Source organism: Salmo trutta, chromosome 17, assembly GCF_901001165.1.
Source record: "Salmo trutta chromosome 17, fSalTru1.1, whole genome shotgun sequence".
Taxonomy (NCBI): Eukaryota; Metazoa; Chordata; class Actinopteri; order Salmoniformes; family Salmonidae; genus Salmo; species Salmo trutta.
In genome coordinates, this window is record NC_042973.1 from 34,899,272 (window position 1) to 34,971,360 (window position 72,089).

The window sequence follows — 72,089 nt, forward strand, 5'->3', positions numbered from 1 at the left end:
ATATGGTGATGAGAGGAATCCCAGTGGCAGGTAGTTGGAGAAGATGGAGCGAGATGGATTTTGGCTGACATTCTGCAAATGTTCTTATCGATTAAACAGGTTTCTGTTTCCAAAACTAGAATCGGAAACAAACAGAGTGGACTGTGTTTTCTAGACTTCGCCCTTTGCCAAAGTTTTTTAAAAATTGCGAGAAGGAGTGCAAGGGAAAATTGCGATATTGCATACGGGGGTATGCGTTCCATAAAGGAAATATGTAAATAAATGCTAGAACGCGCCAGTAGCATCTCATTAGCTCGTGCTTGGCTCTGCCCACCTGCTTGCTTGTTCTGCCCACTATGACGCGACCGGCTTTGGTCTATCTTGGGTTAGTTATAACAATCTTTGGCCAAATCTTTGGCGCTGTCCCTGCTATACTATAGGCCTACTGCCCTGTCCAAAACTGCAACTGCTGCTTCGGAAAGACACGAAGACCCGGCGTAAACCGTTTGATGATGAAAATCTTAACAAGAGCACCCCCTCCAGGTGAAAATTTAATTTAGGCAGAGTTTTAGAATGCATAATGTTCCGTTATCTATATATCATGACACGTTTGTGATAATGTAGAAGAGAAAATCACACAAGACAACAATGACAAAACGGGACAAAACATACCAAGAATTTGAGTAGACATTGTACAGGGAAAGTTCAATCGCTTTTGGTTCAAGGGACAGTGGACTTGAGGCCTCACTTTTATCATAAGGGCCAACTGTCTCTCTAGGCTACGCCTAGCCCACGAATTCGTTGTTTTTTTCAATATGGTGCATGCGGTGATTGAGTTTGACACCCCTGCTTTAGAAAGTTGGGTTGCCTCAAATTATTTATATATACACTAGATCAGGGGTTCCCAATCTTTTTAACTCGGGGTCCCCCTTCCAGCATTGGGGAACATCCCGCTTGCCCGCCCCACGTCTATATCTACGGGCGCAAGCACTGTTCATGACACAAACTGTAAACAGCCCTCGTTGGTGGAGAGATTTTTGAAGGTTTAAAGTTTAATTCCTACAATTCTACACATTTTGTCATGGGGTGCAAAGAAAATGTTGCAACTGTGAAGCACATTTTCTTGCAATTCTATACCATGTATAATTTGTATTCATGTAATATTTGAGTGACAAAAGAATTACAACAACATCTATGGGCTGAACAACCAAAATAAAAAAACGTTTGCTGACATGGGCTAGTTGATGACAAGTTATAAATAGCTCTCTAAGGTATGCAATGACTAACATGACAAGAGGAACTGATGATGCACTACCCAATTTTGAAATTGCACCTTGTGCATTCTCAGGGGTGCGTTCTCAAGTATGCGTACTTAGTCCCCTCCTGTACTCCCTGTTCACTCATGACTGCGTGGCCAAGCACGACTCCAACACCAACATTAAGTTTGCTGACGACACAACGGTGATACGCCTGATCACCAACAACAATGAGACAGCCTATAGGGAGGAGGTCAGAGACCTGGCAGTGTGGTGCCAGGACAACAACCTCTCCCTCAACGTGATCAGGACAAAGGAGATGATTGTGGACTATAGGAAAAGGAGGGCTGAGCACACCCCCATTCTCATCGACAGGGCTGTAGTGGATCAGGTTGAGAGCTTCAAGTTCCTTGGTGTCCACATCACCAACAAACTATCATGGTCCAAACACACCACGAGAGTTGTGAAGAGGGCACCACAATGCCTATTTCCCCTTAGGTGACTGAAATGATTTGGCATGGGTCCTCAGATCCTCAAAAAGTTCTACAGCTGCACCATTGACAGCATCCTGAGTGGTTGCATCACCGCCTGGTATGGCAGCTGCTCGGCATCCAACCGCAAGCAGCTACAGGCCATCATTGTAAATAAGAATTTGTTCTTAACTGACTTGCCTAGTTAAATAAAAGGTTACATAAAAATTAAATAAAAATACAGAGGGGAGTGCTTGCGGCCCAGTACATCACTGGGGCCAAGCTTCCTGCCATCAGGACCTCTATGCCAGACGGTGTCAGAGAAAGGCACTAAAAATGGCCAAAGGCTCCAGCCAACCTACTCAGACAGTTCTCTCTGCTACCACACAGCAAGCGGTACCGGAACGCCAAGTCTAGGTCCAAAAGGCTTCTTAACCCCCAAGCCATAAGACTGCTGAACAGCTAATCAAATGGCTACCTGGACTATTTGCATTGACCCCCCCCCATCTTTTTTACTCTTCTGCTACTCAGTGTTTATTAACTATGCATAGTCACTTTACCCCAACCTACATGTACCATACCAGTCAAAAGTTTGGACACACCTACACATTCAAGGGGTTTCCTTTATTTTAAAATATTTTCTACATTGTAGAATAATAGTGAACACATCAACACTATGAAATAACACATATGGAATGATGTAGTAACCAAAAAAGTGTTCAACAAATCAAAATGTATTTTATATTTGAGGTTCTTCAAAGTAGCCACCCTTTGCCTTGATGACAGCTTTGCACACTCTTGGTATTCTCTCAACCAGCATCACCTGGAATGCTTTCCCAACAGACTTAAAGGAGTTCCCACATACGCTGAGCACTTGTTGACTGCTTTTCCTTCACTCTGCGCTCCAACTCATCCCAAACCATCTCAAATGGGTTGAGGTCGGGTGATTGTGAAGGCCAGGTCATCTGATGCAGCACTCCATCACTCTCCTTCTTGGTCAAATAGCCCTTATACAGCCTAGAGGAATGTTGGGTCATTTCCTTCTTAATGCATTTGAGCCAATCAATTGTGTTGTGACAAGGTAGGCGTGGTATACAGAAGATTGCCCTATTTGGTAAAAAACCAAGTCCATATTATGGCAAGAACAGCACAAATAAGCAAAGAGAAACAACAGTCCATCATTACTTTAAGACATGGAGGTCAGTCAATACAGAAAATTTCAACAACTTAAAAAGCGCAGTTGCAAAAACCATCAAGCGCTATGATGAAACTGGCTCACACGAGGACAGTCACAGAAAAAGAAGACCCAGAGTTACCTCTGCTGCAGAGGAACTCCTTCTTGATGTCACCAGACCAGAGAATCTTGTTTCTCATGGTCTTAGAGTCTATAGGTGCCTTTTGGCAAATTCCAAGCGGGCTGTCATGTGCCTTATTACTGAGGAGTGGCTTCCGTCTGTCCACTCTACCATAAAAGGCCTGATTGGTGGAGTGCTGCAGAGATGGTTGTCCTTCTGTTTCTCCCATCTCCACAGAGGAACTCTAGAGCTCAATTTCGATTCTCATAGCAAAGGGTCTGAATACTTATGTAAATAAGGTATTTCAGTTTTTTATTTTTAATACATTTGCAAAAATGTCAAGAAAACTGTTTTTGCTTTGTCGTTATGGGGCATTGTGCATAGATTGCTAAGGATTTCTTATTTATTAAATCACCCTACCACTGAGGGGATTAGATTAAGCTGGCCCTGTTGCGGAGTTTGCACCGGGTGGACAAAAATATAAACGCATCATGTTAAGTGTTGGTCCCATGTTTCAGGAGCTGAAATAAAAGATCCCAGAAATGTTCTATATGCACAAAAAGGTTATTTTTCTCAAATTTTGTGCACACATTTGTTTAACTCCCTGTTAGTGAGCATTTTTCCTTTGCCAAGATAATCCATTCACCTGACAGGTGTGGCATATCAAGAAGCTGATTAAACAGCATGATCATTACACAGGTGCACCTTGTGCTGGGGACAATAAAAGGCCACTCTAAAATGTGTAGTTCTGTCACACAACACAATGCCACAGATGTCTCAAGTTTTGAGGGAGTGTGCAATTGGCATGCTGACTGTAGGAATGTACACCAGAGCCGTTGCTGTTCATTTATTTACCTTAAACCATCTCCAACGTCGTTTTAGGGAATTTGGCAGTATGTCCAACCCGCACAACCGCAAACCACGTGTATGGTGTCGTGTGGGCGAGCGGTTTGCTAATATCAATGTTGTGAACAGAGTGCCCCATGGTGGCGATGGGGTTATGGTATGGGCATTTTTACCATCCTCCTCTTGGTGATTGCAACCCTAAAATTGGTTCTCAAACACTTTAGGCCTATCCGGTGAAAAAGTTCTAGGCTACACAAAATAACACACTTAGATAAAAAGGCTAGTAAATTAATTGTAAAGTAAACCGACTTGCTGTACGTTATGGTATGTCGTCGGGAACACGCCTTTGGGATTAAAGCGTAGCGGTGACAGTCGTGAACGCGCATCACGGGTTTGACGTCACTGAAGCGCCCAGGCTCTCCAGAGCGAGAGCCGCTGGTTGTGTTGGCAAAAAAGATGGGAAAATTAGATAGAGGTATGCTGAGGAAATAAGGGAAAATGTCCGTATATGTAGACGTTTTCCATTTGACGCAAGATACAACAAACTGACCTCTATCAGACAGAGCTACAGCACGGTAGGCTAGTTCACTCTAAGTGATTTTCGTCATCATTGTGTTCATTTCTAAGGATTCTGCTTGACCATATCATATTTCTGAATATGTATGCATCAGAATATTATGACCTTTTTGGCAAAGAAAATAACGGCATTATTGTTAGTTTTTTTTAGGGAGGAGCACATTTCTTTAAATGAAGGAAAACCCCGTAAATGATGTTCAGCCCTACAGCAATGGAGGAGGAAAAGAAAGGGATATTTGAGAGGGAGCTATTGGGTGGCTCCTGTATTTAACGAATATTTTTTTAGATGTCCATTACTAAAGATTTTAGACGTCTTGCCATCCAAGTTGACAATCGTATAACCTTCAGACCATTTATCAGTTTTGTTAGCAGTCTATCTTGCATCCATGAGGTTTTTATTCCCCAATGTTTAAATGGCCAGCCCTTTCAGTCATAGCTAACGTAGCGAACAAGAAACAATGTAGCACACTACCTTGCGCGATATAGGCTAGTGCAATATCCATCTACATTCAATGTCGGAACAGTGCTACATTACAATATTTTTTTTCGATATTGCAGCAAAACGTTACATTGTAACGCTTGATAAGTCACATTAGCGTCATTTTTGCTGTAGGCTAAGCTGCCATTTGAAACTCCTACTAGCTATGGATACATTTATGAGGAGTCTACAATCGAAATGGTCCATGGTGAAATGTATCAATGATAAAGATAGTAAGTGGGTTTTCTTAGGAAATTCTGTACTTTCGGTCGCATTTTTGGGCCCACAACTCGCAGTCATTGGATACAATTGAAAAGGGGCGCTCCTCCCTACATTAGCCAGGTGACGTGACACATACAGTACCAGAACGTACCAGCGTCCCTACATGACATTCTATCTTTGACGCTGAACGTAAGGAAAAAAATCTATGATCTATACAAAACGGTCTTTGCAGAGCCTACTATTGAACTGTAGGTGTAGCGGATTTCACATAGGCATTGAAACAACTGTCCATTCATTCATTCATAGTAGCAATAGGCCTACATTAACACGGCGATATGGGAATTATTCCATAGTAGCCTTTATACATTAGCTAGTAGAAATAAAAATGTTCAACTAACCTGTTCTTGCCGATACTTTCTTCGTTCTCTATTGGGAAGAAACGTATTTTACATGTCCGTGTTCAGTTGCAGGTGGTTCTCAAAAAATCAGAGAATATTCAGAAAGCTGGTCAAATTCATATTTTTCCACCAAGTAAGGAGTTCCCTCTTTTAATCTGCAGGACATCTTGCATTTCCCAAAATATTTTCAGGAACTAGTCGGCGAGAAGTCAAAACAAAACAGGAAAAATAACGTACTTGCTTTATGAAACATGATACACAACATCCGGGACTAGCATTAGCCACTGTAGCATGGTGGGGGAAAATTGTGTTTCATAAAGAAAGTATGCATATTTTCTCCGTTTCTTTTTGCCTTCTCGCCTTTAAGTCGAATGAAGGCAAAAACCAACGCCTTTGCAGCCTGAATGGAGAATGTTTTATGTACGAACCGGTCCACGGAGGATACGAGTGTATAGCTGGCTGCATCCATTCCCTTTGGATGGTAAGATGACATGACTATCGACATAGTTTCTATGCGACACAGCCGTGGCCATGTGTAGAAGTAGATGACAGTGCAACCAAAACAAAAATCAACACGCATGCAAGAGGGGCGCCCTAAAGCTCAGGTGTGAGTGCTACGCCATTGCTTATAACTATAAGTAAATGTATTTGCCACACCTTAGATAGTTATCTCGAGTTCAGGGTTCCAGCTATATGGTTTGCTAACTTTCTAAGTGGCTAGCTTGCTAGATCAAGCGTCTTGGTTACAGCAAATCCCTCTTGGATCAAGATCCCTGCTGCCTAAATTAGTTTTGTGGTAATACTGTATACCCTGGTATGGTAAAGGAATGGTATGAAAATCTGGATACTGCCCAACCCTATTTCTCACTCCATACAAAATGTGGATTTTACCATTTTTCTTAATATTCTCTTGTTTTTGGAGAACCGCCTGCAACTGAACACAGACATTTACAAGATACACTTTTCTCCCGAATCAAGAACAAAGCATGTATCGGCTAAAACAGGTTAATTGAAAAATTGCTCTACTATGGAAGAATTCACATATCACTGTTTTAATGGATAGCTACACCCATAGATGAGTTTGTGGGCTGTCTATATGTGAATTTCTTACTGGATACGCTCAAAGCATCTGCCAAAATGCATTGTCCCTTTGAAAAACCTTAGAGCAGGTTTTATTGCAAGATTATGCCCATGGTTGGTAGTCTCGTTTCCACTCTGGTTTCTCCTTTAGTCAGCTTGTCTTTGTTGTATATATTGTTGTTGAATGCAGAAACATGAGTATGACCTCTTCTGGAGTGTTCGGTACAGACTCATCTAGAGTCTGCTTCCTCTCTAGGTTTCTTCGTAGTTCCTGCCTACTAAGTTTTCTTTTCTTGCCACTAAAACCGCTGCTTGCTCTTTGGGGGTTACGTTCTGCATAGTTGTGACTAGAGGTCGACCGATTAGGATTTTTCAACGCCGATACCGATTATTGGAGGACCAAAAACCCCGATACCGATTAATCGGCCGATTTTTATTTTCTTTTTATTATTATTTTTTTAAATTATTATTTATTTGTAATAATGACGATACAATAATTCTGAATGAACACTTATTTTAACTTAATATAATACATCAATAAAATCAATTTAGCCTCAAATAAATAATGAAACATGTTCAATTTGATTTAAGTAATGCAAAAACAAAGTGTTGGAGAAGAAAGTAAAAGTGCAATATGTTAAAAAAAAAAAAGCTAACGTTTAAGTTCCTTGCTCAGAACATGAGAACATATAAAAGCTGGTGGTTCCTTTTAGCATGAGTCTTCAATATTCCCAGGTAAGATGTTTTAGGTTGTAGTTATTATAGGACTATTTCTCTCTATACGATTTGTATTTCATATACCTTTGACTATTGGATGTTCTTATAGGCACTTTAGTATTGCCAGTGTAACAGTATAGCTTCCGCCCCTCTCCTCGCTCCTACCTGGGCTCGAACCAGGAACACATCGACAACAGCCACCCTCGAAGCAGCGTTACCCATGTAGAGCAAGGGAAACAACTACTCCAAGTCTCAGAGCGAGTGACGTTTGAAACGCTATTAGCGCGCACCCCGCTAACTAGCTAGCCATTTCACATCGGTTACACCAGCCTAATATTGGGAGTTGATAGGCTTGAAGTCATAAACAGCGCAATGCATTGCGAAGGGCTGCTGGCAAAATGCACAAAAGTGCTATTTTGAGTGAATGCTTACGAGCCTGCTGCTGCCTACCATCGCTCAGTCAGACTGCTCTATCAAATCATAGACTTAATTATAACATAATAACACACAGAAACACGAGCCTTAGGTCATTAATATGGTCGAATCCGGAAACTATCATCTCGAAAACAAAACGTTATTCCTGTTACATTGCACAACCTTCAGTGTTATGTCATAATTACGTAAAATTATGACAAATTACCCAAAGTGTTGCATATACCCTGACTGCGTGCAATGAGCGCAAAATGACACAATTTCACCTGGTTAATATTGCCTGCTAACCTGGATTTCATTTAGCTAAATATGCAGGTTTAAAAATATATACTTCTGTGTATTGATTTTAAGAAAGGCATTGATGTTTACGGTTAGGTACATTCGTGCAACGATTGTGCTTTTTTCGCAAATGCGCTTTTGTTAAATCATCCCCGTTTGGCGAAGTCGGCTGTCTTTGTTAGGAAGAAATAGTCTTCACAGTTCGCAACGAGCCAGGCGGCCCAAACTGCTGCATATACCCTGACTCTGTTTGCAAGAGAAGTGACACATTTTCCCTAGTTAAAAGAAATTCATGTTAGCAGGCAATATTAACTAAATATGCAGGTTTAAAAATATATACTTGTGTATTGATTTTAAGAAAGGCATTGATGTTTATGGTTGGAGCAACGTGTACCTAAGCGATTAATTGCAACGCAGGACAGGCTAGATAAACTAGTAATATCATCAACCATGTGTAGTTAACTAGTGATTATGATTGATTGATTGTTTTTTATAAGATAAGTTTAATGCTAGCTAGCAACTTACCTTAGCTTCTTACTGCATTCGCGTAACCTCGTGGAGTGCAATGTAAAGCAGGTGGTTAGAGCGTTGGACTAGTTAACCGTAAGGTTGCAAGATTGAATCCCTGAGCTGACAAGGTAAAAATCTGTCTTTCTGCCCCTGAACAAGGCAGTTAACCCACTGTTCCTAGGCCGTCATTGAAAATAAGAATGTGTTCTTAACTGACTTGCCTAGTTAAATAAAGGTCTAAAAAAAAAAAAAAATTGCCCAAATCGGCATCCAAAAATACCGATTTTCCGATTGTTATGAAAACTTGAAATCGGCCCTAATTATTCGGCCATTCCGATTAATCGGTCGACCTCTAGTTGAAACATCCTACACGCTTGGTGTAGGGACCCTGGATGTACAGTCGTGGCCAAAGTTTTGAATGACACAAATATAAATTTTCACAAAGTCTGCTGCCTCAGTTTGTATGATGGCAATTTGCATATACTCCAGAATGTTATGAAGAGTGATCAGATGAATTGCAATTAATTGCAAAGTCCTTCTTTGCCATGGAAATGAACTGAATCCCCCAAAAACATTTCCACTGCAGTTCAGCCCTGCCACAAAAGGACCAGCTGACATCATGTCAGTGATTCTCTCATTAACACAGGTGTGAGTGTTGATGAGGACAAGGCTGGAGATCACTCTGTCATGCTAATTGAGTTCGAATAACAGGCAGGAAGCTTCAAAAGGAGGGTGGTGCTTGGAATCCTTGTTCTTCCTCTGTCATCCATGGTTACCTGCAAGGAAACACGTGCCATCATCATTGCTTTGCACAAAAAGGGCTTCACAGGCAAGGATATTGCTGCCAGTAGGATTTCACCTAAATCAACTATTTATCGGATCATCAAGAACTTCAAGGAGAGCGGTTCAATTGTTGTGAAGAAGGCTTCAGGGCACCCAAGAAAGTCCAGCAAGCGCCAGGACCGTCTCCTAAAGTTGATTCAGCTGCGGGATCGGTGCACCACCAGTACAGAGCTTGCTCAGGAATGGCAGCAGGCAGGTGTGAGTGCCTCTGCACGCACAGTAAGGCAAAGACTTTTGGAGGATGGCCTGGTGTCAAGAAGGGCAGCAAAGAAGCCACTTCTCTCCAGGAAAAAATCAGGGACAGACTAATATTCTGCAAAAGGTACAGGGATTGGACTGCTGAGGACTGGGGTAAAGTCATTTTCTCTGATGAATCCCCTTTCCGATTGTTTGGGGCATCTGGAAAAAAGCTTGTCCGGAAAAGACAAGGTGAGCGCTACCATCAGTCCTGTGTCATGCCAACAGTAAAGCATCCTGAGACCATTCATGTGTGGGGTTGCTTCTCAGCCAAGGGAGTGGGCTCACTCATAATTTTGCCTAAGAACACTGTCATGAATAAAGAATGGTACCAACACATCCTTTGAGAGCAACTTCTCCCAACCATCCAGGAACAGTTTGGTGACGAACAATGCCTTTTCCAGCATGATGGAGCACCTTGCCATAAGGCAAAAGTGATAACTAAGTGGCTCGGGGAACAAAACATCGATATTTTGGTCCATGGCCAAGAAACTCCCCAGACCTTAATCCCATTGAGAACTTGTGGTCAATCCTCAAGAGACGGGTAGACAAACAAAACACCACAAATTCTGACAAACTCCAAGCATTGATTATGCAAGAATGGGCAGCCATCAGTCAGGATGTGGCCCAGAAGTTAATTGACTGCATGCCAGGGCAGATTGCAGAGGTCTTGAAAAAGAAGGGTCAACACTGCAAATATTGACTCTTTGCATCAACTTCATGTAATTGTCAATAAAAGCCTTTGACACTTATGAAATGCTTGTAATTATACTTCAGTATTCCACAGTAACATCTGACAAACATTTCTAAACACACTGAAGCAGCAGACTTTGTGGAAATTAATATTTGTGTAATTCTCAAAACTTTTGGCCACAACTGTACAGTACCAGTCAAAAGTTTGGACACACCTACTAATTCAAGGGTTTTTCTTCATTTTTACTATTTTCAACATTGTAGAATAATAGTGAAGATATCAAAATTATGAAATAATAAAAATATATTTTATATTTGAGATTCTTCAAAGTAGCCACCCTTTGCCTTGATGACAGCTTTGTACACTCTTGGCATTCTCTCAATTAGCTTCATGAGGTAGTCACCTGGAATGTATTTCAATTAACAGGTGTGCCTTGTTAAAAGTTAATTTGTGGAATTTATTTCCTTCTTAATGCATTTGAGCCAATCAGTTGTGTTGTGACAAGGTGGGGGTGGTATACAGAAGATACCAATTCGATATTATGGCAAGAACAGCTCAAATAAGCAAATAGAAACAACAGTCCATTGTTACTTTAAAACATGAAGGTCAGTCAAGAACTTTGAAGTGCAGTCGCAAAAAAACGTCAAGCGCTATGATGAAACTGGCTCTCATGAGGACCACCACAGGAAAGGAAGACCCAGAGTTACCTCTGCTGCAGAGGATATGTTCATTACAGTTACCAGCCTCAGAAATTGCAGTCCTAATAGATGCGTCACAGAGTTCAAGTAACAGACACATCTCAACATCAACTGTTCAGAGGAGACTTGGTGAATAAGGCCTTCGTGGTCGAATTGCTGCAAAGAAACCACTACTAATGGACACCAATAATAAGAAGAGATTTGCTTGGGCCAAGAAACACGAGCAATTGACATTAGACCGGTGGAAATCTGTCCTTTGGTCTGATGAGTCCAAATTTGAGATTTTGGGTTTCAACCTCTGTGTCTTTGTGAGACGCAGAGTAGTTGAATAGATGATCTCCGCATGTGGTTCCCATCGTGTGACACTGTCAAGTGATTTATTTAGCATTCAAGGCACACTTAACCAGCATGGCTGCCGCAGCATTCTGCAGCGATACGCCATCCCATCTGGTTTGCGCTTAGTCCCACTGTCATTTGTTTATCAACAGGACAATTGTGCGCCGCCCTATGGGACTCCCAATCATGGCCGGTTGTGATACAGCCTGGAATCTAACCAGGGTCTGTAGTGACGCCTCTAGCACTGAGATGCAGTGCCTTAGACCGTTGCGCCACTTGGGAGTGAAAGGAAAAGCAGCCAACAAGTGCTCAGCATATGTGGGAACTTCTTCAAGACTGTTGGAAAAGCATTCAAGGTGAAGTTGGTTGAGTGAATGCCAAGAGTGTGCAAAGCTGTCATCAAGGCAAAGGGTGGCTATTTGAAGAATCTGAAATATAAAATACATTTTGATTTGCTGACCACCTTTTTTGGTTATTACATGATTCCATATGTGTTATTTCATAGTTTTGATGTCTTCACTATTATTCTACAATGTAGAAAATATTTAAAGATAAACCCTTGAATGAGTAGGTGTCTCCAATCTTTTGACTGGTAATGTATGTTAGTGAAATTCAACTTGTTCCTCATTTCATGCATCATGGCTAGACCGATATTACAGTAAGGTAGAGATGGTATGCTTTTGCCTTTCAGGTGTACAGACTTTCTCATTTAGCCAACTCTGTTCCTTCCAGATCAGTCTCCTGTGTATCGACCCTCTGAATGGTCGTTATCTAACTCCAAGACCCCCTGTCACTCAGTCCCTTCTGAGATTGAGTGAGCGTGGAGAGAGAGAGAGAGCGCTCAGCGGTTTCACATGAAACGAGCGCTCACTTACTTCCGTTGAGTCCGTCACACACTAGACAAGGCTACATCTCCACGTTTCAGACACTGCACCTCTTCCCACTATCCAGCCGTCCACTCCTCTGCTTCAGCGAACATGTACGGCAGCGCCCGTTCCGTTGGCCGAGCGGATGCCAACCACAGCGGTGGAGGGAGAGATGCAGGGAGGGATGGGGGGAGCAGCCAGGGTTCTGGGCGCTCCCCTCGTCTCCCCCGCTCACCACGGATGGGCCACCGTCGCACCAACAGCACGGGGGGCAGCGGAGGATGTCCAGGCGGAGCGGGGGGTAAGACCCTCTCCATGGAGAACATCCAGTCCCTCAATGCGGCCTACGCCACCTCAGGACCCATGTACCTGAGCGACAACGAGGTCGCCATGTCTGACCGTGTTAACAAGAGCGGTCGGGAGATGACCACAATGGGGCGACAGAGGGTGACATACGGGTCGAGGGCGAGCGCAGGTGGGGGTGGAGGCGTGGCAGCCAGCACGCCAAACATCGCCACGTCGGCCCCAGCCAATGCTGTACTCCCTGGGGGTATGATGGCAGGTGACTCCCTGGCTTTTGGGGATCACCACATGGCCTCTACGGTGCCCCACTCCCTGAGACAAGCCCGGGACAACACCATACTGGACCTGCAGGCCCAGCTCAAAGAGGTCAGTAGCTGCAACTGGGGCCATCTAATTTACTGGTTTGCATATTTTAGTGAGACTGGAAGCTGTGATGTCATAAGGACATTTTGCAATGACACGTTTGACATGTACCGTATTTTGAGCAGCGCATCCAGTTTGACTTTTACGGAGTGTCTGCCATTCCAAGGTTTGTGTGAGAACGATTCGGTGCAGAGTGTGTGTGAGTGAAAATCAGACTGTATGTTTGACTGACTGAGTCTCCTGGTCCCTCAGGTACTGCGTGAGAACGAGTTGCTGTGTCGTGAGGTGGAGGTGAAGGAGAGCAAGCTGAGTTCCTCCATGAACTCCATAAAGACCTTCTGGAGCCCTGAGCTGAAGAAGGAGAGAGCCCTAAGGAAGGATGAGGTGTCTAAGATCACTGTCTGGAAGGAACAATACCGCGTGGTACAAGACGATACACAGGTTGGTGTGGGTGATGTTTTTCATCCATGTAATTGTTAAAGAAAGAATTGGGGGTTAGATAATCTGATCCTAGATTTGTGTTTAGGGGCAATTTACTACCTCGAGCAAAGTGCAGGTTAGAGCCTATTGGCTGTGTGTGTGACAGGGGAGAGACGTAGGCTCTAACCGATCCTATAGCTATCGGCTGTGTGTGTCTGAGGGAGGATGTGTAGCTTTAGCAACATCAGCTAATCCTCTTCTATGCAGGTATGTGCTCATGCTCCATACTGTAGATGAAAGAGGGGTGTTAGTTTAATGGCTGCATAAGTCTGATCACAACATCCCCCTTTTGTTAAAGGAATGGGAGGATGTAGTGAGCAGATATGAGAGGAAACCCGTGAAAAATGAGCTTCAGATTGAGCTAGGGGGATGTTACAACGCTACTGTACTGTACCTGCCATAGAGAGGAAATTAACAATGGAAACAGCAGAACAGCCTCTTGGGGATAAGACGTAGAGTAAATAGCAGGCTCTTGGGAAAAGCATATAAAAGCAAGCGTTTAGTCCCCCCCCCCTCCTGTGTGTGTGTGTGTGTGTGTGTGTGTGAGAGACAGCAAGCTTTTAGTTTCCTCACATTGCTGTCTTATGTGGTGACGGCTCACAACTCTGCATACTGAAGACGAACCCGCTAATCAGAGACCAAGGGCTCTATTTTTGGCTGCCGCTACGGTGGTGCGAGTACCAAACACACGTTAGTTTGCATTTTCAGCATGTAAAACCTGGCCCCATGCGCCAGATTCATGCCTAATATCAGCTCACTTGCGCTGATGTGGGAGAGATGGCAATATTTCAGGTGTGTCCTTGAAAACAAGCACAAAACGGAATTTATTGCGCTGCATATCGGGAGATTTAAGACCAATGAAAAGCTGGTAGCTCTTAGCAGTAACGCGGTTGGTAATGGCATGGATTTTGTGAGCGGAAGGGCAACCAATCCAGCCGTGATGCACAGTGCCCTTATGCTCATCGAACAAGAGAGGGGATGTGCTTTTTGTTCCGGTAACTCTCGGGGCGGCAGGTAGCCTTGTGGTTAGAGCGTTGAAAGGTTGCTGGATCGAATCCCCAGCTGACAAGGTAAAAATGTGTCGTTCTGCCCCTGAACAAGGCAGTTAACCCACTTTCCCGGTAGGCTGTCATTGTAAATAAGAATTTGTTCTTAACTGACTTGCCTATTTAAATAAATAAAATAATAAACCAAGCATATAGCCTCCCCTCAGTTAATGCTGCTTTCAAGCCTGAAAGGGTTTGACTCGTGAGACTGCTTTGAAATCTTAATCTCCAACGCTTTATTAAAATATCAAGTTTGGGAGCAGCAAAACAGTGAGCCAACATCCCCTTTTTATGTATTGCGTAGGCCTACATTATTTTAGCCACCTCTCGTTTTGGGTGTGGGTAAACCACCTCCAAATAGGCTACATGTGTCCATATGCCCATCACCAAACGAGATATGAGTTGATGCTGGTGCCCCTTGTGTTTAGAACTTATTTTCCTTGAACAATTGCGTGTTTTCCATTTCACATGGTTAAAAACCATTCCCTCCGTAGGCTACCCTTACCCTAGACCTATAGGCTGGTTCAACAGCCAGCCGTCATGTCTTTTTTATCCTGTTGGTTTTATGATGATATGGTTCTGACCCCAAGCTATTTATAAATATTGTTGTAAAAAAAAGACAGTGATTTTGTTTTAATTTTATTAAAAAAACAACTTATTAGAATGATTCACCGTTCTAGCTTTGTGATGAGATCGTCCAGCTCGCATACAATGGAATTTAGGAACCGTCTGCTATTTCTGGAGTAGCGTGAACGCAATCTGCAAGATCAAATCAAATTTATTTATATAGCCCTTCGTACATCAGCTGATATCTCAAAGTGCTGTACAGAAACCCAGCCTAAAACCCCAAACAGCAAGCAATGCATGTGAAAGAAGCACGGTGGCTAGGAAAAACTCCCTTGGAAAAACTCCCTAGAAAGGCCAAAACCTAGGAAGAAACCTAGAGAGGAACCAGGCAATGAGGGGTGGCCAGTCCTCTTCTGGCTGTGCCGGGTGGATATTATAACAGAACATGGTCAAGATGTTAAAATGTTCATAAATGACCAGCATGGTCAAATAATAATAATCATAGTAGTTGTCGAGGGTGCAACAAGCACGTCCAGTGAACAGGTCAGGGTTCCATAGCCGCAGGCAGAACAGTTGAAACTGGAGCAGCAGCACGGCCAGGTGGACTGGGAACAGCAAGGAGTCATCATGCCAGGTAGTCCTGAGGCATGGTCCTAGGGCTCAGGTCCTCCGAGAGAAAGAGAGAATTAGAGAGAGCATATTTAAATTCACACAGGACACCGGATAAGACAAGAGAAATACTCCAGATGTAACAGACTGACCCTAGCCCCCCGACACATAAACTACTGCAGCATAAATACTGGAGGCTGAGACAGGAGGGATCAGAAGACACTGTGGCCCCATCCGATGATACCCCCGGACAGGGCCAAACAGGCAGGATATAACCCCGCCCACTTTGCCAAAGCACAGCCCCCACACCACTAGAGGGATGTCTCCAACCACCAACTTACCGTCCTAAGACATGGCCGAGTATAGCCTAGATGGCTCCATTATGTTTCTAAAACCTGTTTGGGAGCAGTATAACGGTTTGACATTCTCTTTATATTGGAGCTCTGTCCAGCTTCTGTGAGAAGTTTGGATGTGTGTAAAACCTTCCATTGCCTTATTATGCTCATGGGAACAACTATGGTGCCTGTATATTTATGCATAGCCTATTTTAAAACAAGTTTTGATTAAAATTTTATACAAATGTTTAGCTCTTTTTAGGCCTTATCAATAGTGAATTCAATCTTGCTTATTGACTACGTTTGGCATGTCCATGGCTCAGACATAATGCAATTTACAGTAGGCTTATCCCCTGATTCAGAGGGGTTGGGTTTGTATTATGTATTTATTTATAGACAACAATCATTTTTTTACCTCTTCCACACTGACTTTACGAATTCAAAAGTACAATTCTTGTCTTTCATAATTCGGTCTGTTATACTTGGACGTGTGGTGTCAGCGTTTGTTGCTGGCATGTCATCCCTAAGTTTGCTTATCTTGCCAATGACAAAGTAATTAAAGTAGTTTGCAATATCAGTGGGTTTTGTGATGAATGAGCTATCTGATTCAATGAATGAAGGAGCCGAGTTGGCTTTTTTCCCCAACATTTTATTTAAGCTGCCCCAAGGCTTTTTACTAGCATTCTTTATGTAATTTATCTTTGTTTCATAGTGTAGTTTCTTCTTTTTATTTAGTTTAGTCACATGATTTCTTCATTTGCAGTACGTTTGCCAATCAGTTGTGCTGCCAGACCTAATTGCCATACCTTTTGTCTCATCCCTCTCAACCATACAATTTTTTCTCATCAATCCAAGGGGATTTAACAGTTTTTAGTCATTTTCTTCATGGACGTGTGCTTATTAGTAACTGGAATAAGTAGTTTCATAAATGCGTCAAGTGCAGTGGCTGCTTGCTCCTCATTACACACCACAGACCAGCAAATATTATTTACATCAACAACATATGAATCACTACAAAACTTTTTATATGACCTCTTATACACTATATTAGGCCCAGCCTTTGGAACTTTGGTTTTCCTAGACATGGATACTATATTGTGATCACGACATCCTATGGATCTGGATACTGCTTTCAAGCACATTTCTGCAGCGTTAGTAAAGATGTGATTAATACATGTTGATGATTTAATTCCTGTGCTGTTTGTAACTACCCTGGTAGGTTGACTGATAACCTGAACCAGGTTGCAGGCTCTGGTTACAGTTTGAAGTTTTTTCCTGAGTGGGCAGCTTGATGATAGCCAGTCAGTATTTAAATCACCCAGAAAATATACTTCTCTGTTGATATGATATACATTATCAAGCATGTTATCCAGATACTGACTGTTAGCACTTGGTGGTCTATAGCAGCTTCCCACCAGAATGGGCTTTAGGTGAGGCAGATGAACCTGTAGCCATATTACTTCAACAGTATTTAACATTAGATCATCTCTAAGCTTTACAGGAATGTGGTTCTGAATATAGACCGCAACACCGCCTCCGTTGGCATTTCTGTCTTTTTGGTAGATGTTATAACCATGTATTGCTACCACTGTATCATCAAAGGTATTATCTAAGTGAGTTTCAGAGATAGTCAGTATGAATGTCATCTGTTACAAGCAAGTTATTAACTTCATGGACCTTGTTTCTTAGGCTACATATGTTAATATGGGCTATTTTAGCACTTTTCTCTGTTGTTAGATTGTTTTTAATGCTTTACTGGGAAGCTTGTCAGAGGTAGACTTACTCATGTTATTTAGATTGGAGCTGATAGTGCAGGGTGAGCTACATAAAGATGTATTCCTACTAGGGCACACCGCTTCAGTGCTAACAGTATTACTCTGATTTATAGGCTCATGATTAAATGCGGAAGACACATTTCAGTTGGACAACTGACTAGGTATCCCACTTTCCCTTTCCTTTCCCTATATTAGTAAGAATGCTATGTTTTAACAATATATTTCCATATTGAAGCCATTCCATTACTTAGAACAATGTGTACTGCAAACATGTTCAGCATATTATGCATAAAGACTAACATTGGAATTGGAGTTGATGGTACATAAGACTATAAATACACAAGTTGAAGCAACTGCATATTTAGCCAAGGAGCACATTCTGATTGGCCAGTGAGGGGTCAAGCCTTCAACTTATTTATTCATCAAAACTCCTACTTTAGCAGTCAACGGCATTTGATTCTTACCCCCTCCTGTCTCCTTGGGGGTTGTGCCAAGTTCAATTCCACATCAGGTGCTTCAAACACAGCTACCCGCCTCTCTGTCTCTCTGTCTCTCTGTCTCTCCTACTCTTCAGAGTGAGTGAGAGGAGACGCTGCCTCTGCGTTTAGGATAATGCCCAGCTCAGCAACCCATCACTGCGTGTGTATAATGTGTGAATGCTGGCAGGGGGATTTTCTGCACTCCAACCTTCTGTCATCGTGTGTGTGTGTGTGTGTGTTAACTAGCAATAGCAATCCTGGTTTAACAGGAGATTAACTGTATGAGAAATGGGGATCAATTCTGTTTCAGAACTAGTGTATTTAGGAAATCATCTATAATCCAGATGTCTGGAAAACATGGATGATTTTTCACTTCATGTTTTGGACTTCACTAATCAAATGAATGTATTTCCCCTCTGAACACTGGCATCCTGACATAAGGCATGTCTTTAATGATTAATGGCCTGATCTGTATAATTTCGAGTTTCTTTTCCTGCCCATTATGCCCTGCTGAGTCACACACACACACACACTACGGGAGAGTGGCTGTGTGAGGGGGCTGACGGTTAGACGGACAGGGTAATTACCCAGATGCCTGTGCAGTGGGGGGCTGACAGTCTGAAAACAGCCGTCTTTGAATTAGAGCACCCGCTGATTAGCCTTACAGTAGCCTCACTACAGTAGCCTCACTACTGTAGGGCTAATCAGCGGGTGCTCTAATTTAAAGATGGCTGTTTTCAGACTGTCAGCCCCCTCACACAGCCACTCTCCTGGTGTGTGTGTGTGTGTGTGTATAGTGTGTAGTGTGACGTGTGTGCATTGGTTGCAGCTCTTGTCATCCCAGTAGAAAATAGAGGACATTGATCCCCTTCATCCCCAGTGATAAGTGACTGCTATTAGTCTCAGAATGTGTGGCGAGCGCTGTAAAATGGCTGTCATCTTCCATCTCCTACAGTAGTACGACTGATACTCAGCTATTTAACATCGCCTGTTACTCACTAAACACCACTCGCCTCTCCACTCAGATACACCATTTGTCATGTCAGAATGTTAAAAATTCTTAATTGGCTCAAATTAAAGGGGGTGTATAAGAGATATGTGGTAAGATAGGGAATGAATACAAAAGGGAGGGAGGGATAAATATATAAAGAGAGCGAGGGAGGGAGTGTCAGTGTTGATATGTTAGTGTTTATCATATGTTTGACCCATATATAGCATTGTACTGCAATGTGTTGTGCTGCAGAGCTTTGCTTACTGTGTGTGTGTGTGTGTGTGTGTGTGTGTGTGTGTGTGTGTGTGTGTGTGTGTGTGTGTGTGTGTGTTTCTGTTTAGATCAGCTTGCTGTATCCAATCTCTTAAACGCCTCTCTGTTGTCTCTTCTCATGAGGGAGAGGAGTGGAGCGAGGGATCAGTGAGTCAGACTTAGTCACTGGGTCTGGGAGGGGCGAGGAGGAGAGAAAGAGGATGAGGGAACGTGTGAGAGAAACGGGAGGAGTGAAAGAGACAGAGCAAAGGAGAGCGCGGGTGGCAGAGGGAGGGAGCGAGGGATACAGACACGGACTTGTCTTTGTGCTGTTGCCTGAAACACCTCCCAGCTGATCCAAAGCAGAGAATAGAGCACAGCACAGCATTGTATTTCTGTTACATAGCTACTCTGTCAAAGAACTGTGGCAGTACAGGCTGCAAACAATGAATGCTGGCCGATTGTGCTTTTGCTCTCTGTATTTCACTACATGGGAACGCCAGAATGTCCTGATTGAGTAGGTGGTGTATTTGTTGCTGTACCCACCGATCATTTTCTTCTCTCCCCTTTCATCCCCTTTTTGATACATATAACTTCTCCCCCTATCTCTTACTTTCTCTCTAGCACCTCCACATGACGGTCCAGGCCTTGCAGGATGAATTGAGGATCCAGAGAGACCTGAACCAGCTGCTCCAGCAGGACCCTGCCAGCCAGGGTCGCGAACTGGCCCTGAACTCTGAACCCACGGAGGAGAACTACCGGCGGCTTCATGGGGACCACGAGCGTCAGGCCAAGGAGCTGTTCCTGCTCAGAAAGACCCTGGAGGAGATGGAGCTGAGGATAGACACCCAGAAACAGACCCTGGGCGCCAGGGACGAGTCCATCAAGAAACTGCTGGAGATGCTGCAGAGCAAAGGTGGGTTACTGGGGGGGGGACACACAGCGACCCATATTAGTCATTTTCCAGTGTTAACGCATCTTCTAAATGACCATGTTATTGTATTCCAGGGCCGTCGGCTAAGGCCTCAGAGGAAGACCAGGAGAGAACCAGGAGACTGGCTGATGCTGAAATGCACAGACACCATCTAGAGTCCCTACTGGACCAGAGAGACAGGGAGACGACTGCTCTACGAGAGGTGAGGGACACTGGGAGAGATGAGGAGGAGAGAGGGGAGACGGAGGAAGGTAACACACAGAGGGGCTTTAGTTGGGTCACAATACAAACCATTTGGGATTGAGTGTTGTGTAGTAGACTGTGTGAGGTGTGACAACCTTGTTCTCTATAGGAGCTGCATCGTCGATACGAGGGAACCCCAGAGTCCACCAAAACCAAGGCTCTACAGACAGTCATCGACATGAAGGTACCCGTCTCTGTGTGTGTGTCTGTGGCCGTGTCTGTAAGTGTGTTTATGTCTGTGGCATAACCCCTTATCTCTCTGGTGTGTGTCAGGATGCTAAGATCAACTCTCTGGAGCGAGGTCTGAGGGACATGGAGGAGGAGGTGATGATGCTCAAGTCCAACGGCCTGCTGAGCTGTGAGGAGAGACAGGAGGATATGAAACAGATGGAGGTCTACCGCAGCCACACCAAGTTCATGAAGAACAAGGTTAGATGGTCACTTCCCCTCAGTTCCCATTGGTCTGAATTCAGTTGCCCTTGGTTCTGATAGGTCAGAATTCAGTTCCTTCCAATCAGCTCAATATCAATCTGTTCTATAGTTGTACATGTTCTCATTACGTTCTCTTCATAGCCATGCACTCCTTCCTCTCCCTCTGCTCATCACCCACTACTTCTCTACCATTCCTCTTCTCCCCTCTCCTGCTCTTGTTTTCCCTCCACCTCTCCCCCATCTCTCTCTCTCTCAGATGGACCAAGTAAAGCAGGACATGTCCAGGAAGGACACAGAGCTGCTAGGTTTACAGACCAAGCTGGAGACTCTGACCAACCAGTTCTCTGACAGCAAACAGCACATCGAGGTCCTCAAGGAGTCGCTGACCGCTAAAGAACAACGAGCTGCCATCCTACAGACAGAGGTACACACACACACACACACACACACACACACACACACACACACACACACACACACACACACACACACACACACACACACACACACACACACACACACACACACACACACACACACACACAGAGCCAGTATGCTGAGCGGTTGCCCTCTGCTGGCCAGGTGGATGCGTTGCGTCTGCGGCTGGAGGAGAAGGAGACCACGCTGAACAAGAAGAGTAAACAGATCCAGGAGATGTCTGAGGAGAAGGGCACGCTCAACGGAGAGATCCACGACCTCAAGGACATGCTGGAGGTCAAGGAGCGCAAGGTCAACGTCCTGCAGAAGAAGGTGGAGCTTGACTATATATCACTCTGTATAATGCAATAGGATACAAAGTCATACTACGTCCTGTTTAGTAAGCGTTTTGTGTATGTTTTTCGTCTAGCTCACCTAATTTTGTGTGTGTGTGTGTGTCCAGATTGAGAACCTGCAGGAGCAGCTGAGAGACAAGGAGAAGCAGATGAGCAGCCTGAAGGAGAGAGTCAAGTCTCTGCAGACAGACACCTCTAACACAGACACAGCTCTTAACACACTGGAGGAGTCCCTCGCTGAGAAGGTACACACACACACTAGAGTCCTACACGGGTCAGTTTTATGGAGCCGCGCCTGCCACATCAATTCCGATACCTACCTGACATCAGGACAGGTTGTTCTCCCCAAACCGACCCACGCGCTTAGAATTGTTCCCGAGAGCCGGTCCATTACCCGCCAAATTGCATCAATTTATTTAATTGTTTTTATGACTCCAGACAGTAGGCTATTCCTTTTCCCTGCTAGAATGAATTTGTCTGCATGTCTATTCAACAGTTGGATAAAGGAAACCATGTGGCACATTGATAACTCAAATAGCTTTGAATAAGAGCCTTCTTACCAAAGGAAAGCTATAGGCTTAGCCTACATAACAAAACATGACCTTTGCATTCAATATTGTTTTGATTTTCAAATAGTTTAATTGAAACTTAAATAAATAATTGCCCGAATTTAATATAGCCTACAAAAATTCTTAAACCTTTTCCAGCCACACCGGTCAAACGCAAATTATATGGGCAGCGTATGGTGAATGAAAGTCTGAATTGCGAAAGCCTCCACGTAGACAAATTAAAATGTTTCAGCCTCAATAACAGACAGTTCCCTGCTCCACACTCTCACTGTGGCTGGGTCTGGCACCGCTCACACAATGGGATTTACACCAATAAAACAAGCTGCTGGGTTTGTACAAATTGTATAAGAATGATTTAAAACATTTCCGACCCGCAATATAATTGTTCTGAACTGCAAGCCAACTCACGAGTTCAAGGAATGTTTTCATTCCACCCGCCAGCAGATTGTTGTTGTTGTTGTGGGTCACCTGTGGGGAACTGTCGGTACCCGGTGCAGTGCTCGAACACACACACACACACACACACACACACACACACACACACACACACACACACACACACACACACACACACACACACACACACACACACACACACACACACACACTGCCCAACTCCGGCAGAGACTCATGAGCAGGGCTGTTTCTGTCCGGGGTGTTTGTACTCTCATATGGACTCTGAAATGACACACGTCTGTAGGAGCGTATCATCGAGCGTCTGAAGGAGCAGAGAGACCGAGACGACAGGGAGAAGACTGAGGAGATCGACAGCAACAAGAAAGAACTGAAGGATCTGAAGGAGAAAGTCAGTCTGCTGCAGGGAGATCTGTCTGACAGAGAGGTACACACACACACACACCCAAAATGTAGTGACACTGTTGACACATTTGAAGTTTTTTGATTTTATTTTTTCCAAACACTATATCAACAAATGTTTCACATTTTTTTTGTTTTTTTCATAAAAAATTATTGCTTATGAGTACCTTCGTGTGTGTAAAATATTACAGATTTTTTTATTAAAAGATTAAGAGTAATTTTTTGTTGTTGGGAAAAACACTATATATCCATTGTTTAGCTGGAACAGAATGTTCATATCCTGTATATTTGACTGTGATATGAGGTGTTCTCACCTAGCTATCTTAAGATGCATGCACTAAATGACTAATGTCAAATGTAAATGTTTTACATAGAGGTCATATTACTGTATACAATTATTCTTTTTTTAATTTAAATATTGATGTCACAAATGTGTGTGTGTGTGTGTGTATGGATATATATATATATATATATATATATATTGTGATGTAGTTATTTGTTACATTTTACTATGTAAAACCAGCAGTACTCCTTATTTCCCTGAGAGTGAGTCATTTACACTGAGTGTACAAAACATTTCCATGACATAGACTGACCAGGTGAATCCAGGTGAAAGCTATGATCCCTTATTGATGTCACCTGTTAAATCCACTTCAATCAGTGTAGATGAAGAGGAGGAGACAGGTTAAAGAAGGATTTTTAAGCCTTGACAATTGAGACATGGATTGTGTGTGTCATTCAGAGGGTGAATGGGCAAGACAAAAGATTGAGGTGCCTTTTGAGCAGGTATGGTAGTAGGTGCCAGGCGCACCTGATTTAGTGTGTCAAGAACTGCAACGCTGTGGGGTTTTTCACGCTCAACAGTTTCCCGTGTGTATCAAGAATGGCCCACCACACCCAGCCAATTTGGCACAACTGTGGAAAGCATTGGAGTCAACATCAATGTGGAAAGCTTTTGACACCTTGTAGAGTCCCTGCCCCGACAAACTGAGGGCAAAAGGCAGGGGTGCAACGCAATATTAGGAAGGTGTTCTTAATGTTTTGTACACTCAGTGTATGTAGCATTTAGCAAAAAAACATGATTATTTGTCTCTGAAATGAAACCATCAAGTGATAGACATGTATTTGTTTAAAACCTGTCATTGAACAACCCCATGCCATGATTAGATAGTGAAAAAACACACATCCCTTTCATAGATTCTTTAAACAAGAAAAGCTAATTCACCAACATTTCTGAAAATGGAAAGATAGCATTTTGGAATGAAACTCTTTAATTTATTAACTCCCTCTCTCTAGAACAATCTGTTGGACCTAAAGGAGCATGCATCATCCCTGGCCTCCTCGGGGCTGAAGAAGGACTCCAAGCTAAAGAGTATGGAGATCTCTCTGGACCATAAGAAGGAGGAGTGTCTCAAACTGGAGAACCATCTTAAGAGGGTGAGATGTTGCCCCTAGACAATGATCTAAGGCCACTTTTACTTACTTGTCTGATCATAGAAAAAAAAATGTGTCTGCCTGTGTGTTTTCAGGCCCAGAATGCGACGTTGGAGGCCAAGGCAAACACGGAGCTGTCGGAACGCATCACCTCCCTGGAGCAGGAAGTAACCCGACACAGAGAGGATTCTGGCAAGGCTCAGGCAGAGGTGGACCGGCTGCTGGAGATCCTGAGAGAGATGGAGAATGAGAAGAACGACAAGGACCGCAAGATCAATGAGCTGGAGAAGTATGTGCATCTTTCTCTGACTCTACTTGTTTGTGACTAACTCAGTCTCTGTAAACAGCAGTTTATCTATATACATGTGTACCTGGTCTAATGTAGGTGTTTTCCTCTGAAATACCACATGGTCCTCCTCTTCTCCTTCCTTTCATCTCGTCTTCCTGCTCTCTGAATCTGTGTCTCTCTGTCTCTTGCCTTCTTGTCTTTATGCTGGAACTCTCTTGTCTCCTCTCCAGTCAGTCCTCCAGGTTAGTAACATGTTCTCTGCTCTGTCTACTGGCTGGACTTCCTACCTTTCCCCCACAACCCCCACTCTCTTTTAATCTCAATTGCTTTTGCTCTCCCTGCCCTCTCACTTTCACCACTCTCTTCACTTTATCCCACTTCACCCCCCCCCTCTCTAACACCCTCTCCCTCTGTGATGCTTTAGCGTTATGAGTGTAACCTTATGGGAATGTCTGTAACCCAGTCCTCTTGTGTCCCATGGTGCCTTGCAGGCAGACCAAGGACCAGAGTAAGAAGGTGGCATCCCTGAAACATAAGGAGCAGGTGGAGAAAAGTAGGAACGCCCGACTAGTGGACGAAGCTAAAAAGAGAGAGGACAACATCTCAGAGAGCTCTCAACAGGTCAAGGTAAGGCACACGTGTGTGTGTGTGTGTGGGGGGGGGGGGGGTCTATGGATGTGTGACTAATAACAACACTGATAAAGAAAGCTCTTCTTGTTGCACAAAATTTTGTTTGACATATAGTACCAGTCAAAAGTTTGGACACCTACTAATTCAAGGGGTTTTATTTTTATTTTTTTACAATTTTCTACATTGTAGAATAGTAGTGAAGACATCAACACTATGAACTAACACATATGGAATGATGTAGTAACCAAATAAGTGTTAAACAAATTAAAATATATTTGAGATTCTTCAAAGTAGCCTCCCTTTGCCTTGATGACAACTTTGCACACTCTTGGCATTCTCTCAACCAGCTTCATGAGGTAGTCACCTGGAATTCATTTGGATTAACAGGTGTGCCTTGTTAATTTGTGGAATTTATTTTCTTCTTAATGCGTTTGAGCCAATGAGTTGTGTTGTGACAAGGTGGGGGTTGTATACAGAAGATAGCCCTATTTGGTAAATACCAAATCCATATTATGGCAAGTCAGCTCAAATAAACAATGAGAAATGACAGTCCATCGTTACTTTAAGACATGAAGGTCAGTCAATCTGGAAAATTTCAAGAATTGTAAAAGTTTCTTCAAGTGCAGTTGCAAGAACATCAAGCGATATGATGAAACTGGATCTCATGAGGACCGCCACAGGAAAGGAAGACGCAGAGTTACCTCTGCTGCATGACCTCTAGGCTGTATAAGGGTTATTTGGCCAAGAAGGAGAGTGATGGAGTGCTGCATCAGATGACCTGGCCTTGACAATCACCTGACCTCAACCCAATTGAGATGGTTTGGGATGAGTTGGACCGCAGAGTGAAGGAAAAGCAGCCAACAAGTGCTCAGCATATGTGGGAACTCCTTCAAGACTTTTGGAAAAGCATTCCAGGTGAAGCTGGTTGAGAGAATGCCAAGAGTGTGCAAAGCTGTCATCAAGGCAAAGGGTGGCTACTTTGAAGAATCTCAAATATAAAATATATTTTGATTTAAGACTTTTTTGCTTACTACTTGATTTCATATGTGTTATTTCATAGTTTTGATGTCTTCACTATTATTCTAAAATGTAGAAAATAGTAAAAATAACAACCCTTGAATGAGTATGGGTGTCCAAACTTTTGACTGGTACTGTAAATATCCTTTATGTAAAATGTCTTTATCTACCTCAGTCTTCTCTCCCCTCCCATCTAGGACTCTCTGCGGTTGAAGACTGAGCGTATCGAGGAGTTAGAGGAGGCTCTGAGGGAGAGTGTTCAGATTACAGCAGAGAGAGAGATGGTGCTGGCACAGGAGGAGGCTGCCAGGAACCACCAGGAGAAACAGGTACACACACACTTAACACAAGTACACACACCTGGAGGAGGTGTTGGAGATGAAGTAAGACGCACACGCGCAACACAAGGGTACACACGCAAAACACGTGCAACACAAATACACACGTATGTACAAAGCTACACACACACAGCTTCTATATCCTTTCTCCTCTCATCCCATCTGCTGGCCATGTTTCACTCTGTCCCTCCTTTTCTCAGTTTTCTTGTCTCTCATTTTCTCCTGTTTTCTCTGTTACTTACTGCCTCTCAGAAGCACTCACACAAACCAATGCATGAGTCCAACCACGTCCACTTTAAGTGGTCTAAGGTATGACGTAATGATCCTCCTCTGTTGTATTTCACCCTTTTGGATCAGTAGCTCTTTAGACCATGTTATCATGTACCATTTACCTACTATTCACTTCGAAATTACATGGTGTAAACTAAACCAGAACAATCTGATACTTGTTTCTCGTGACGCCAATCTGTGACTTGTTGGTAACCAATGATACCAACATTACACCCCAGAGAAAGCCAATAGTTATTATTTAGCAATGTTGGGTTGTACTATTAACCATGTGACTTCTAAGTAAATGCCAGTTAAATGAAAGTACTATAGTGAAGTAGTACCTTTATTGCTGTTTAGATCTGTCATTGGAGCCCCTTGTTGTACGTTCAACACCTCAGTGGGGTTGGATCCAGAAACAACCCCTAGCCCTGTTCACCATATTGCTGGTCTATTACCCATCAATCTGTTCAGATTTACACTAGTACCTAGGTGCTATAAGGTGTAAGAGCCAGTGCCAAGGGGATGGGGTGTAAGAGCTAGTGCCAAGGGGATGGGGTGTAAGAGCTAGTGCCAAGGGGATGGGGTGTAAGAGCTAGTGCCAAGGGGATGGGGTGTAAGAGCTAGTGCCAAGGGGATGGGGTGTAAGAGCTAGTGCCAAGGGGATGGGGTGTAAGAGCCAGTGCCAAGGGGATGGGGTGTAAGAGCCAGTGCCAAGGGGATGGGGTGTAAGAGCCAGTGCCAAGGGGATGGGGTGTAAGAGCTAGTGCCAAGGGGATGGGGTGTAAGAGCCAGTGCCAAGGGGATGGGGTGTAAGAGCCAGTGCCAAGGGGATGGGGGTGTAAGAGCCAGTGCCAAGGGGATGGGGTGTAAGAGCCAGTGCCAAGGGGATGGGGTGTAAGAGCCAGTGCCAAGGGGATGGGGTGTAAGAGCCAGTGCCAAGGGGATGGGGTGTAAGAGCCAGTGCCAAGGGGATGGGGTGTAAGAGCCAGTGCCAAGGGGATGGGGTGTAAGAGCCAGTGCCAAGGGGATGGGGTGTAAGAGCCAGTGCCAAGGGGATGGGGTGTAAGAGCCAGTGCCAAGGGGATGGGGTGTAAGAGCCAGTGCCAAGGGGATGGGGTGTAAGAGCCAGTGCCAAGGGGATGGGGTGTAAGAGCCAGTGCCAAGGGGATGGGGTGTAAGAGCCAGTGCCAAGGGGATGGGGTGTAAGAGCCAGTGCCAAGGGGATGGGGTGTAAGAGCCAGTGCCAAGGGGATGGGGTGTAAGAGCCAGTGCCAAGGGGATGGGGGTGTAAGAGCCAGTGCCAAGGGGATGGGGTGTAAGTTAGGAATCATCAACTAGAGCAGCCGTGAGACCATTTTGTTTTTTGCGCGGATGTTCGGGGGGCCGGAATCTATTTACAAATAATTTGTAGACTGCAAACTTACCACAAGAAGCCCAAACCGATGTAATCATTTCAGTCCTTGCTTATATTTGTATATGATCATGTGTGTCTCTCTATTTTGCGTGGGAATACTTGGGAACAGATTTACACAATTATATAACTTGGAGCTGATTTCCTGACTTTTTTCCAGTCTTTTATGTCCAACAATGAACATTAGAAAACTTAGGGGTGGCAAATATTTGGCCTGCAGTCTGCCAGATGGGGGAACCTTGGTGTAAGGGCTAGTGCCAAGGGGATAGGGTGTAAGGGCTAGGGGTTCTTTCTTTTGTGCCTTTGCTTGACGGCTTGAGGGTACTTGAGGAAGGTTATGTCTTTGAATGATAAACATATCTCATACATTTTCACTCTCTGCTTGTCTTTGTATTGTCTTATTTTTATTATGTGTGCAGATTGAGGAGCTGCTGGGGGCCATGGAGAAGGTGAAACAGGAGCTGGAGTCTATGAGGGCCAAGCTGTCATCTACCCAACAGTCCCTGTGTGAGAAGGAGACTCACCTGACCACGTTGAGGGCCGAACGCAGGAAACACCTGGAGGAGGTGCTGGAAATGAAGTAAGACACGCACGAAGACACACGCATCATACACACACAGTATATACACCCATTCCCTCCACTTTCACACTGCAACATGTCTGCTGACTTGGTAGTCAGGTAATGCTGTAATACAGTCAGGTAATAGAATATCCTGTAAATGACTCATTCTAAAATGCCACCCTGTAATACCTCCTTGGTGCAGACAGGAGGCGCTGCTGGCAGCCATCAGTGAGAAGGACGCCAACATTGCCCTGCTGGAGCTGTCCTCGTCCAAGAAGAAGAAGACGCAGGACGAGGTGGCTCTGCTAAAGAGAGAGAAGGACCGTCTGGTACAACAGCTCAAACAGCAGGTAGGGAACAATCCCTCGTCATGTTACCTATGTCCAGCCACATAGGCCTCTGTAAAGTCACTTCCTCTACTCATCTCCTTCACCTGAAATGGGGGGAGACTTAACAGACCTGAGATGGTTTGTAGGTATAGCTTTTAACTTTGCAGCAAGTGTCAAAATCAAACAGTAGGCAGCCATAAACTTCTCTCGGCACAGCTGTCTGCTCAATGCACCATGATTAGGGTGGCAGGTAGCATGGCGGTTAAGAGCGTTGGGCCAGTAACCGAAAGGTCGCTGGTTCAAATCCACAAGAAGACTAGGTGAGAAATCTGTCTGTGCCCTTGAGCAAAGCATTTAACCCTAATTGCATCTGTAAGTCGCTTTGGATAAGAGCATCTGCTAAATGACTAAAATGTAATGTAAATGAGTATGCTGGTCAAAAATCCCTTTAGTCTCCCACTGAAATCGTGTCCACATTCTCTCTATCTCTCTCGTTCAGACTCAGAACCGTATGAAGCTAATGGCAGACAACTATGAGGACGACCACTTGAAGACCGCTCCCGACCAGACCAATCACAAACCTTCTCCAGATCAGGTGGGTACCCAGTCAACCAAACAGAATCATATTTTTTTAACACACGTGTAGCTTAACCAGAATAGACCATCTTTCTCCAGTACATAAAGTTATCACGGCCGGACAGCTCATTAGGCAGGATTACACCTGCATGCTTGCTGTTTGGGGTTTTAGCCTGGGTTTCTGTACAGCACTTTGTGACATCAGCTGATGACAGAAGGGCTTTATAAATACATTTGATTGAAATTGGATTAGGCAGCCACCTATGGCGGCAGATTGATGAGGGCGGCATCTTCTGAACTAAACTGACCTAGACACACCTCCAACAACAAATAAAACCTCACATAATTCTGCCCAAAAACAATGACAATTTCTCCCAACCAGTGGCATATGGGATTTTTAGGTGAGCGCTGATGCCGCCCTGTGATAAACCGTGCCCACTTTGTCAAAGGCAGGGACGCAAAATATTTAGTTTGTCCATTCCCAGCATGCCTCTCCAGGGTGCTGTTGGAGAGACTCATCGCTGCGGTGCTCCACCAACGTTGCGTCAAAAAAAGAATCTAACATAAATCATGTAGCAGATATAGGGTAGGGTTTCCCAAACTCGGTCCTGCGCCCCCCCCCCCCCCGGGTGAACGTTTTGTTTTTACCCCCCTAGCACTACACAGCTGATTAAAATAATCAAAGCTTGATGATGAGTTGGTAGTTTGAATCAGCTGTGTAGTGCTAGGACAAACACCAAAACGTTCACCCAGGGGGGGGGGGGGGCCAGGACCAAGTTTGGGAAACTCTGATATAGGATATGGTAGAAAGAGTATGTGGCCTTTTCTGTAGCCTGCAGGCTGGAGATAAAATATATGACTATGTAACGAGATGGACACTTTTTACATCATGCAGGTTTCTCTGGTCAAATTGCCTAACCTAAATGATGCTAAATCAAATAAAATATGTGCTGTCATGTTAACAAACAACATATCCTAAAAACAGGCCAGGTCAAACAAAGTAAAATGGACAAAATGGAATGGACAATCACAACTGTTGTCCAGGAGTTTCACCCCTTTGTCATGATCAGTATTTTTAAGTTTGTATCTGTCCATTTTTGACAAGCTGATCTTTGAGAAAAATTAAATACTTCTGCTTTTCCCGCTGTGTAAACACATTGCAAATAGGCTCACGATAACTCCTGATAAAGTTCGCTAGCTGATATTCAGAACTTAAATAGCCAAATTGATTATTTACAGGAATCAGGACTAATAAATCCAATGCAACAGCCTGTTTTACATTGATAACAGGCAGACATGGTAGGCTACAGCTCAGTAAGCACGGACTGATGCAGATGCCTTTTGGACATCTTTTTTGGTGCAATCCGGACCGTCCTTGATTTCAATGTCCACAGACATTGATTTTTGGTCAGTTTTCTGTCTCGCACTCCTATTTTTCTGTCACACTCTCTCTCACACACACACACACACACACACACACACACACACACACACACTAACCAAGTGTTCTTTTCTAATGCTGCAATTGGCTAAACCATCTGTCCAATAGGATGATGAGGAGGGTATTTGGGCATAGCCAACCCTGCGCCCCCCTCCCCTCTCTCTCTCAGCCATTTTGTTCAGAAGGGTGAGAGCACAAATGAATGTCCGAGTCATCTGTCCATTTTCCACCACCTTCCTGGCATGTATGCCCGTCTCTCACTCCATCGTCAGTGTGTCCCGTTTTGCTCCTCCATTTTGTTTTGTCGTCCGTTTCTCCTCTCACCATTTTATGTTGGTGCAGTGAGTTGGTCCGTGCAGTGTTTGGTACATGTCATCTGTTCTCATATTTGTATTTTCTGTGGGAATGATATCTCTGTTGTTACCTTGGATGGTGTTTCAGTGTTTGTCTGCCCACCATGTACTGTAGCTTGGACACTGTTTGTGAACAACTGAGTCGGCCAAATAGGCAGACACACACACACACACACGACACACTTCTGTCCCACATACCAGACTCCACAATCTTATCTCCTTGTGATCTAATGCATGTGAGATGCAGCCTTATTCCTCCTCCTTCTGCATGCTCCATGATTCTGGTTTAGCATGGTTTAGTCTCTGAAAACACACAGGGACCTAATGTCACTTTTGTTATCTCTCTTCTTATCTCTCTCTTATCCAACTGGCTCTTCCATTTCTTTCTCCCTTTCCTCTCCCCCCTCCAGATGATCCCCCCTCTCCTGTCCCTGAGTGAGAATCGCAATAAGCTTAAGCTCTACATTGCCCACCTGACTGACCTCTGCCACGACCGAGACCCCAGCATCCTCAGCGTCCTGACCCCACCCCCCCACTATCACCACACCAACCCACCAGCCTGGGAGGAGGAGCTACACAAGATGACTTTGAAGCAGGTAACAGAGGAGTCCCTCCCTCTGGTGTTTTCTCTCTCTCTCTTGTTCCCCATCTCTTTCTCACCCTCCATCTTTCTTTCTGTGCTCTGTCATATCTTACTCTTAACAGGAATGAGTGAAGTTTTTATCGCCTCAAGGGAGATGGAGGGGGAGGAGAAGTATGCTAACTCATTACCTCTCCCTCTGTCCCTTTTTCTCACCCCTCCCTTCCTCCTTAGTTGGAACTGGAGTTGGAGTTGTGTGAGAAGGAGAGTGGGGAGCTGCAGGAGTATGCCAACTCAGTGCTGCAGCAGATCGCTGACTACTGCCCTGACATCCTGGAGCAGGTGGTCAACGCGCTGGAGGAGTCCTGCTGAACTCTCACCTTTACAGACCACCCCTGATGACCCAAGGACCATGCATGAGCTTCAGACAACCTTCCTCCCATCTATCCACACATGATCTTGGTGGAGGGAGGACTGAGCGATCATACTACACCCCCACATGCTCAATTCTCATTCCTGGGGAGATTCACCAGCCTGAGGAGATGATGATGATTAACTGATGAAGAACAGTCACACAGTGGGCTAATGGTGGAAGGATGGAGATGCATGCCAGTCATGGGTTGTGTTCAGTAGTGCACATCGCACAAAAACGTTTTGAAAGAGAAAACAAAGTTAAGGTCGCACCTCCCTGTTTCATTTCTTTCAGTTTTCTCAGTTTTCGTCCCTACTGACACCACCGTTGTTTCGTCCCTACTGACACCACCGTTGTTTCGTCCCTACTGACACCACCGTTGTTTCGTCCCTACTGACACCACCGTTGTTTCGTCCCTACTGACACCACCGTTGTTTCGTCCCTACTGACACCACCGTTGTTTTCTCTTTGTATCTAAACCAGTGTTTTTTCTGAATGGTGGGGAGTCGTGGCATGGAAATGTTTAGAAACCAGTGACCATTTAAACAAAAACATTTAGCATATATTACGTGTTATTTCCTATTAAGAATCTCCTATGTGAGTTTCTGGACAACAAAACTTTTCCCATTTTCCCTCCACCACCCAATTAGATCCTTAGAGAGAGAAACACTAGCTGGGTTTTAGGGCTTGTGGGGCTTTATCTCTGGCTGACTCACTGCATGTTCTGTGAACGGATCTTAAGACGTAAGCGGGAGGAATCCTAACTCAATAACCTAACTTGAACTTCCACACACATCTCCCATTGACATCAGTGTCTGATTTACATCAAGTAAGGATTTGGACCAGATGGAGAAGGGGGGAGAGAAACAGAGAGGAGGGGGGGGGGGGTAGTGGTTGGTTTTAGATGGTTTTGCACACAGCACCCTCTTCAATATGAGGTATGCAACGTTAGTTTATTTTCAGAGAGTCATAGCCACGTACACTTCTAGTAGTGGACCACAGGAAGTTGGTGGCACCTTAATGGGGGAGGACAGGCTCGTGGTAATGGCTGTAGGGGAATGGTATCAAACACATGGTTTCCATGGTTTCCATGTGTTTGAATCCATTCCATTAACTCCGTTCCAGGCCTTATTATGAGCCGTCCTCCCCTCAGCACCCTCCACTGTAGTGCACTATATGGAATAGGGTGACACTTGGGACGGTACGATTGAGTGTGCAAAGGGATCAGTACTGGACCTACATGAAGGACCTTTTTATTCCTCAGTTCTATTGGTGCTACAGCTTGACATGAAGAGATTACCAGTCATAGGATCTCATCCAAGGTTTCTATAGATATGACTTTATAAAACATTATCATTGTTTCATTTTTGATTGAATTATGTTCCCTGAGATTGACGTTGCCCATTTTGTGCATTTTTCCAAAGCTTCAGAGCGTACGGTTCTTGTAATGAAATGATAGTGAATCCTAGTTAAAAGGATATGAAAGTCCCTTCCCGGGGGGTTTGAACTTTTTTTGAAACCAATTTGTAAATGACTCATTAAATACGTAGTGACACAGGTTGAATATTTTCCCGGTGTTTTAGAAATGTTCCATCCCCAAAATAAATCACTTTTCTCCTGGGTAACCTGGTGTTTCCCACCAAAACCGGAAGTTTCATTCAAAAGAATTAGAAACGCATATATGTTTGGATTTGATTAGAGCTTTGATCAGCATGAAAATTCTAATCTGAATCTACCTGAGCCTGATGAGCCGTATATTTTTCAAACATTTATGAGCCCTACATTAACAACATTAAATGAGCCCAAGCCCAAATTATTATGCCATTATCCAAAACATGTATGATAAAGGCTACTGCACATTATGTGTGACAGAAAAACATAGAAGCTCCTAGATGTTGCCAGCTATAGCCTATGCTCTCTTGGGTAAATAAATTAAAGTAGCTCTAGTAGGTTATTCTTTTTGAGTGTGAACTGTATTGTATTATATGGACTGGAATTAGGCACATTGTTGAAACCATGATGAAGCAGAAGAGAACATGCAATTCTGGTGCAGCACATGCGGCCTACAAAGTTAAAAGTATTGGCTAGCGAATTTGATTTTAATTTTGAAATATAATTGGGCCTATTTGTATAATTAGCAGGCTGACATATTTCTATACCTACCTTTATATACCCAGGATGTTATCCTCTTTCTCTCATTCCTGCCGCGATTTTCAACAATTCAATGAAATACGTTTCGTTGTCCTTATCTTCATCATTTTAATGACATCCTTGAATAATATAGGACTAGAATTAGATGCAACAGGCTTTCACTTCGCTTCACAAAGATTGAATGGTTATGGGTCTGAATGAATAACTGCTATAGCCTACCGCCATCGCGAGTTCGCTCATCTTTCAAATTACCCATGAGTTCTATTGGCTTCTGTGTATAACATTCAGCTAAAAAGAGCTTGCATCTCTCTTCGAATAGTCTATTGGTATAAAAAATGCTAAAAAAATGATGTCCAGCAAGCTATTCTGGTCTAGCTTTTCCTGCATGGGACTCCAAGAGCTAAGGAGCGTTTTTTAAGGAGAGAGGCCAGCGAAGCACAGGTGCTTGCATATTGCATAAGAGACAGAGGCTTATTATGCATAACCCATCATTAATTAGCTAAATATAAGGATAATACTGCATTGAACGTGTTACCTGTAGAAGGTAGGCTAGAACATCTCTATATATAGGGCTATATATCAATCTAGAACAGGATTATCTATTTTGTATGGAGTTGATGGACAGCGACAGAGAAAAAAGAAGACCCCCGAAAGCCAAAAGGAGATGGGTAACTTAGACACACATTAGGTCTTTATATTACTGTATCATAGGCTATGCTGCAGCAAATGTAGTCCCCACCTGTCACATGAACAAAAATTTGAGATGTTAGGTCTACAAGCATTATGAACTGTGCTCCATACTGAGATGGGCTGTCAGTCCCCACCCTGAGTGTTGATTCATGCAGAGGCTGTAGAGAAGCCAGATTTAGACATTGCATATAATATAACAGTTCCATTTCACACCATGCTGTTCATATAAATAATTTATTATAATTTACCGGTTTCTCGCAGTTATTTATCCTAGGGAAAAGCGAGTGATTTTGAGAGGTAAATCCCGGTAACCGGGTTCCCGCCGTTCAACCCTAGTAGTGACTACATAAATGTAACCCAGTGGAAGATGTTGTGAATTCTGTAAAAAAAACTAAGTGAGAAGCTAAAAGCAGTGCAGTTAGTTGTCTATTGTGTGTGTGTGTGTGTGTGTCTCAATTTGTCTGAAGACAAAAGATATGACCGTACTGCCATAAATTGCGGAAAGTCATGTTCTATAAATATATATACATATAAAGTATGATGTTGACCATATGGATATATATGCATTGAATGTTTGCACAGAATCATGAGGAGCAAGGCTCTCTGAACAAAATGGCGGACCGTTCTAGTGTCTTCAGCTAAAACTGGAGAAATATTTGTAAAAAAAAAAAATACACTTTTATAAATGTCAAATTACATGTAAACTTCAAACGTTTTCAAACTGTGACTGTGTAGAGGGAGAGTACTTTTTATTTTCTTTCATTTATATTTCTTGGATTTTTTATGTATACTTTTTCCACATGATGTAAACGTATTACCCTGAGGTTCCAGTACTTAGTTATTTCATATATCCGAGATGTTTGTGGGAATGACGCCCCCTAGACTGTGTTCCTCTGTTCTCCACTTGTCTCACACAGTAGTCTGACCGTTTAGGACAGAACAGTTTCCAACCATGGTTCTCCTGGTGCTTATTCAGTGGCCTGATTTACAGAGAGCACGCTGCCAGTCTCTGGCATTTAGAACTGCTCTGTACAGTACATTTCCATTTCAATCTGTCCATGGTTGAATAATGATAAGCTACAAATCAGCTTGGTCTCCAGGACCAGAGTTGGAGACTAGGCTACTGTTTAGGTTCTCCTATCCTGCCCCTTATCCATAGGCCAGAGAGTACTTTAGAATCACATCCTGGCTATCTCCCTTTCCAGAAGTTATTACTGACCTGACAAAATCGTAGAGGTAAAAGCAAAGGGTTTCACTGGTCAGCTTTCACCTATCCAGGTCATGAGAACAGTTTTATTTCAGGAAGGAGGAAAAAAATGTGTCTTTCAGAAAAGTTGCAACAGGGCCCTAGCCTGTCTATCCCTGCCCTTGCCTTAATGTCTGTGGACTCACCAGTCTGTGATAACTTTGTTTTAAACTCTTCATTCAGGAACACAGTGCTGTTAAAGGGGCTACTTCTAAAGTCATGGTTCTCATTTTATTTTTTCACTTTCTTTTGCATTTGTAAAGGAAATGTACTGCCTTCCGTCTGTGTTAATGATGAAAAAAGTTATCTATGTAAAATGAAAGCAAAACAGACACGTTTGAGTATTTGCATTTTGTATGTAAATAAACATATCCTATCAGTCTTTCACTCTCTTTGGGGATTTTTGTTTACAGGACTACCATTGTGCATATTTATAAGCATAATTAAGTGTAAGATAAAACAAAATGATTTGTCACACACCGGATAAAAGGCACAGTGATGCTGAAACGTTTTTTAACCCAATAAATTACTGGGAGGTTATACATATGAAGTGTGCGACTCTGTTTTTATAACACACCGGATAGGTGCAGTGAAATGTGTTGTTTTACAGGGTCAGTTATAATAGTACAGCACACCTGGAGCAAATTAGGGTTAGGTGCCTTGCCGGCTCGGGTAATCGAACCAGTGACCTTTAATTTACTGGTACAACACTCTAACCGCTAGGCTACATGCCACCCTAATAGCTTATCTTGGAATACCGTAATACATGTCTGTCATTTTATACCTAATAGCTGTCGCAGTTGCCAAGAATGGTTTTCATGCCCTGATATTTAATTTGACTGTGTCCCGCTGTGGATCCACTAGGGAGATGAGGTCAAATGTGATTGGCAACCCTTCGCCTCAACTCAACTTCTGAATAGGTGTGTAAAGAGTGACAGAAACTCATCCATGGTAGGTGCTAATCCACTATTTCACTTCATCTATCCGGTTCAGACCTGAAAACACCAGGGAGATAGAAAAGGACAGATTTTATGCCAATCTGGTTGTTTCTGGACCAGCATAATTTGTATTAGAGTAAGATAATGGAATGGCCCCTAATGTTCTGAACACCCTGCACCTTGTGCCATATTTAGTACCTGTTTTTACATAAAAAGGCCCTCCTATAAACCTCAAATGGGCAACAGAACTTAAACAAACCATTTCCACCCAAAAAAACATTCAGCATTTTTATTAATAAATATCACTGTTGTAGGAATATAAAACCATTTTAAAATTACCCTTTTTAAGAAACACACCAATGATCTTTCCTTGAAGGCTTTACAGGAGAAAATATGATGTAGGTTATTGATATGATGTTGCATACAGACTTCAAATACATGCTCTTGATAACCAAGGGCAAGATAAAGTCTATTTTTCCACTCTCCCTTCTAAAGTCCCCAGGGGGGAGAAGGCAGATAGTTTACCCCTGTCATATCCACACTGTTCATGTTTACCAGAAGGAATTAGGAAAGGCAGATTACAATGTTAGAGTACAACTTCTCAGGCATGGAAACTACCAATTCAAAAAGGTGTACTTCAAAACCAAACAATTCACTTCAATTTGAAGTACAATGTTCTGGCTTACAGCCATTCATTATAAAAAATATATTTATTAACATAAGAAAAATACTTCTTAGTCAAAGCTTCAATCCAAGGCATTAAGGCCTTCGTGTGCAGTGTTAAGATGGACTGTGTTAGAACATAGTTGTTTTGCATGAGTTGTCTATCATTAATACTGGTAAACAGTTAAAGGGAAAGTTGAAAAATGTGGTAGATAACCCATATTTTTTTTTGTTTGCATGGAAAGACAGTGGGGTTGTGTCCCAGGCACTCCAGTTTCTTCAATGAATGAGGTAGCTAGTAAAAACCTTATGTGATACAATGACAGGATAGTTAACATGGAAATAAGAGAGAAAGCAATTATACCAAAATAAGGGGTGGAATAATGCTATGACAGTGAATGTTTAAAAAGGGTTGATCCCTTCTACTAAAATTAAGGTCACAGTATTATAGTTATTAAAAGGTAATGTAATAGTCTACAAACTGTTCCGCTCAGGTATTCTATGAAGATGAAAAATAATACACCTTCCACGGTGAAAACCCCCACTTCTTCCTCCCAGCTTGGCTTTCACCTCACTTTCTCACTCTCCGTCATCTGCCAGAGTCCCAGGTTTAACACTTTAAGGCACGGGAGCTGCGTTATCCTCTCCAGACCCCGCTTGGTGATTTTGGTACACCCATACAGGTCGATACCGGTGAGCTGCGTCAGGTGGTCGGCGATCAGCTCCAGCCCCTTGTCAGTGATGCGTACACACTGCCCGATGTTCAGCGTCTTGAGCTCGTGCATCTGACGCACCATCCGGTTGATCCCGTCGTCACTGATGTGGCAGGAGCACAGGGACAGAGACTTGAGCTGGTACAGCCCCTGGGCGATGTAGGCCAGGCTCTGGTCACCTATCTTGTCGCAGAAGGACACGTCGAGGCCGGAAAGCTGTAGAGACCCCATTGCCAGGTGCATGATGCCCGTGTCACTGATGTTGTCACACGACCGCAGGTTGAGGCTCCACAGGTGAGTCATATTCGACAGGTGGATCATACTGGAGTCTGATATTCCTCCGCAAAAGCTGAGGTTGAGCACCTTGAGATTGGCCAGTCCCTTGGAGACGTGTTTGAGGGACAGGTCCGTCAGCTTTTGGCAGTCCTGCAGGGTCAGCTGCTCTAGAAAGAGGCAGCCTTCGGCAGCGCTTCGGGTCATCCCAGCCAGGTGACCGATGCCCACGTCTGACACATGCCTGCAGCTCCGCAAATTAAGGCTCTTGAGTTTGTGCAAGCCCCAGGCAATGAGCAAAAGGCCTGTGTTGGTGATGTTACTGAGGCCACCGAGTTCCAGCACCTCTAGATTTTTCAGATACTGGGCAATCCTGCCCAGGCTTGAGTCTGTGATTGGTTTGCAGAGGCTGAGGTTGAGGATCCGCAAGGACGGGATGTCCTGAACAAAAGCATGTCCGAGGCCGTTGTCCGTGAGGTTAAAACAGCCGCATAGGTTAAGGCTTTCAATGTTTGGCATCCCCTGGATTACGTAGCTCAGGCTGCGCCGCAGGCTGAGGATCTGGACCTTCTTGATGCCCCGGGTATGGAGGCTGGGGAACAGGGACGGGTTGGCCCTCCGCAGATGAAGCTTCGCTTCCACCCCCCTCCACACAGACTTGTGGTACGAAGCGTCCCTCCAGGCCGCACACACTTGGGCCACCCTACCTTTGTCCCTTACGTCCAAGTAACTGAAAATCATAGCTAAAATTTCCGGAAAGAGGCCAGATATGTGTGTCTCCATTTCAAACATGTTTGGAAAGGGAGAGGTTAGCCAAAACTAACCAGGTATCCGATTATTCGAGTAGGCTAGCTAACGTTAACTGTTCGCGAAGTTAGCTAATGTAACTCAGAAAAATAACATGTTCAAAGTCCAGGCATCCCAAACCATCTTTACATTATACATATCTGAAATTCCAACGCGAAGTTTTCAGGTTGTGTTATATTATTCCAAATGAACTGAGATAGTTAGCTAACTACTTCCCACGAAAACGTAGATAACTAGCTGACGTTAGCTTGTCTGGCTAGTAGCCTAGGCTAGCTAGCGAACCATAAGGCGGAAAACAGAGACGGTCAGGCGACTCTACCCATGTTCAAGTCAGAAGACGGTTGTCGTTCTTCAAATGGATCCAGTCGGTCGTTCATTTTCAAAATAAAAACTTAAAATGTATCTCTGAAACCCGCAGTATTCTTTTCTTCTGTGTAATGGGTAAAAAGGCACCGTTTATATTAGCATTTCAGTTCTGTTGATGGATTCGTGGCGCTTCTTCCCGTGGCTGCGCTGTGCTGCCTTTGTCTGGCCAACCATTTCAAACTGACGACGTAGGAACAGCAGTGCTTTGGGGGAGGGTACAAAAACAATTCACATAAACAATTCACATTAATATGAGAAGACGTAATAAATGTAATTGGCCGAATTTAATAACACAAATATTAAAAAGTTTGATATTTTATACATAATCACTTTTCTCAGAAATGATTTTAAAGATAATAATCTTTTTTAGGACCACCATATTTTTTTATTCTTGGTTTCGCCCAATTCGCTACAAGTTAGCGGTCCTCTGGAAGCGACTGTAAATCAATTAAATATTTTTGTTTTATGTATTGTGAATGATAATATATTCTCAGAGTATTTAAAAAAGACCTCGGTGGGAAATAGTACAATGTAACGCTCTGAGGATCCAAAATATCGCCAGTGGAAATTCCATAAAATACCTGAAAATTTTCCCCACAGATAGAAACGGTAACGCAGACACGTCACGTGGGCTATTAACCGTTTAGAACGTTTTCTCACCACCAAATATGGTAGTGAGAGGAAGTTCAGTCGCGGGTGGTGGAAAAGATGGAACTCATATGCCACAGCATCCCGTTAAGATCAGCATACCCCAGGCATTTTGTCCTGGTTTAACACAACCTGGATAGAATGTTTGGGGGATTATCTCAAAAACAGAATATTTTAGTATCCCGAATAATAACGGGCCCTCAAAGTTCCCCGCGCCAGTGATCTCGGGACAGACACAGCTGGTTTTGAAAAGGGAAATCAAATAAATGTATAACTAACCCAAGATAGTTAACCTCTGTCGTTTACGTGGGAGCAAATGAAGCATCGTGAACAGAACAAGCAAGGAGGTTCAAAACCAAGCACGAGTTTATTGGCGCGTTGTAGCAAGTATTTGCATATTTCCGTTAGGGAACGCCTCCTCTGTGAAGTGCGCGTGCGCACAAACTCAATTCGACCTTGTACTCCTGCTAAAAAATCTTTGGCAAAGCGTCAAGTCTAGAAAACTGAGAGCACTGTGTTCGTAACAGATTTGTAGTTTTGGGAACATAAAAATGTATTGAGATCAGATGTTTCATCGATGAGACAATGTGCAGAAGATCGGCCCAGTTTCACCGAGTCGGGTGTTGTGCAATCTATGGTGTTATGTTATGATGTTTTCATCTGATTGTCAAACAAATCACTTAAAAAAGTAGTCTACCTGCGCAGTTCGATCCGCCATAATATACCATAGTCGCTACTTTCACCCCGAATTTACACACGTTCTTGCTTATAATTTCCGACATTTGGTAGGCCATATTACAATTTTGGACATTTGGTAGTCCATTTGTTTGTCAACTACAATAGTTATAAATAAATAATATTTCTCCACTTCTGTTCCTGAGACAAAATGTAACCTACATTTGTTGTTTCATTTTACTGCAAGAAATGCATAATTCTGCTGGAGTTAATATTATATTACGCTGCATATAAGAGGTTAAACTGGCCTAAAGTCAGTGTTCATTCAGTTACTATTCCATTTAACCCATATGAACTTAAATGAGGAATATTCTGTTTATTCAAAGTACAGGGATACTATAGTTAGATACATGCAGCTTATTTTATGTCATAACTCCAAAACAGTGGAAAGATTGGTTCTGTGCTAAATGTCCAATGTCATCCGTTTGACCCATTTTAAGGAAATTGAAAGCTGAGAAAAATGATTAAACATGTTTTTGATAAGAATTCAGTTCGTCTTGGGTGCATATTTTATGTGGTTGAATTACTGTCTGCTTGCATTCAGTTTATTCACAGGTATAGGGATACTCGTGAATGGGACATCAAATATGCATGTAAACAGCTTATCCCGAATAAGACCTTAATCAAGATATGAGCTACTATCTGGAATACTATGCGCATGTAAACGTGGTATGTGTTGCAAGTTCGCTAGCCACAGCTTTGGGCTGGACCTTCACAGTCATTGGGCTGGACCCAGGTGATTGGATAGACTACAATGACGCACTTCACTAGTGATAGCTCAAGTTAAGACAGATCCAGTCTTAGAAAAAAGGGTTCAAAAAGGGTTCTTTGGCTGTCCCCACAGGAGAACCCTTTTTGGTTTCAGGTAGAACCCTTTTTGGTTCCAAGAAGAACAATTTTGGGTTACATGTAGAACCCTCTATAGAAAAGGTTCAACCTGCAACCAAAAATGGTTCTTCAAAGGGTTATCTTATAAGGACAGCCAAAGAACACTTTAAGGTTATAGATAGCACATTTTTTCTGAGTGTAGAAAGGGAAGCAGACAGGCGAAGTAGAAAGATGAATGTGATTGAAAGAACCTGCGGTTTCATCAGGATATTTCAGTTTGTATTTGTCGTTTTTTTGTAGGCTATTTTTAATTAGTTGACAATTAAAAGCCTACTACTACTTTGGCCTAGGCTATCTCTTAGTTCCATGCACCCATGGGGCATCAATGTGTCCATATGACAGAGGCTGGTGCTCACCCATTAGTGGAATTTTAACTTTACGATTTGTATCATTTTAATTCAAATTGTATTATTAAGCCTGATTTATTTAGATTTTCCCATGATGTCAGGCAAAGAGGCACTGAGTTTGAAGGTAGGCCTTGAAATACATCCACAGGTACACCTCCAATTGACTCAAATGATGTCAATTAGCCTATCAGAAGCTTCTAAAACATCATTTTCTGGAATTTTCCAAGCTGTTTAAATGCACAGTCAACTTAGTGTATGTGAACTTCTGACCCACTAGAATTGTGATACAGTGAATAATAAGTGAAATATTCTGTCTGTAAACAATTGTTGGACAAATGTATTTTGTCATGCACAAAGTAGATGTCCTAACCGACTTGCCAAAACTATAGTTTGTTAACAAGAAGTTTGTGGAGTGGTTGAAAAACGAGTTTTAATGACTCCAACCTAAGTGTATGTAAACTTCCGACTTCAACTGTATGTGTGTTTGTGTTTGCGAGAGAGATAATGAGTGGGGTGTTGTCGCTAAGATTGTGCCTATTAAAACTGAGCACAAATGTACAGCTATGCTATTTATCCCGGAGAAAATTGCGGAGAAAAGCATTCACCTCGATCCAGCACCAGTGGGAGGAAAGCACCGAGTGGAAAACACAACGCACCACTCAACACTGTGTTACTTGCTAGACTAGTGGGCTAGTACACCTACATGTTTGATATGGGCAGGAGCATGCCTGCGAGTCGAAGTCAACATAATTCCATGTTCCTTATTTGATATTGTTCCCATTCCTTTTTCGCCAAGTTTAGAATTGTAAACTAATAGAAAATACAAGGGGAAACTATTGCAAGTACTGCTCCAGATCACTTGATAGCCACCACATGGGGGAGATAAGAGAAGAGGGAGAGAGAGAGGGAGACAGAGAGACCCGACTTAACTCAAACTAAACTGTATACAGCAGAGCGTGTCGGACTCCAAAGCCCCACAACTGAATAGATAAGAGCAAGTGCACTACTTACAAAACAGAGCTGAGAGCACCATAAGGCAGAATGGGGCCCATATATAAATAGTCCATGTTTTATTTCTCTTCCCTACTCCAATACCGTTATCATGTATATCAATAATGTATCAGAAAAATAGTTTAATAGTTTTTTATTGTAACAACACAAATTCTTGCAGTTTTACCATCTCACTAACAGGGGGTGCTGCAGCACCTTCAGCACCGCTCAATTGATGTTTACTGATCATGAAAAATATGCAGTTGCTTGCTTTATAATGATAGGCCTAGAGCTAAATGTGCGAAATAGTTTTTCATGAAATAATCGGAAATGTGTAGTTCTGACTATGCTCTTCAAGAGGTGATGTTATTACAACCAAATAGTTAACAGGGATTTACCAATCCCTTGAAAACGGCACACAGTTGTCAATGATTTTACAGTTTTTCTCAATTGCTAAAACACAATTTCTGAAACCTTGCTCCATTTCCTGAAAACATTAAACACAAAACCTCATCTTCAAACACTATTTACATAACCTCTGACTCCTCTCTCAAAATTAATCATTCGCCTCAAAACAGTTTTACCTGTGTTCAAAATCAAACACTGCTCTCAAATCATAGACAAAGTGATCAAAATGATATACACTCTCAAGCAGTCAGTAAACAATACACCGAAAAATAGAAAACACATTGTTCAAAACATACAATTCTCAGGGAGAAGTACATTTCTCAGGGAGAAGTACATAAAAAAAATATTCATATTTTTCCGTCATTGTCTTTTGATGAACGAAAACATGTTCTATCATAGTAGCTCAAAATTGATCAGAAATTACTACTCTGCTTTGCTCTTTGCAATTTTGTTTTTTGTTCTTCCTCCTCCTTGTACCCCTATTTTTACAGTACTGTACCCTGCATCTCACAAACTTGTCCTTTGTCTCTGTGATACTGCAATTATTGTTCTTTGTTGATATGAACCTGCAACCAGTCAAAATCTATTGAGCAGTCAGTACTGTTAATAAATGGAAAGCACAATGTTCAGGGCCATACAATTTGTCCATTGTACAGTATACAGCCTACAATGCACTCACTGTACTACAGTATACAATACTAAAAGGGACAAAAATCTAAGGAGTAAATATGTGATCAATGTTCTTCTTCTTGTCTTTGGGCTGGGTCAGGCCAGAGCATTTCGTCGACATCACAAGCAATATTGTCCCTCCTGAGGCAACGGGGGAAGAAGCCTCTTGTGTGCCGTATCCAGCCCTGACATGATTCCTCACCTATATCACCACAGGCTAAATCCATGGCTTGCAGCAGATTTACTCTGGTGTAGGGTTGTCTATCATACACTTTCCATCTCCAAGAGGAGAAAAACTCCTCAATCGGATTCAGGAAAGGCGAGTATGGAGGTAGGTACAAGTTCATAAACTGCCCATTGATGTTAAACCATTCCCTTACTTGAGCAGCTCGGTGGAAACTGACATTGTCCCATACTATCACATCGGTGGGAATGGAATTCTCATTTAGCTCTTGACCCTGCTGCTCTTGAACCTGCTGCTCAAACAAAATATCTCTTAGATTGGCAATAAATCTTAGAAGGTGCTGGGTGTTATATGGCCCGAGTAGAACACCATGGTTGCTGATAGCAGCACAGATTGTGACATTGCCACCTCGTTGACCAGGGACTTCAACAATGGCCCACTGTCCAATCATGTTTCGGCCTCTCCTTCTCCTCTTTGTTAGATTGAAGCCTGCTTCATCGACAAAGATGAACTCATGGGGTCTGTCCAAGGATTCCAAGTCAAATATTGTCTGTGTAGAAATACAATATACTGTATGTAGGATTTTGTAAGTCGTACAGAGACAGTGCTATACTGTAGAGTACAATTAGGCCTACTGTATGCACTTCTGATTCACATACATTGTATGTACTGAAGAGTAATGTCATTCACATAGTATGTGTTAGTACTGTAGACAATCTGGATTACAGTAAATGTTTCTGAATGTACACTTACTTCCACATACGGAGCTCGCAGTTTTTTCACCCTTGGTGAGTTGCGCTCAAAAGGTACTCTGTATACTTGTTTCATTCGCATCCTGTTACGATGGAGAACACGGTCAATTGTGGAAATGCTCACACTGTCGATTCCCTGGAAGTGTGTGTTGTCTTGTATCACTTGTTCCTGGATTTCTCTGAGTCGTATTGCATTATCTTGAAGGACCATGCCAACTATAACGGCCTCTTGCTCCCGAGTGAATATAGCTGTCCTTCCACCTGCATGTGGCAGCCTTGCAATTCTACAAAAAGTAGTTGTGCAGTTACAAAACATATTCATGCAGTACAATACATACAGTGATTAACTTTACAAATGTCTATTGAAACAGCTGCATATAGTGTAGTACAGTAAATTAGCAATTACAAAAATACAGTAGCATACTGTACCTGTTCTCTTCTCTGAATGTCCTTACTATGGTGGACACAGAAAATCGGCTCAAATTGGGTTGCACTCTAAGACCTGCTTCCCTCATTGTCAGTCCATGGACAAGAACATGGTCTATAACTGTTGCTCGAATTTCAACAGATATTTCCACTCTTTGTCTTCCTCTTCGTCCTCCTCTTCCTCTTTCTTGCCCTCCTCCTCCTCTTCCTCCTCGTCGCCCACCTCGCATACGCACTCGTCCTCGTCCTCTCACATTGTTTCTTCTATCCATTCTCAGACTTTCTCCTTCCCACCTTCAACAACCTGTTTGCTCTCTGAACTGGCTTATATTGGTTGTGTTGCATCATTTGAAACAGGTTAAATCAATTTTGAGTGGTTGTGTTCAATCAATGACTTGTGTTCTCTATCTGTATTTGATTGTTGCCACTTGTGTTTACCAGTATGGATGACATGTGCATTAGAGTGCAGAATGTGTTTTGAGAATGAGAATGTGTTTAGAGTTTTGCTGAAAAGTCTAAGTGAGATCTGCAAATTGTGTTTTACCATGTGAAATGGTTTAAGGTATTGATAACAGACTGCATAATTAGCTAAATGAGTCCAGGGAACTGAGAACTTTGTTCAGCCAATGGGTTTTAGTGTTTTAGCCATTGAGAAAAACTGTAATAGAACTTGGGGTCTCCTTGCCCTCCAGCAGGCAAATCGACTGCTCTGCACCTTATTGTGACGTTTGATAAGGACCTATGACCTTCTGACTAATCAGAAATGTTGAAGAAACATGAAACATGGTGAAGCCCCAAAATTGCCCTCCCTGAAAGCCTGTGTTTTAGACATAAGGAAGTGGATGCCGGCAAATGTTCTACTTTTAAACTCTGACAAAACAGAGAAGAAACAAAGAGATCTCTTGAATCTGGCAATCAATCTTGATGGTTGTACAGTAATCTCAAATAAAACTGTGAAGGACCTCGGCGTTACTCTGGACCCTGATGTCTCTTTTGAGGAACATATCAATACTGTTTCAAGGACAGCTTTTTTCCATCTCCGTAACAATGCAAAAATCTGAAACTTTCTGTTAAAAAATGATGCAGAAAAATGTATCCATGCTTTTGTCACTTCTAGGTTAGACTACTGCAATGCTCTACTTTCCGGCTACCCGGATAAAGCACTACATAAACTTCAGTTAGTGCTAAACACAGCTGTTAGAATCTTGACTAGAACCAAAAAATGTGATCATATTACCCCAGTGCTAGCCTCTCTACACTGGCTTTCTTTTAAGGCTAGGGCTGATTTCAAGGTTTATCTGCTAACCTACAAAGCATTACATGGTCTTGCTCCTTCATATCTTTCCTATTTGGTCCTGCCTTACATACCTACAAGTACGCTACGGTCACAAGATGCAGGCCTCCTTACTGTCCCTAGAATTTCTAAGTAAACAGCTGGCTTTCTCCTATAGAGCTCCATTCTTATGGAATGGTCTGCCTATCCATTTGAGAGACGCAGACTCGGTCTCGACCTTTAAGTCTTTATTGAAGACTCATCTCTTCAGTAGGTCCTATGATTGAGTGTAGTCTGGCCCAGGAGTGTGAAGGTGAACGGAAAGGCACTGGAGCAATGAACTGCCCTTGCTGTCTCTGCCTGGCCGGTTCCCCTCTCTCCACTGGGATTCTCTGCTTCAAACCCTATTATAGGGGCTGAGTCACTGGCTTACTGGTGCTCTTCCATGCCGTCCCTAGGAGTGGTGTGTCACTTCAGTGAGTTGAGTCACTGACGTGATCTTCCTGTCCTGGTTGGCGCCCCCCCCCCCCCCCCCCCTTGGGTTTGTGCCGTGGGGGAGATCTTCGTGGGCTATACTCGGCCTTGTCTCAGGATAGTAAGTTGGTGGTTGAAGACATCCCTCTAATGGTGTGGGGGCTGTGCTTTGGCAAAGTGGGTGGGGTTATATCCTGCCTGTTTGGCCCTGTCCGGGGGTATCGTCGGATGGGGCCACAATGTCTCCCGACCCCTCCTGTCTCAGCCTCCAGTATTTATGCTGTAGTAGTTTATGTGTCGGGGGGCTAGGGTCAGTCTGTTATATCTGGAGTATTTCTTCTGTCTTATCCGGTGTCCTGTGTGAATTTAAGTATGCTCTCTCTAATTCTCTCTCTTTTTCTCTCTCTTTTTCTCTCTCTTTCTTTCTTTTTTTCTTTCCTTCTTTCTTTCTTTCTTTCTCTCTTTTTTTTCTCTTGGAGGACCTGAGCCCTAGGACCATGCCTCAGGACTACCTGGCCTGATGACTCCTTGCTGTCCCCAGTCCACCTGGTCGTGCTGCTGCTCCAGTTTCAACTGTTCTGCCTGCGGCTATGGAACCCTGACCTGTTCACCGGACGTGCTACCTTGTCCCAGACCTGCTGTTTTCAACTCTCTAGAGACAGCAAGAGCGGTAGAGATACTCTGAATGATCGGCTATGAAAAGCCAACTGACATTTACTCCTGAGGTGCTGACCTGTTGCACCCTTTACAACCACTGTGATTATTATTATTTGACCCTGCTGGTCATCTATGAACGTTTGAACATCTTGGCCATGTTCTGTTGTAATCTCCACCGGGCACAGCCAGAAGAGGACTGGCCACCTCTCATAGCCTGGATCCTTTTTAGGTTTCTTCCTAGGTTCCGGCCTTTCTAGGGAGTTTTTCCTATCCACCGTGCTTCTACACCTGCATTGCTTGCTGTTTGGGGTTTTAGCCTGGGTTTCTGTACAGCACTTTGTGACATCAGCTGATGTAAGAAGGGCTTTATAAATACATTTGATTTGAACATTTGATTTGATGTTCCTGGGATCATATGGTACCACAAATATTATCCCAAAATTCTAAATCGTCTGACTGAGGTTCACACCCTGTCACAACTTCCGCCGAAGTCGGCTCCTCTCCTTGTTCGGGCGGCGTTCAGTGGTCGAAGTCACCGGCTTTCCAGCCATCGCCGCTCCATTTTTCATGTATCCATTTGTTTTGTCTTGTTCCCTGCACACCTGGTTTTCATTCCCCAATAAATCTACATGTATTTATTCCTCTGTTCCCCATCATGTCTTTGTGTAAGATTGTTTGTGTTACGTGTGTATTGTTGACGCGCCAGACTGGCTTGTTTTTCCGTGTTATTTTCACGAAGATGTTTTTTGTTAAACATAATTCTTGTGACTTTTTTGCGCGTTTTGAACTTTTGCCTAAATAAAGTGTGCGCCTGTTCACAAATGTCTGCTCTCCTGCACCTGACTTCGCTACCAGTACGCACACGCCTGACACACCCGTTCCAGGAGGTTCCAGGAAGATCAAAATGGAGTAATGAGAGCAGCAGCTGCCTGTCTGCCAGGGTCTAGGGCTTTTGCATTGAAAGATTCACTGCTGGCCTCATGCGATCACTATATCTCTGTTGAGGATGCTGAATTGGCAGTGTTTTTTCAGCAACTGCGTCGGAAAGTGGTGGGAGGTCAGGAATTGCCATCCCTTATTGAAGTTTTGGACAGCTGCAGCCCTGACATTTTCCCCAACATCAATAGACTACTAAGGGCCATTCTCAACCTTCCTATGACTTCATACTGTTGAGAGACTCTTCTTCACTACAGGTCGTATCAAAACATTCATCAGATCTTGCATGCTGACTGTATGTCTCAACTATCTAGTCCTATTGTCCTTTGAAAGGGAATACAGTGACTCTTTGGACTATGAAATAATCTTCATCTTCAACACCAAGCCTAGGCATCTACACCTTGTGCTGTAAAACGTGAAACACACAAGAAGCCTGAATGCTGTTTATTTATGATTTAGCCTAATGTTTTCATGTCTGCCTTTATGTGTTTGATTCAGAATGAGCTATTGTATTCATACCGGCCGTGATATTAGGCTATGTATGATGATTTCATGTTTTCATGCCTGCCTTGGTGGGCCACATTGATGTTTGCTGATTCAAGTGAGCTAGTGTATTCATATCTGTTGTATTATGTATAATAATTTTCTTTTTTCATGCCTCAATGCCTACAGTAGCGTTTGCTTATTCAAAGTAAGCTATTCATTTCATACTCGCCATGCAGTTCAAGATATAGGCCCAACGTGTTTGTATTGTATTGTGTGTGGCTGTTTCCATATGGCAAAAAGTGTGCACTTTTGTGATAAATTTGGGCTAAATTAAATTAAAACACTCAGGGCTTTCTATTCTTTGTGCATAAAGCTGTTTGCGCATATTCCAATCCAGCGCCAAGTTGGTGTCCAGCTGATGCGCTGACCATGTCCCTGAATCTACCTGTTGTGCCTGTACTGTAGATCGCTCCTTTGAGTGGAGTGGTCGATCTGATCTGATAATATGTGATTATTTAATGAGGTTGGACTGTCGGATTGAAACATCCATTATCCATATTTTCTGACAGTATAATCTTCCCCATTTTATTACTGCACCTGTTGCTCTCTCTCTCTCTCTCTCTGTGTCTCTGTGTCTCTGTGTCTCTGTGTCTCTGTCTGTCTGTCTGTCTGTCTGTCTGTCTGTCTGTCTGTCTGTCTGTCTGTCTGTCTGTCTGTCTGTCTGTCTGTCTGTCTGTCTCTCTCTCTCTCTCTCTCTCTCTCTCTCTCTCTCTCTCTCTCTCTCAACATGTGCATTTCATTATGTTTGTTTACTGTCTGACTCGGACAGTCGGCCTGTTTTGTCAGCAGTGTTGCTGTAAGCGGTTGTGTAGTTGCGCACAGGGCTTGTTGATAAGGGGAATTTGAGGTGTTTTTGGTCACATTTATCCTGTGTTATGTGTTAAATCATGCAATGTGATTCCACAAATGTTCACTTAAATATGTTGGGGTAGTTTTGCTGTATAATTGCTGGAGAATGCTTCCCCAGACATTTTTACTTATGCCCAGGCACACAGCAATTTCTGCCTACAATGTCATTCATTCTCTTTCCTTGATTCAGTCCCAGGAGAGAGGTATAAGGCTAATGTGAGAAAAATATAGCGATGCTGTCACACCCTTTGTGATTGTCTCCACCCCCCCTCCAGGTGTCGCCCAACTTCCCCATTATCCCCTGTGTATTTATACCCGTGTTCTCTGTTTGTCTGTTGCCAGTTCATTTTGTTTCGTCACGCCTACCAGCAGTTTTCCTTCTGCTCCTGTCTCTCGATTGTTCCTGTTTCCTTGTTTTCCCGGTGTTGACCATTCTGCCTGCCCTGACCCTGAGCCTGCCTGCCGTCCTGTCCCTTTGCCCCACCTTTCTGGATTACTGACCTTTGTCTTCCCTGAGCCTGCTTGCCGTCCTGTACCTTTGCCCCACTTATCTGGATTACCGACCTCTGCCTGCCCTTGACCTGCTTTTTACCTGCCCCTGTTCGATTAATAAACTGTTGTTACTCGACGTTGTCTGCATCTGGGTCTTACCTGAAACGTGATAGATGGAAATGCGTAAAACATTTACAACATCGATGAAACAGTCTTTGGATGCCCATTGACTGATAATGACCTGACACTTGGTCTAATTAATGAATTATATTATTGTAATAATATAACCTTTTTAGTGTGTATTATTGACTGATGATTAGAGTAAACATAATATCTGTGTATCTGACAGCACAGATGGTAGAACAAAAGCCAGATTCCCTGTTATTCATCCTCCTCTCTCTCTCCTATCTTTTCTGCCAGTGCCTGTCGTAAGGAGGAGGCAGATAGTGGCTATGTCCCAATTATCTCTCCTTCCTCCCAGTGTGCTCTTGTTCACTTCCCTTCACTGATTTGAAAGGAAATTATTGGTATAAGAAATATGGTACTAGCCCATGCCTCCACCAATCCACTGCTTTGTGGGAAGTAGCAAATGAGTGCACACTTTGGGAGAACATACATATTATTGGGATATACACCCAGAGAGAGTGAAACTGACCCCCGATCTTCACTGACCCTGACCTGGGGGAGGCCATCTTACAAACAATCATCTCCTTTCATGAAGCGACCAGAGGTGTATACTACATACCGGGTTTGAGGAGTTAGCGAGGCAACTTTGAGTTCAACTCGGGATAATCGGTCATACGAAAGTTGCTCACCTTTTTGTCAGGTACGTCTCTATGGCAACGAATCCTTCGGGGCAGGCTAACTCGGCTAACTTCATTAATTCTGAATGAACTGTCTGAGCCATGAGTTGAGGACTAATGAAATCAGATACCTTTCCTCTCACAAAGATTGTGTCATCTGTGCCCTTCATTGAGGAAGACCACTGATTAAATATTTTATTCATAATAAAAAAATGCTGTGTAAAAAAATAGTAATGTTAAAATACCTGACACCTTTATTACTGAAAGCATTTGCTTTACAAACTGTACGTTTTTTGCACAATTGTATTTAGAAAAAAGGCAAATGACAGCCACAACCAACCATAGACCTATAATCCATAGATGGCAGTTCCCATTCAAGGTACTAGGGGTTAACTAGCCCCCCGCCCCTAAGAACAATGTCTAATTGCTGACACAAAAAAAGCAAATAATTGGAATGTGGATGAAGGTCATGCTTAGGCAAATAAACTATAAAGGGAAATAAATAGATAGTTTCAATGTTTTTTGTTATTTCATGAAATGTTGTTAATAGGCATTTTTTTTTAAAGTCCCGGGGGTGCCAGTTACCCTGGTAGAATATTATGGGATAGGGTTTCACACAAGTGTGTTAAAGTCCATTTAAACAGTTTTATGTAGAAATTCTTTAGTAAGAGCTAAGTCTAGTTGTCTTATTTTAATTATTTAAATACAATGGGGGGGTATGGTGTTGCACATGTCACCATTAATATACACACTATGAGGAGATTTGATGTAAAGTCCCTCTTTTTAACTCACCTGCACATTAATTTGATTTGTTCTTTCTTTGTTGGTCCTTTTCCATTCAATCCATTATGTATAACCGCACTAAATACTGTATGATTTGAAAAATGCAAGATTTTAAATCCCAGCAGTCTTTAAAATAATATTCAGGAGCAAAAGGTTTTAAATAGTTGTTTTTAAGTCATAAAAAAAGTTAATTGGAATGGAATAAAACTAACAACATTAAATAACATGGGGGGGTGAGTTGCCCCCAACAAACTCATCCAAATTACTACTTTACTCAAAAATGATCAACATTTTTCTCTCTAAACAAGTAGATTATTAATCTTAAGGCTTTCCTACTTGTATATTTAAAAAAACATTTATAGATCTAACTTCATTGGAATATATCTACAACTTTTTCAAAAATTAAAAAAATTAGATCATTTTGACAATATATATATTTTTTTTTGGGGGGGGGGGGCAGTTACCCCCTAGTATTCAATTGCTAGTGTACCTACTCATGAGTTTAACAACCAAATTGCCAGGTTTAGAGGTTCCAAAACCCTTTTATGGATTATATGTCTATGGCCACCACAACGCAACAAGCTGTCCTGTTGGTTCCACAGATAGCAGAAAGAGCAATAGGAGTAGGAAAAAGGTGCGTGTGCATTGATAAGCACACCAAAGATGGCATTAACGATAAGTAATACAATAAAGACGACACTTCTAAAAGTCTATTTCACACCATAGCCTGCTGAATTGGAGAGAGAACTTTTCTTTCATTTAGATTTTGGCACAAATTAACATGTGGCACTGACTCGCCCATGGATTGATGTTTTAGCACTGTCTCAATGAAGAGTTCGGCATTCGACTGGCCATGTGCGATATGCATGCACAGTTACAAGCCTGCTAGAGTTAGTGGCAGGTGTACGAGCAAAGGGCACTAGGGGGTAACCCCCCCCCCTGATTAAATGGATTTTAATAACTGATTAAATGGATTTTAACACACATTTTAACACCCCTTTTCTAAAAACAACATTTCATGAAATAACAAAAAAAGTGTAAACTGTAGCCATTTATTTCCCTTTATAGTTTATTTGCCTAAGCATGACCTTCATCCACAAACCAATTTATTTCCAAACATTGCTTTTTTTGTGTCAGCAATTAGACATTGTTCTTAGGGGGGACTAGTTATCCTAAGGCCTATAGTACCCTAGCCATTGTGTAGTATGGATGAGGCCTGACCTGGAATGTGAAGCTAACTGAAGTTGGCTAGCTTTACAAAAGCCTGAGTAGATCTAGCTTGCTTCGTAGTAAATGACTCAGGTTCCTCCAAACACATACATCATAGACTATGGCAAGAAGAGCCGGAGTAAACACTGGGAAGACTACAGTACCTGCCGCTCCTGTATGTGTATTATACAGTATCTATGCATCAATATTCATAAAGCCAATACTATCTCTGTGTTTCAGATGAAAAAGGGGATGCCAGAAGATATCAAACTGAGATGGAGAGATGTGGATGGAGAGATCTTCCACAAGAAGAAAAGGGAGGAAGAGGAGGAAGATTCTTCATCTGCCAGTGCATGTGGGAGGATCTGACCTTGTGTATCAATCAGGTGGTTGTTGCTCTCTTTGAACCACTTCAGTTAAAGGATCTCAGTTTGCTAGAGAGGCTGTGTATTGTAATAGAGAGATCATTCTATACTGTGTGCATTTATTATCGGAGAGACTGCACACAACTGTTGTGAGTAGTTGTTAAAGAAATCAACACTGTAAAACCCCAGATGTAGTAGGGTATATAAAGTCTGAATGAAGGCCTATTGAACAGCATCTGAATGACTTTTATTTTCCAAATAAATCTTGAGTATGAACACAGATGACTCAGATCCAATGGTTAGTTTAGTTTAATATGACTTATGGAATACTTGATGCAGGGTTTCTCAAACGTATCTTGCCCAGGGACCCCGCCCAGCCAAACCAGCGACCAAGGGACTCCCATCACATGTAGCAAAAAAAAGATTGTCTTATCAGGTGAATGATAATGTCAAGTAGAAGTAATCAACATTTTAAAATGAATAGATTTGGTAGACAGTTTCTGTCACGGCTGTTTAAAGGATCGGACCAATGTGCAGAATGGTTGTAGTTCCACATATTTATTCGGGGAAGACCGCCGCTGAAGGCTCCGGGCTGGGGACCGCCGCTGAAGGCTCCGGGCTGCGGACCGCCGCTGAAGGCTCCGGGCTGCGGACCGCCGCTGAAGACTCGGGGCTGCGGACCGCTGCTGAAGACTCCGGGCTGCGGACCGCCGCTGAAGACTCCGGGCTGGGGTCCGTTTCAGTAGGTTCCGGACTGTAGGCCGTCTCAGTAGGTTCCGGCTTGTAGGCCGTCTCAGTAGGTTCCGGACTGTAGGCCGTCTCAGTAGGTTCCGGACTGTAGGCCGTCTCAGTAGGTTCTGGACTGTAGGCCGTCTCAGTAGGTTCCGGACTGGGAACTGTCGCCGGAAGCTCTGGACGGGGGAACTGTCGCCGGAAGCTCTGGACGGGGGACTGTCGCCGGAAGCTCTGGACGGGGAACTGTCGCCGGAAGCTCTGGACGGGGGACTGTCGCCGGAAGCTCTGGACGGGGGACTGTCGCCGGAAGCTCTGGACGGGGGACTGTCGCCGGAAGCTCTGGAAGGGGGACTGTCGCCGGAAGCTCTGGAAGGGGGACTGTCGCCGGAAGCTCTGGACGGGGAACTGTCGCCGGAAGCTCTGGACAGGGAACTGTCGCCGGAAGCTCTGGACTGGGAATGCGCACTGGAATGCTGATGCGTGGAACTGGCGTGGGTGGCGCCAGACTGGTAACACACACCTCAGGACGAGTGCAGGGAGCAGGAACAGGACACTCCGGACTGGGCATGCGCGCTGGAGGTTTGATGCGTGGGACTGGCCTAGGTGGCGCCAGACTGGTAACACGCACCTCAGGGCGAGTGCAGGGAGCAGGAACAGGACACTCCGGACTGGGCATGCACACTGGAGGTCTGATGCGTGGGACTGGCCTAGGTGGCGCCAGACTGGTAACACGCACCTCAGGGCGAGTGCGGGAAGGAGGCACAGGATGTACTAGGCTATGGAGGCGAAATGGAGACCAGGAATGCTGAGCAGGCCTACTCCTTCCTGGCTGAATGCCAATCTTAGCCCGACACCGGTGAGGAGCTTGCACCGAGCGCATCGGGCTGTGAGTGCGTATGGGCGATACAGTGCGCATCACACTATAACCCAGTGCTCGTTCAGTCACTCGCTCCTCAGCACGCCCGCTCCGCAGCGCTCTTAACGCCAGCACCTCTCTCCGGAATCTTGCGTCAAACTCCGCGCTCGACTCCCTGACTGGCTCCGGTTCACTCCTCAGCTGTCCAGGGTAAGCATGGGAAGTTGGCTCAGGTCTCCCCCCTGACATTGCCAAACTCCCCGTATGCCCCCCCCACAATTCTTTGGGGGGGGGCTGCCTCTCACTCTTGTCTTTTGTTGTATATAGCGCCTCGTAGCATCGTCGCTCCATTTTTGCCACCTCATTTTCCTCCCTCGGGTGGCGATACTCTCCAGCCTGTCTCCAGGGTCCTTTCTCATCCAAAATCTCCTCCCAAGTCCATTCTTCCAGCTGATCCCTACCATGCTGCTTGGTCCTTTTGTGGTGGGTTGTTCTGGCACGGCTGTTTAAAGGATCGGACCAACGTGCAGAATGGTTGTAGTTCCACATATTTATTATACCATGAAACGTTGCAATACACAAATAACTTGAAACAAGAAAACAACAAACCGTGACGCAGAGAGAAAATAAACACTACTCAAAAATGAACAACCCACAAACACCTGTGGGAAAAAAACCTACTTAAATATGATCTCCAATTAGAGACAATTAGGACCGGCTGCCTCTAATTGGAGATCATCTAACAACCCCAACATAGAACTACAAACCTAGAAAAACCACATAGAAACAGATAACAAGAAAACCACCCCAAAACACCCCCTGTCATGCCCTGACCTACTCTACTATAGAAAATGGCATCTTACAGGGGTCAGGACGTGACAGTTTCATTTTGACCTCCCCACAGTTCATTTGAAGAGGAAGTGTAAACTCTAACATAGTCTAGAAAGGTATCTTGGCGGCGTAGAGAACATTCTGCTGTTGAAAAGCACATTTTCTGCAATTATACAGCTGAGAGAAAATGATGCCATTTCAAAGCTAATTTACTGCAATATTATGTATTTTGTCATTGCTAATGCTGTGTTCCTGTGCTCATACATTATAACAACATCAATGCGTATGTTCCCTGAATGCCCGGATTTACATTTTCTAGCTTTTATTTGATTTGTTAGTCCTCAAAGATGGTATTATTAAAAAATATATACTGCTCAAAAAAATAAAGGGAACACTTAAACAACACATCCTAGATCTGAATGAAAGAAATAATCTTATTAAATACTTTTTTCTTTACATAGTTGAATGTGCTGACAACAAAATCACACAAAAATAATCAATGGAAATCCAATTTATCAACCCATGGAGGTCTGGATTTGGAGTCACACTCAAAATTAAAGTGGAAAACCACACTACAGGCTGATCCAACTTTGATGTAATGTCCTTAAAACAAGTCAAAATGAGGCTCAGTAGTGTGTGTGGCCTCCACGTGCCTGTATGACCTCCCTACAGCGCCTGGGCATGCTCCTGATGAGGTGGCGGATGGTCTCCTGAGGGATCTCCTCCCAGACCTGGACTAAAGTGTCCGCCAACTCCTGGACAGTCTGTGGTGCAACGTGGCGTTGGTGGATGGAGCGAGACATGATGTCCCAGATGTGCTCAATTGGATTCAGGTCTGGGGAACGGGCGGGCCAGTCCATATCATCAATGCCTTCCTCTTGCAGGAACTGCTGACACACTCCAGCCACATGAGGTCTAGCATTGTCTTGCATTAGGAGGAACCCAGGGCCAACGGCACCAGCATTTGGTCTCACAAGGGGTCTGAGGATCTCATCTCGGTACCTAATGGCAGTCAGGCTACCTCTGGCGAGCACATGGAGGGCTGTGCGGCCCCCCAAAGAAATGCCACCCCACACCATGACTGACCCACCGCCAAACCGGTCATGCTGGAGGATGTTGCAGGCAGTAGAACGTTCTCCACGGCGTCTCCAAACTCTGTCACGTCTGTCACGTGCTCAGTGTGAACCTGCTTTCATCTGTGAAGAGCACAGGGCGCCAGTGGCGAATTTGCCAATCTTGGTGTTCTCTGGCAAATGCCAAACGTCCTGAACGGTGTTGGGCTGTAAGCACAACCCCCACCTGTGGACGTCGGGCTCTCATACCACCCTCATGGAATTTGTTTCTGACCGTTTGAGCAGACACATGCACATTTGTGGCCTGCTGGAGGTCATTTTGCAGGGCTCTGGCAGTGCTCCTCCTGCTCCTCCTTGCACAAAGGTGGAGGTAGCGGTCCTGCTGCTGGGTTGTTGCCCTCCTACGGCCTCCTCCACGTCTCCTGATGTACTGGCCTGTCTCCTGGTAGCGCCTCCATGCTCTGGACACTACGCTGACAGACACAGCAAACCTTCTTGCCACAGCTCGCATTGATGTAAAATGTATTTTACATTCACGGACCCCCTGTAGTAGGCTATCTGCACTCCATGCCGGCTCTCTTCAGCTGCTCCACGGTCTCCTTTAGCCTCTGCACCTCCTTCACCGTCCTCTCCAGTGGTTCTTCCTTTAAAAGTTGCATCATACTGCAGGTACTGGGTGCCGCAGAATTCCATGGCACGTTATTTAAGTGTCAGCAATTGTTGACATTAATGCTAGTTAACTTTTTAGTGGCAGGGGGCAGTATTTGGAAATTCAGATGAATGACGTGCCCAAATTAAACTGCCTGCTACTCGGGCCCAGAAGGTAGGATATGCATATTATTAGTAGATTTGGATAGAGAACACTCTGAAGTTTCTAAAACTGTTTGAATGATGTCTGTGAGTATAACAGAACTCATATGGCAGGCAAAAACATGAGAAAGAATCCAACCAGGAAGTGGTTTGTAGTTTTTTCAACTGATTGCCTTTCCAAACTACAGTGTCTGTGTGGTCATTTTGCACTTTCTAAGGCTTCCACTAGATGTCAACAGTCTTTAGAACCTTGTTTCATGCTTCTACTGTTACTGGGGAGAGAATAAGAGCTGTCTCAAGCCTGAGACCAACGAGTTGTTTACTGCGCAGGCACACAGGCACACCGCTCCTTCTTTTTCCTCTGTAATGAATACGCTATTGTCCGGTTGGAATATTATCGAAGATTTATGCTAAAAAGACCCTTGATTGTAAACATCGTTTGACATGTATCTACGAACGGTAATGGAACTATTTGACTTTTTGTCTTGGGTTTTGCGCTCGCACATTATGCTTTTGGATTAGTGATCTGAACGCGTGAACAAAACCGAGGTATTCGGACATAAATATGGAGTTTATCGAACAAAACGCACATTTATTGTGGAAGTGGGAGTCCTGGGAGTGCATTTCGATGAAGATCAGCAAAGGCAAGTGAAGATTTATAATACTATTTCTGAGTTTAGTTGACTCCAGAACTTGGCGGGTAACTGTATAGCTTGCTTTGATGGCTGAGCTCTGTACTCAGAATATTGAAAAATGTGCTTTCGCCGTAAAGCTTTTTTGAAATCTGACACAGCGGTTGCATTAAGGAGAAGTGTATCTATAATTCTTTCAATAACTGTTGTAAATTTTATCAACATTTATGATGAGTATTTTTGTAAATTGATGTGCTCATTCACCGGAAGTTTTGGGAGGCAAAACATTTCTGAACATCACGCGCCAATGTAAAATGGGGTTTATGGATATAAATATGAACTTTATTGAACATACATGTATTGTGTAACATTGAGTCCTGGGAGTGTCATCTGATGAAGATCAAAGGTTAGTGATTCATTTTAGCTGTATTTCTGGTTTTTGTGCCTCTCCTTGCCTCGCCTCTCCTTGCTTGGAAAATGGCTGTGTGGTTTTTGTTGTTTAGGCGCTGTCCTAACATAATCTAATGTTACGCTTTCGCTGTAAAGCCTTTTTGAAATCAGACAATGTGGTTGGATTAACGAGAAGATTATCTTTAAAATGGGATATAATAGTTGTATGTTTGAGAAATTTGAATGATGAGATTTTTGTTGTTTTGAATTTGCCGCCCTGCTATTTCACTGGCTGTTGGCTGTGTGTCCCGCGGGTGGGACGCTAGCGGCCCACATGTCCCAGAGAGGTTAATGCTAGTTTGACCACCAGAGGGCATCTTTGAGAAGTTAAGTTAATGAAATGACATGGAGCTGTAGACCTAAGAGTCCTGTTTACTGTACAGCAGCAGTTTTAGCGTAACTTACTTATTGGCATACAGACCTACTTCAATATACAGTATATCAATCAATCATTCATTTGTGCATGTCATCACACAGCGTAGAAGTCATCCATGTCTTTAAATACATGCAAGCATTTTTGTTATAAAATGAAATAACAAAGGTAGCATTCAATATTTAAGCAATGAATAACCCTCAATATGTTGGCTAAAGCGATTGAGTTCAGGAATACATTTGACTGTTTTTAATATTAAGAATATATGACGCTATACAACGTGACCAGGCGGGAGTAGGCCTAGGCTATTAAGTGACTGTGAGTGAAGAGCAAAATAATCCTAACATTTCCACACCCTAAATGTAGGCTAAATAATACCCAAACTGAGATTCAGTGAAAATAAAAAACGCATTGATTTATCAAGACCAGTCTCCATGCTTGTCTCAGAGAAGCACAAAACGGTGCTGAAATAGTTGACCACACGCTGGTAGGCTATTGCTTCAAATCCTATTATAAGAATTGGATGACATTGGGAGTTTCAGTAAGCAACAATTTGTTGCCTTCATTAGCCTACTTAATTCAAATTTATCTGTCATTCAGTGATATTTATTCCCATAGTAATTCGTTATGGATCCATCCAGATGTGGTTAGAAAACAGTGCATTTCGTGGACTCCCTCTCTCGAGGGCATCAGGCTTCCCTTCATTACGCACACCTGTCACCATCATTACGTGTATTAGCGCTCACTGGACTCACCTGGACTCCTTCACTTTGTTGACTGCCTTCCCTATTTCTGTCTGCTCCTCAGTCTGTTCCCTGTGTCAGCTTTAATGTCGTTATGTGTTCATATCCAGACGCTGTCCTGTCATGTTCCATGTCCGTTGCTAATTAAATGTTCACTCCCTGTACTTGCTTCTCGTCTACCAGCGTCGATCCTTACAGAATGCGGACACCACTAAAAGAAGCATCAGGTAGTTTTGGTTTATGTTTTGGTTGGTGACGTCGGGTCCGGGTGCCGTTGCCGAGGGAACCGGAGGTGCATCAGCTAGCTCGTTGGGCTTCCACACCTTAGCTGGCTGAGAGGCCTTCTTGCCTCGATGGGCTCGGCAGGCGCTCACTCCACATCATGCTTCAGGCGATCCATCAGGCTCCCACGCCTCAGTTGGTTCGACAGGCTCCCACGCCTCAGCCGGCTTGCCAGGCTCCCACGCCTCTGCCGGTTCATCGGGCTTCTACGCCCCCAGCCGGCTTGTCCAGCGCCCATGCCTCGGCGAGCCCATCAGGCTCGCCCAGGTGGGATGCCGGGTGGTGCCCTCGAGAGAATCTTGGCTTAACATGAATCTTGGCTTAATAACAAGTCCGTATAATTCACCATATTACAATAAATTCACTCCATTGCAATAAGGTGCCATGTCTTTAACCTGTTGAGGACAGACGTTCCGCTAGCGGAACCTCGTTTCGCCTGCGGAACCCCTAGCCAACAGCCAATGGCATCGCACGGCGCAAAATACAAAACCAACTAAAATACCACAATTCAATTTTCTCAAACAATCAACTATTTTACACCATTTTAAAGATAAGACTCTCATTAATCTAACCACATTGTCTGATTTCAAAAAGGCTTTACAGCGAAAGCAAAACATTAGATTGTTAGGAGAGTACATAGACACAAATAATCACACAGCCATTTTCCAAGCAAGCATATATGTCACATAAACCCAAACCACAGCTAAATGCAGCACTAACCTTTGATGATCTTCATCAGATGACACTCCTAGGACATTATGTTATACAATACATGCATGTTTTGTTCAATCAAGTTCATATTTATAGCAAAAAACAGCTTTTTACATTAGCATGTGATGTTCAGAACTAGCATACCCACCGAAAACTTCCGGTGAATTTACTAAATTACTCATGATAAACGTTGACAAAATACATAACAATTATTTTAAGAATTATAGATACAGAACTCCTTTATGCAATCGCTATGTCCGATTTTAAAATAGATTTTCGGCGAAAGCACATTTTGCAATATTCTGAGTACATAGCTCGGCCATCACAGGCTAGCTAATTTGACACCCACCAAGTTGTGGGCTCACTAAACTCAGAATTACTATTAGAAAAATTGGATTACCTTTGCTGTTCTTCGTCAGAATGCACTCCCAGGACTTCTACTTCAACAACAAATCTTTGCAGTAGATTGCAACACCACCCTCTTTGGCAGTTCTATCTTGGCGGAAAATGTTATAGTTAGTGATGGAGATTTCAGGGTTTTTGGTGATTTTCCTAAGCCAGAATTCTGACACGGCTAAGACATCCGGGTTGGCAGAGTGTGCTAAAGCAGTGAGTAAAACAAACTTAGGGAGTAGGCTTCTAATGTTAGTCTAACGGACATGAATAAATAACGGACATGAAACAAAACACGGACAGCATCTGGACAGGGGAAACAAAATTACATTAATGCTGACACAGGGATCAAACTGAGGAATAAACAGATAAAGAGGAGGCAATCAAGAAAGTGATGGAGTGCAGGTGAGTCCAATGAAGCGTTGATGCGGGAAATGATGGTGACAGGTGTACGTAATGATGGGCAGCCTGGTGCCTTCGAGCACCAGAGAGGGGGAGCGGGGGCAGGCGTGACACTATGACTATCAACGTATAACAATTTTAATTATTGCGGACCGTTGTCTACATTTGACATAGCTCATGAAATCCCATAGTAAAACAGAGCGGGACTGTTGTAGATTCTCCAGGGACAAACGCATGTATTTGTATGTATGGCTGATCATGTAGGAAGCACATCGGAATGAGAGCCTTGGGTCTACTAACGAGGTGTTAGCCTGCACAGAGAGAAAGGCAGAGAGATAGAGGGAGAGAGTGAGAGAGGGGCATCACCTCGGCAAGAGTCTATTGTCCTGCTGATAGCCCATCAAGGGTGGAAGGATTCTTTTGTATTCTTAAAAGAACTCCAGCACAGAGAAGAGAAAGGACCCCTTAAATAATTCACGAATGCATTTGACTGTTTTTAATATTGGCCATCAACCAAAAACACAGAAGCTGGCATGATGAAACTATGTCCATTTAGTCTGTTCTCTTTGGTCGCAATGTCATTTTTTAAAAGACAAACAGCTCATTTTTGAATGGTAACTGTGTTAAGGGTGGAGTTTGGGGCGGGGTGAGGAGTACTGGAAAGGTGTGACTCCAGGTTACAATAGGCCATAAGTATACAGCAGATCACCGATTGTCCTCACTTTGATTATGCTGTAACAACATACTGTAGCACCATGACCAGGATCTCTATTCATTTAAATGAGCAGATTAGTATCATTCAGGTAAGACCCAAATGCAGACTGTGTTGAAGTAACAATGTTTATTACAGCAACAGGGGCAGTCAAACGACAGATCAAGGCAGGAAGAGGTCGATAATCCAAGGTGGTGGCAAAGGCATAGGATGGGAGGCAGGCTTAAGGTCAAGAGCAGGCAGAGTGGTCAGGCAGGCAGGCGCAGATTCAGGACAGGCAAAGATCAAAACCAAGAGAGCGAGAAAAAGAGTGCCTGGGGAAAAGTAGGAGCTGAGACAAAACACTGGTTGACTTGACAAACAAGACTAACTGGCAACGGACAAATAGAGAACACAGGTATAAGTACCCAGTGGATAATGGGGAAGATGGGAAACAGGAGACAAAGGGCTGTGAGACATGGGTTTACATCTAGACACATGACAAGTAGGAAGTATACGGAGGGTACGGGGCAACAGAGGATGAACAGGAGAGGGGCTAATGACTCTGGAGAAGGAGGAAAAGTTCTCAGCTTCTGGGGGTGTAGCTGCGGGGCTATAGCGGTGTGCCAGCGCACCCGGCTTAACATCCTTGGGTCGGTGTTGTGGAAGCGAAGTGGCCCAGGCCTTACTGAACCCCTCCTGGAGGTCCTAGTACTCTGTGGGAATGGAGGAGATTTTGGGGCAATTTCCAAGCCCCCAGGAAGACGTCCCGGGGCAGGCAGAGCTGATTTCAGCAATGAGCATGGTAGAACGGGCTCCAGCCCACAATGGCATTAGTAGACCAGTCAATCGAGGGATTGGGTCGCTGGAGCCAAGAGCATCCCAATACCACAGATACCTGCGGAGACTCAATTAACAGGAATTGGATCATCTCGCTGTGGTTCCCTGACAGACGTAGCTTGATGGGGTGGTATGGTGGGTGACCCGGCCCATAGAGCGCCCGTCCAGTGCTCTAACATTCATGGGAATGGAGAGGGGTTGAGTTGGGATGCCCAGCTCGGACGCCAGAGTAACGTCCATAAGACTCATATCGGCCCCCGAGTCGATGAGTATCTGGAGAGACTTGGACTGGTTGCCCCACCGCAGGGTGGCATAGAGAGGGGGGCGAGTAGGGGGAGAAGCAAAATTATCCTTAAGACCCACCAGAGTACTCATTCCTACCAAAAAGCTAGGTCTCTTGAAGGGAAAGGTTGACACATAATGACCGGCAGTACCGCAATACAGACAACTCTGGGTGTTAAGTCTGCGTACTCTTTCAGCTGGAGACAGCCTAGCCCTGCCGAGCTGCATCGGCTCAGGAAGAGGCAAATCGGCAGTCATCGGAGGCTCATGGAGGAACTTGGGTAAGCTTAAATCCTCTCGGGGACTTCTTGAGTTCATTAGATGCAAGGTGGGATCCTTGAGTGAGCGATTGGGACGACAATCAGACCTCTTCTCCCTCCTACGTTCCCGTAGCCAACCATCATTAAAGTGATGAGTGAGTTGAGATCCATCGGTAGTTCCCGGGCTGCAAGCTCGTCTTTTAATTCATCCAATAATCCGTGCAGGAACGTGTCGAACAGCACTTCCGGGTTCCAGGCACCCCCCGCTGCTAGCGTGCGGAAATCCACTGCATAATCTGCCACACTGAGGGAGTCCTGCTGAAGCTGGAGTAACTTCTGGGCAGCCTCTTTCCCGGACACCGGAGCCTAGAAAATGTTTCTCCCCTCCGCCACGAATACCTCCAGACTGAGGCAGATGGCGGATTGTTGCTCCCACACCGCCGTGGCCCAGGCGAGTGCCCTCCCGGACATCAGCGTAATAATGTACGCTATCTTTGAGTGGTCCGAGGGGAACGAAGAAGGCTACAGCTCGAAAACGAGGGAGCACTGGGAGAGAAAGGACCGTCAGGTTCTGGAATCTCCATCGTAGGACTCCGGGGAAGGTAAACGGGGTTCCTGGGAAACCGGGGTGACGGCGCTGCTAAAAGCCGGGTTACTGAGGGGCTGGAAGGCAACCCACAGAATTGATCCCGCGATGCGGCCAATGCTAGGTCGTGACGTTCGGCCACGTCCTGGAACCCTTCCATCAGACCACGAAGCATCTCCTCGTGTCTACTAATGGTGGCTCCTTGGGAGGAGATGGCGTTGCGGAGCTGGACCAAGTCTGCTGGGTCAGTCATGGCCAGTTCATACTATCACGTTTGAGGTAAGACCCAACTGCAGACTGTGTTGAAGTAACAATGTGTATTACATTAACAGGGGCAGGAAAATGACAGATCAAGGCAGGCAGGGGTCGATAATCCAGAGTAGTGGCAAAGTCAAAGGACGGCAGGCAGGCTCAGGGTCTGTAGCAGGCAGAGTGGTCAGGCAGGTGGGCTCAGAGTCAGGACAGGCAAAGGTCAAAACCAAAAAAGCGAGAAAAAGAGAGACTGGGGAAAAGCAGGAGCTGAGACAAAACGCTGGTTGACTTGACAAACAAGACGAACTGGTAACGGACAAACAGAGAACACAGGTCTAAGTACCTAGGGGATAATGGTGAAGATGGGCAACACCTGGAGGAGGGTGGAGACAAGCACAAGGACAGGTGAAACAGATCAGGGCGTGACAATTAGGGCTTTCAGGAGGAACAATAATCTACTGGAGACATTTCAAAAATACTGTTAGATTTAGGGATTATGTAGCTGAGATGTACGGTAGTTGAAATAAACATCTGCATTTCCAAAGAGTATTTTTATCATTATTTTATTAACGAAAAAATAAAGATGTTGATGAAAAATTACTGTACATTAAATGCTTTATCCTACATTTTGCGGTTGTATGAGTTTTGGAGATAGAAATGTAAAACTAAAATAAAAACACAGCATCTACAGTGATACAAATATATTATTGAATTCGGAAAAAATATACAAACGCACATAATTTTCAATGTTATACTAAAACGTGGTTACCATGGTGAATAATCCAATAATAATTGGTATGACATGGCTCTCGGGAACTCATTATGAGGCGGCTTCTAAATGAAAATAGCTGCAGATCAATAAAATGTAGGTCTAATTAAATTTAGAGGATTGGAGGATTCTAAATTAATATCTAGGAGGCATTTTTCGTTAGGACAAATCTGGTCTGTGAGAATATCTAAGGGGCTTTTATATAATTATAATAGAGGGTTAATAATAATAATAATAATAATTGTTGGATAACAGATCGGCTCTCGGAAGTCATTAAGAGGCGGCTTCAATATGCTTTAAATGCTCCAGGACAATATGCTTTAAATGCTCCAGGACAATATGCTTTAAATGCTCCAGGACAATATGCTTTAAATGCTCCAGGACCACCGACAGTTTTTTTTGCCGGATGCAGGAGAGTGCCAGAGAAGAGAGACTCTCAGACTGAAAACACCTCCATTAACACCTCCACCGATAGATCAGCATTCTAATAGCGTGATAGCATGGTTTAATGACAGAATGCCACCATCTACCACTAACTTTTAATGGAAGCTCCACTGTACACACAATACCCCATAATGTCAAAGTGGGATTTTGTTTTCAAAATTTGTACAAATTAATTAAAAATTAAAAGCTGAAATGTCTTGAGTCAGTAAGTATTCAACCCCTTTGTAAGTTCAGGAGTAAAGATTCTGCTTAATAAGTTGCACAGACTCACTCTTTGTGCAATAATAGTGGTCAACATGATTTTTGAATGACAACATTCACATTTTAGCAGACACTCTTATCCAAAGCAACTAGGGCTAAGCGCCTTGCTCAAGAGCACATCAACATATATTTCACCTAGTCAACTTCAGGATTTGAACTAGCAACATTTCAGTTGCTGGCCCGACGCATTTGATCACTAGGCTATCTCATCTCTGTACCCCACACATACAATTATCTGTAAGGTCCCTCAGTCGAGCATTGAATTTCAAACACAGATTCAACCACAAAGACTAGGGAGATTTTCCAATTCCTCGCAAAGAAGGATAGATGGGTAAACATTTTTTTTTTAAACAGACACTGAATATCCCTTTGAGCATGGTGAAGTTATTAATTGCACTTTGGATAGTGTATCAATACACCCAGTCACTACAACGATACAGGCGTCCTTCCTATGTCAGTTGCTGGAGAGGAAGGAAACTGCTCAGGGATTTCACCATGAGGCCAATGGTGACTTTAAAACAGTTACAGAGTTTAATGGCTGTGATAGGAGAAAACTGAGGATTGATCAAAAACATTGTAGTTACTCCAAAATACTAACCTAATTGACAGAGCGAAAAGAAGGAAGCCTGTACAGAATACAAATATTCCAAAACATGCATCATGTTAGCTAAAAGGCACTAATGTCATACTGCAAAAAAAATGTGGCAAAGCAATTAACTTTTTGTCCTGAATACAACGTTTGGGGAAAATCTAATACAACACATTACTGACTACCACTCTCCATATTTTCAAGCATCGTGGTGGCTGTATCATGTTATGGGTATGCTTGTAATCGTTAAGGACTGGGGAGTTTTTCAGGATAAAAAGTGAACTATATGGAGCTAAGCACAGGCAACATCCTAGAGGCAAACCTGGTTGAGTCTGCTTTCCACCAGACACACCAGAGATATCTACTGCAGCCCTCATCCGCCACATGCAACACCCGTTCTGCCAGTCACATTCTGTTAAAGGTCCCCAAAGCACACACATCCCTGGGTCGCTCGTCTTTTCAGTTTGCTGCAGCTAGCGACTGGAACGAGCTGCAACAAACACTCAAACTGGACAGTTTTATCTCAATCTCTTCATTCAAAGACTCAATCATGGACACTCTTACTGACAGTTGTGGCTGCTTTGCGTGATGTATTGTTGTCTCTACCTTCTTGCCCTTTGTGCTGTTGTCTGTGCCCAATAATGTTTGTACCATGTTTTGTGCTGCTACCATGTTGTGTTGCTACCATGTTCTTGTCATGTTGTGTTGCTACCATGCTGTGTTGTCATGTGTTGCTGCCTTGCTATGTTGTTGTCTTAGGTCTCTCTTTATGTAGTGTTGTCTCTCTTGTTGTGATATGTGTTTTGTCCTATATTTATATGTTATTTTATTTTTTTTTTTTAATCCCAGCCCCCATCCCCACAGGAGGTCTTTTGCCTTTTGGTAGGCCGTCATTGTAAATAAGAATTTGTTCTTAACTGACTTGCCTAGTTAAATAAAGGTTAAATAAAATAAATAAATAAAAAAACATTGAGAGATGAATTCACCTTTCCGCAGTTCAATAACCTAAAACACAAGGCTAAATCTACACTAGAGTTGCTTACTAAGACAGTGATTGTTCCTGAATAGCCGAGTTACAATTGTGCCTTAAAATCTACTTGAAAATCTATGGCAAGTCCTGGCAAAGTTTATTTAGCAAGGATCAACAATCGAGCTTGAAGAGTTTTCAAAACAATAATTGGCAAATGTTGCACAATCCAGGTGTGGAAAGCTCTTATAGACTTTTTTTGAACCTTTATTTAACTAGGCAAGTCAGTTAAGAACAAATTCTTATTTTCAATGACAGCCTACCGGGGAACAGTGGGTTAACTGCCTTGTTCAGAGGCAGAACAACAGATTTTTACCTTGTCAGCTCAGGGATTCAATCTTGCAACCTTTCAGTTACAAGTCCAACGCTCTAACCGCTAGGCTACCTGCCACCCCTTACCCAGAAAGATTCTCAACTCTAATCACTGCCAAAGGTGCTTGTACAAAGTATTGACTCAGGGGTGTGAATACTTATTTAAATGAGATATTTCTATTTTTAATTTACAATGAATGTGCAAAAATGTCTAAAAACATGTTTTCAATTTGTCACTATGGGGTGTTGTGTGTAGATGGATTCAGGCTGTAACACAACAAAATGTTGAATAAGTCTTATATTTATGAAGGCACTGTACATTTCACAATGCCACAGACTTTCAATATCCCAAGCATTCATACATTTAAAAGGAATAAAGTGCAAGAAAATAATGCTTTCAGTCATTTCTAGGGCTGTCAGAGTTAATCAGTTAACTCAGGTTAACTGTTTGTATTTTGTGTGCACAAATTCTTTTTAATTGTGATTAATCGTATTGTCTGAAAGCGTTCATAATACACTAAAAACATCCAAAATACACAATATATTCAACTAAAAACAACACTGCAATGTCAAAACATGTTGACATTGTGGTTAAAGAAAGTGGGCTTCATCTGTTTACCTGATTCTACTTACCATTACTTTGGAAAAAATCAAGATGTCAATATTTTTGTCATGCTTTTTGTATCAATTGTTTTAAAATACAGCTCAATTTCAGCAAATTCAGAATTTGCGATAAATCGCAATTAATCACAGCAAATCCTGCGATGAACTCTATTGCATTTTTGTATCATTTGACAGCCATAGTAATTTCATTATCTGTTGTAATTAAACCCAGACTGTTTTATTTTTACCATTTTCCATTTTTGTCTGGTGATCTCTGGACCCAGCTGAATCAAATTATTTCCTTTTCTTTAATTCTTCTTGTCTCTTTGTTGCCTGTTTGGCCTGGTGAGCCTGCAGCACAGTCACAGCTTCATCCACCTTGGAGCAGAGACACTCTGGAGACTCCAGCATGTAGAGCAGCTCAGAGTTGTCAATCTCCAGCAACATACCAGTGATCTTTCCTGCCAGACTGGGGTGCATGTTCTGGATGAGCGGGTAGAGGCGTTGACCCAGCATTTCCTTCTGTTCCTGAGGAGGAGCAGCAGCCAGCATGTAGGCAGTCAGAGGCTCCTGGTCCTGCACATGGACAGCAGGCTGCTGCTTAACAACCTGGGGAAGTGTATGAATGTATGAAGGGTTGCGCACTCCTGCAGCATACTTGTACTGAGGCATGTGCACTGGGGTTACAGCAGCTGCAGCCTGGGCGGCCATGCGATGAGGGGTCACCATGTGAGACACGTTGGGCCTCACAGTGCTGAAGGTCGCTTGCATGTTCTGAAAATATTGTTGTTGGGTTATCCAGCGAGGGCTGGGTCTCCGCCCTACCAATTGGTTGGTTTTGTAATAAGAAGTATGTGGAATGGCATCCATGAAGTAGTCAGAGGGAGGTGCTAAGGGAGAGATGCACTGATTGATTTAAGTCAGCTTGATAATTGGTGTTTGGACAGTTATTTCAATCACAGGTTTATGTATCCATTCCTCAGTAACCCAGAAGATTGAAATGAAAGTCCCCATAATAAAATGTGGGTGTATTTTATAATCTGTTATTATTCGGGCAATTACACACCAGACCACCAGGGACAGACAGATGGTGGCGGTAAACACACATCAGGTGATCTATAAAGACACATGTTTGAACCTATGGTGAGTGTGGATGGTGGGAGAGCTCACTGTTCTTACCACAATCAAACCAACGCAAATGAATGCAAGAAAACGCAAGAAACCCCAAACAAGATACAAAGGATTGCTACAGTCAACTCTATGGATCAACATTAATTCAAGGTAACCACTATTGCTAATTTTGAGGCATGTAAAAAACAAGTCTATTTCATACTTCTCACCTACCTTCCCATGATAGTTTGACAATTTCCTTCTTGCAGATATCCTCTAGTTGTTCTGTCACCTCAGATACAAAATTCTTCACAAAATGAAAAGATATGTGTGGATTGACACATATGCTGGGTAAGGCATCAGATCCAGGAGGGACACAGAGAGACTGAAAACTCTACAGGGAGAAACAGGTTGAAAAACAGAAATGTGGAGATGTTTTATCTAAAGTTTCTAAGTTCTTTTAGATTTTTGTGCTTATATAGACAGACTGATGTCACCTGGAAGAAATGGATGTGATCCTCTGTGTGTGAAAGCTGCTCCAGCTCGGCATCTCTCTTCCTCAGCTCAGCTACTTCCTGCTCCAGCTGCTTCAGTTGCCTTTTAGCCCGACTCACTTCAGCATTTTCCTGGGCTGTTATCTGCTGCTTCACCTCTGAGTTCCTTCTTTCAA

The 72,089-nt window shown here is 43.4% G+C and overlaps 2 protein-coding genes, 1 long non-coding RNA gene and 1 pseudogene across 8 annotated transcripts; 2 read left to right on the forward strand and 2 right to left on the reverse strand.

The window, feature by feature from the left end:
• The first annotated feature begins 4,002 nt into the window (after positions 1–4,002).
• LOC115152093 (ELKS/Rab6-interacting/CAST family member 1-like) lies at positions 4,003–37,290 on the forward strand. 6 transcript variants are annotated; one of them, XM_029696607.1, is made up of 21 exons: positions 4,003–4,421; positions 12,079–12,881; positions 13,131–13,319; positions 20,037–20,328; positions 20,421–20,548; positions 20,699–20,773; positions 20,863–21,018; positions 21,278–21,445; positions 21,604–21,771; positions 21,902–22,039; positions 23,064–23,204; positions 24,476–24,616; positions 24,709–24,902; positions 25,133–25,144; positions 25,394–25,529; positions 26,747–26,878; positions 28,988–29,148; positions 29,333–29,480; positions 29,959–30,054; positions 32,240–32,425; positions 32,644–37,290. In XM_029696607.1, exons 2-21 carry the CDS (start codon positions 12,324–12,326, stop codon positions 32,779–32,781), a joined length of 3,357 nt encoding a protein of 1,118 aa, XP_029552467.1. In that variant the 5' UTR covers positions 4,003–4,421; positions 12,079–12,323; the 3' UTR covers positions 32,782–37,290. The 6 variants fall into 6 exon arrangements, 5 of the variants coding, with proteins under 5 accessions (XP_029552467.1, XP_029552469.1, XP_029552468.1 ...); XM_029696609.1 differs by having other exon boundaries at positions 12,084–12,881; XM_029696608.1 differs by lacking the exon at positions 4,003–4,421 and adding an exon at positions 5,953–6,001.
• Positions 37,291–38,121: 831 nt separating this feature from the next.
• LOC115152102 (F-box/LRR-repeat protein 14-like) lies at positions 38,122–40,863 on the reverse strand. The gene has a single exon (XM_029696622.1). The coding sequence runs from the start codon at positions 40,285–40,287 to the stop codon at positions 39,076–39,078; it is 1,212 nt and encodes a 403-aa protein (XP_029552482.1). The 5' UTR covers positions 40,288–40,863; the 3' UTR covers positions 38,122–39,075.
• Positions 40,864–50,003: 9,140 nt separating this feature from the next.
• On the forward strand, positions 50,004–55,382 carry LOC115152110 (uncharacterized). Its single transcript, XR_003867422.1, has 2 exons — positions 50,004–50,312; positions 54,978–55,382. It is a non-coding gene; the product is annotated as an uncharacterized LOC115152110 (long non-coding RNA).
• A 15,245-nt stretch (positions 55,383–70,627) lies between these two features.
• LOC115152096 (E3 ubiquitin-protein ligase TRIM47-like) overlaps positions 70,628–72,089 on the reverse strand; it is a 2,915-nt pseudogene continuing 1,453 nt past the window's right edge.

What these genes read in the sequence shown, in the direction of transcription:
- LOC115152102 (XM_029696622.1), bottom strand. Translation starts at nt 40,287, where the DNA reads ATGTTTGAAATGGAGACACACATATCTGGCCTCTTTCCGGAAATTTTA.
- LOC115152093 (XM_029696607.1), top strand. Translation starts at nt 12,324, where the DNA reads ATGTACGGCAGCGCCCGTTCCGTTGGCCGAGCGGATGCCAACCACAGC. An exon ending in AGAGCTCTCAACAGGTCAAG is followed by an intron (nt 25,530 to 26,746) that starts GTAAGGCACACG and finishes CCTCCCATCTAG; the next exon opens with GACTCTCTGCGGTTGAAGAC. An exon ending in TACAACAGCTCAAACAGCAG is followed by an intron (nt 29,481 to 29,958) that starts GTAGGGAACAAT and finishes TCTCTCGTTCAG; the next exon opens with ACTCAGAACCGTATGAAGCT.